Genomic DNA, 59,683 nt, shown 5'->3' with positions numbered 1-59,683 from the left:
TTGAACCTTACAAGATTTATATGAAACTGTATTCAAAAAAAAATATAAAGATTTTATTTAATTTTTTTTTTAAACTCATAAAATATTGGATCGCACCTTAATCGGCAGGGTCTGTCGGCAACCGGAAACCAAACCATTCTTTTTTTTAGGCCTGGTCGCCTCCTCCCATCGTTGGTGCGTGCGTGAATGTGAGGCTTGTATATAAAGCTGCTGTATAAATGCAGTCCGTTTACCATTTATATACGTGGTGGAGATGATGACGTGCGTTTAACCCTTCACTGCCGCCACACTACAGAAGGTAACCCTTCCTTTCTATCACACTACTACAGATGGTAACCTGCTGTCCGTCGTGTGGCAGTGAAAGGGTTATTAACTTCTTCTCTGTATTGTCGTCGCGGTGAAAGGGTTAAACGTTTGGTAGTGTGGTATGAAAGGGTTAAAAAGACATGTCAGAAGATGGACCCCTCTGGACACACGACGTCCTGATTCACCGCGGCTGTGTCCTCATTCAAACGCCCCCCCCCCCCCCCCCCCCCCCCCCCCCCCCCCCCCGGCCTCACCCCCCCCCCTCTCGTACCTCCCCGGTAGCCGCCTGTACGAGCCTCAGTACAGTTTCAGCACAGCTTCAGTACCGCTCCTGCCTCCACACACAACACAACAAGTGGCTCGGAAAGAAGCCACAGTGACTCGCTAATCTATCAAACATTATTTCTCTCTTCATGCTCACTCACATGTACGTTCTGGATTATTAATCAGGTTGGCCTACTTACTTTGGGAAGAGAAGGAGCCTCTGCCCGTTCTCCTTTCCTCTGTCCTCCCCGCGTCTCCTTTCCTCTGTCCTCCCCACGTCTCCTTTCCTCTGTCCTCCCCACGTCTCCTTTCCTCTGTCCTCCCCACGTCTCCTTTCCTCTGTCCTCCCCTGTCTCCTTTCCTCTGTCCTCCCACGTCTCCTTTCCTCTTTCCTCCCATGTCTCCTTCCTCTGTCCTCCCCATGTCTCCTTTCCTCTGTCCTCCCACGTCTCCTTTCCTCTTTCTCCCCATGTCTCCTTTCCTCTGTCCTCCCCATGTCTCCTTTCCTCTGTCCTCCCCATGTCTCCTTTCCTCTGTCCTCCCCATGTCTCCTTTCCTCTGTCCTCCCTGTGTCTCCTTTCCTCTGTCCTCCCGCGTCTCCTTCCTCTGTCTCCTGTGTCTCCTTTCCTCTGTCCTCCCCATGTCTCCTTCCCTTTGTCCTCCCAACGTCTCCTTTCCTCTGTCCTCCCCACGTCTCCTTCCCTCTGTCCCCACGTTTCCTTTCCTCTGTCCTCCCTGTGTCTCCTTTCCTCTTTCCTCCCATGTCTCCTTTCCTCTGTCCTCCCCATGTCTCCTTTCCTCTGTCCTCCCTGTGTCTCCTTTCCTCTTTCCTCCCCATGTCTCTTTCCTCTGTCCTCCCCCTGTCTCCTGTTCCTCTGTCCTCCCTGTGTCCCTTTCCTCTGTCCTCCCTGTGTCTCCTTCCTATGTCCTGGAAGCACGCGTTATTAGTTTATTTATATAAGATCCATTAGTCCACAGACTCAACACTCTGTTTATTATATAGATCCCATTAGTCACAGACTCCACACCCATCTTTAATTATAGATCCCATTAGTCCACAGACTCCACACCCATGTTTATTATATAGATCCCATTAGTCCACAGACTCCACACCAATGTTTATTATATAGATCCCATTAGTCACAGACTCCACACCAATGTTTATTATATAGATCCCATTAGTCCACAGACTCCACACTCATGTTTATTATATAGATCCCATTAGTCTACAGACTCCACACCATGTTTATTATATAGATCCCATTAGTCTACAGACTCCACACTCATGTTTATTATATAGATCCCCATTAGTCCACAGACTCCACACCAATGTTTATTATATAGATCCCATTAGTCTACAGACTCCACACCCATGTTTATTATATAGATCCCATTAGCCTACAGACTCACACTCATGTTTATTATATAGATCCCATTAGTCTACAGACTCCACACCCATGTTTATTATATAGATCCCATTAGTCTACAGACTCCACACTCATGTTTATTTATAGATCCCATTAGTCTACAGACTCCACACTCATGTTTATTATATAGATCCCATTAGTCTACAGACTCCGAGTCCACACCCATGTTTATTATATAGATCCTATTAGTCCACAGACTCCACACACATGTTTATTATATAGATCCCCATTAGTCTACAGACTCCACACACATGTTTATTATATAGATCCCATTAGTCCACAGACTCCACACCCATGTTATTATATAGATCCCATTAGTCTACAGACTCCACACCCATGTTTATTATATAATCCCATTAGTCTACAGACTCCACACCCATGGGTGAAAGACTATTCTTCCTGGGGTCCGAACACATAACTTAAAATATTGGAGTATGACAAAACAATAAAAAACGTTAAAAACACTTTAGCTTAAAGGATAACTCCACTATTTTGGGAAATTAGCTTATTTAACATCTTCCCTGGAGTTAGACAAGAAGATGCATACCTTTTTTGTCTCTGTGCGTGCATTTTAGCTTTGGAATAGATGCTCCGTTAGCATAGCTTAGCTTCATCACTGGAAGTGAGGCAGGACAGTAGCCTTACAGTGCCTTACAGTGTATTGCAAGGTCTGACATTGACCAAACTTGATATGCATGACCTTGGTGGGCTCTAGGTCAACTCCTGAAAAGGGGGTCAATGTCAGACTTTGCAATCAAAAGTTAGGGGGCTAATAACCCTTGCCATAATTTCAGTGCGCCCCTAACTTTTGATTGCAAGGTCTGACATTGACCCCTTTTCAGGAGTTGACCTAGAGCCCACCAAGGTCATGCATATCAAGTTTGGTCAATGTCAGACCTTGCAATACACTGTAAGGCACTGTAAGGCTACTGTCCTGCCTCACTTCCAGTGATGAAGCTAAGCTATGCTAACGGAGCATCTATTCCCAAAGCTAAAATGCACGCACAGAGACAAAAAAGGTATGCATCTTCTTGTCTAACTCCAGGGAAGATGTTAAATAAGCTAATTTCCCAAAATAGTGGAGTTATCCTTTAAGTACATTCTCAATATCTGCAAAATCACAACACAAAAAGGCTCCAGCCACAAATACCATACTAACTAAATAAATCAATAACTCAACTGTATTTCATTATTCATAACAGCATTTTTCAACTTTTTCTTGAAAGTCAATTTGTTGCTGATAATAATTATATTCACAGGTATACAATTCCAGAATGGAGAAGCTCTATACATTACGGTTCTCTTAAGTGCATTTGTTCTTGGTAGAGGTAGAGTAAAATGAAGACCCAAGGCGTGTCTGGTGACGTAGCCATGTCTAGTATTGGTGGGTTGTAGTTCTTCTGACCACAAAGACTCAGGTTTACCAACTTTACAAATATTAAACAAAAATGTTACAAGGCTGCAATGCCCGGCCTTACACACCTGGAGCTCAGAGGACATGTTTTATCATTTCCTTTACCTTATTTAACCAGGTGAAGTCGGCGAGGACCAGCTCTCGTTTACAACGCCGGTCTGTGTCGGTTGGTATTCATTGTTACTTTCCAGAGAGCTCCGAAAAGCCCGTCGCTCGCTCCCTTTTAGGTTCTGGAAGTATTTTCTAAATCCATAATTTCCTCTCTAATTAAATTTGTCCGTAAAAAACCTTTACCACAGAGACTCGCAGTTCTCTGGAGATTGCAATTCGGTAGCCTATAACACTCAGTTACATTGGTGATTTGGTTATAAAGAGTTTAAACCGGAATCTTTTTAAGTGCAGTTTCCACGTCGCAATTCTGCACGAAATAAATCTACGCAATTTAGGCCTCTGCTTTATGCTTTATGACCCTGGAGATCACATAGGAGGAGCAGAGAGAGAACGGCCTGGAGAAGTGTCTCCACATCACGTAGGAGGAGCAGAGAGGGAACGGCCTGGAGAACTGTCTCCACATCACATAGGAGGAGCAGAGAGGGAACGGCCTGGAGAACTGTCTCCACATCACATAGGAGGAGCAGAGAGGGAACGGCCTGGAGAACTGTCTCCACATCACATAGGAGGAGCAGAGAGGGAACGGCCTGGAGAACTGTCTCCACATCACATAGGAGGAGCAGAGAGGGAACGCATGGAGAACTGTCTCCACATCACATAGGAGGAGCAGAGAGGGAACGGCCTGGAGAACTGTCTCCACATCACGTAGGAGGAGCAGAGAGGGAACGGCCTGGAGAACTGTCTCCACATCACATAGGAGGAGCAGAGAGGGAACGCATGGAGAACTGTCTCCACATCACATAGGAGGAGCAGAGAGGGAACGCATGGAGAACTGTCTCCACATCACATAGGAGGAGCAGAGAGGGAACGGCCTGGAGAACTGTCTCCACATCACATAGGAGGAGCAGAGAGGGAACGCATGGAGAACTGTCTCCACATCACGTAGGACAGGGGTGGGCAATTATTTTTCCCATGGGGCCGAATGAGCAACTGAAAATATGTTGGGGGGCCGGGCCAAAATTCCAAACTCAATTATGCATAATATACATTTTATTTCTATATAAAAAGCAGTAAATGGCATTTTTTGACCCCTGGTAAGAGTGTATGTTATTATTTGGCAATTAAAAGGTGAGGTTAGCTTTCAAAAATATCATTTATTCAAATAGAATTTATTTCCAAAATGATAAACAAAATGTGAAACATTAATAACAAAGGGCATTTTGAGTTTCATATACTATTGAAACAAGGATTTTCTTAGCTTTCTAAAGACATCACAATCATCTTATAGCAAAAATAAACAAGACATGTCACTGAACTGTGTAAAGAAAAGTGTCCCAGTTTTGTAGCCTTTTTTACTTTACATGCCTATATTAAACATTTAATGTTTTCAGAACTGTGCAAAAAAAAGAAAAAAAAATATCAAGTGTCCCATTTCACTTGTTATATTTCCACATTTTAGTGTTCTTCAGTTCTTTTTTTTCATTCAGTGTGAGAAATCCAGTCTCTGTTGAGCTTTAACAAGTCCATCAAAGTCGGGTTGCATGTCTGAGGTGGAGATGCAAAGCACAGCTGCCAGATGTTCATCAGTGAGAGAGGATCTGTACCTGGACTTGGTAAACGTCATGACTGAGAATGTCTGTTCACATATGTAGGTGGATCCAAAGAGAACCAACATCTTCTGAGCATGTCTCCTAAGCGTATATTGTGCGTGTGAACGTTGACATGAAAAGAAAAAAGTAATATTTTTTTTTTATTATCATGTAATCTTTCGCGGACCGGTCAGAATCATCCCGTGGGCCGTACAATGCCCAGGTCTGACATAGGAGCAGAGAGGGAACGCATGGAGAACTGTCTCCACATCACATAGGAGGAGCAGAGAGGGAACGAAGTGTAAACCTAACTGTCACCAATCTTCACTTAAGAAAACTCAAAATAAACGGTTACTCTTGATCAAACAAAGATGAATGTCCCTATTGGGATTATTAATAGTGCAATAACTTGCTTTTTCACCAAACTTCACTTAAAACAAATAAAAGGTGCCTCTTGAGATCATCAAACAAGAATGCATTTCCCTATTGGGATTAATAAAGTGCAAATCTAACTTTCACCAAACATCACTTTTAGTAAAAAATAAAAGGTGACTCTTGGAGATTTCTTTTAATATATATTATTTTTTTGAAAATTGATTTAAATTTTTTTTTACTCGTCCTAAATCATGAATTTGAATTAATCGATAAAATCGATTAATCGCCCAGCCCTACTTTATGCTTTATTATGACCCTGGAGAACTGTCTCTATATCACATGGGAGCAGAGAGGGAACGGCCTCGCCCTGAACCCTGTGACCCCCCCCCTCTCTCTCTCCGCTGGGCCTATAGTGAACCATTGACTAGTTTTACAGTAACTGATCTCTCAACAACAGTACTTTGCCCATATTTCAACAAGCTCTCCGGTCCACAGATGAGGACAGTCGGCGGCTGACGTGTGATTGATGTGAGGCAGAGGAGGCAGGACGCACCAGTGTTGGAGATTATTATAATACATGGTTGACTGACAGACATGTGGGGTCATTTAGACTGAAGGGGGGGGGGGGGGGCAGGTGTTAATGTGCGAGGAAGGGGGGCGGGGTTAATGTGAGAGGAAGGGGGGTGGGGTTAATGATCAGTTGGTGTTTTCCAGTGAAGAATGTACTATTTCCTTGTTTTTTCTTTTGCGTAATGCGTTTGAATGATTTTTTTCAGTTGTATTTATTTTCCTATCGCAGAGCTTCTGGAGGAGCGTCAGTGGTTATATGTTAACGGTTCACTCGGCCGCCTATCGGTGTCATCCATCACTGGTGAGGTCAGCTACCACCTTGATAATAATAATAATAATAATAATAATAATAATAATAATAATAATAATAATAATAATAATAATAATAATAATAATAATAATAATAAATAGGGATGTCCCGATCAATTTTTTTTGCTCCCGATCCGATCCCGATCATGTGATTTTGAGTATCTACCGATACCGATCTTTCCCGATCCGATAAAATTAAAAAAGATTAAAATTTTTATTTTATTTTATCCCAATTTCTCACATTACATTCACCCCGAATGCTGACGTTATCCAGGTGAAAAGTTAACTTCATTCAAGCGAGGCATTGCAACCGGAGTAATCTAAAAACTCCGCCTCCAACCTGCTGCTTCATGAGAGCAATGGCGCCTTCGTCTGTAAAAATCAGGTGACTGCAAGTTCTACAACTAGTGGATGTCCCTCATCCTTGACATAAATCATTTGATGTATAATTAAATCAAAGGAAATGCATTTGTTTTGGCAAAATTCTTCTGCTCTGTGTGACAATAAATAAATGAATGATGATATGCAATTTAAAACCAAAACTAAGGCCTCAGTATGAGTTTAAGACGTGGACATGGTCATGTTTGTTGAATTAAAAAAAAAATTAAAAAAAAAAATATATATATATCCCGAATTTTTTATTACATTTTTTCCGATCCCGATCTTCTGAAAATCACGTGATCGGCCCCCGATCCCGATCACGTGATCAGATCGGGACATCCCTAATAATAAACTTCATTTGTATACCTTTCATACAATAATTGCAGCTCTCAAAGTGCTTCACAGCAGTAATGTAGACATAAAATAGACATACTGTAGGCTGTAGTTTGGTACAGTACGTTTTTGGTACAGTGGGGGAAAGTTTGCAGAACGTGGCTTTCCATGTTCCACTCGGGGGTGACGTAGTGTGCAGTTACTGTTAAGTAGGGCTGTCAAATAATATTCTATATTCAAATTAATAATCGAATTGTAAAAAAAAAAGAAAGAAAAAAAACATACATTCGATTGCGAAAATGTATTATTAGCTCTTGGTGGGCGTGGCCTGAAGCCCCTGGTGGGTGTGGTGTGGAGCCCCTGGTGGGCGTGGCCTGAAGCCCCTGGTGGGTGTGGTGTAGAGCCCCTGGTGGGCGTGGCCTGAAGCCCCTGGTGGGCGTGGCCTGAATGCACTGCATGACTGATGTGCTGTCAGCCATTGAGCTAAAGAACGTGCCACGAGTAACGACAACAACAACAACCGCATAGCAGCGCGATGGCAGACTTCAGAACCCAACTCGGTCACGATGGCGGTGATTTGCACCCTGATCTAATCTAAAAGCCCTGGCCTCTCCATCTCCTGGTCAGATCGGAGTCCAGCACAGCAGTCGGATATACCGGCTCATTATAATTTGTACTCCATAAACATAAAATAGCCTACCCAAAGTACAAACAAGAGAAAACGTTCTGTTTCCTACATGAGTTCATGCCCCGTCTCTAGCAAATAGCTTATATTGTCTGGAGATGGGGAGCGCATCGGCGTGTATCTCTCTCTACTCTGTACTCGGGCTGGGTGATAATGGAGGTGGGTAGGGAGTGTGTAAACAATATTCACAAGGACAGTTATGTATTTGCAGTGTTCCATCACAGACACACATTGGTTGGCAAACAACAGGTGATTGTAATTAACTAGCAGGTAATTATCATTAAATGACAACGGTTGCCAATGAGCCACATCATTGCTCCACGATGTTGATTGGCAGGACGGCTTCGTGAGAATTCATCACGGTGTTCGATTGCAGACGTCTTCGTCGCAGACGGGTCATTGTAATCAAAAAGTGAGTGGTGATCGTTAAACGCAATGAGCTGTGGCAGCAGTGCGCCATATTGTGCGGCAAGAAAACATCAGAACGCGATGAATCGCCGTCTGTCACAATCTAGTTGGGTGTGTGGAACGTTGCATGTCATTCCACACAATCCACGCAATGTTCATCATGTCTGACTGCATGGTAATGGGGACGTGTATTACAATATCAAACACATTTTCAACTGACATTCTCAAATATTTCAGAAATCATTATTTTGAGAAATCAAGATCCACTCAAGAACATGTTTTGGTTAACTCCTCTTGGCTTTGACTATACAGATTGTTATTTGTGACTTTGACTATACAGATTGTTATTTGTGACTTTGACTATACATATTATTATTTGTGACTTTGACTATACACAGATTGTTATATTTGTGACTTTGACTATACACAGATTGTTATATTTGTGACTTTGACTATACGGATTGTTATTTGTGACTTTGACTATACAGATTGTTATTTGTGACTTTGACTATACACAGATTGTTATATTTGTGACTTTGACTATACACAGATTGTTATATTTGTGACTTTGACTATACGGATTGTTATTTGTGACTTTTACTATACAGATTGTTATTTGTGACTTTGACTATACAGATTGTTATTTGTGACTTTGACTATACAGATTGTTATTTGTGACTTTGACTATACACAGATTGTTATATTTGTGACTTTGACTATACAGATTGTTATTTGTGACTTTGACTATACAGATTGTTATTTGTGACTTTGACTATACAGATTGTTATTTGTGACTTTGACTATACAGATTGTCATTTGTAACTTTGACTATACGGACTGTTATTTGTGACTTTGACTATACAGATTGTTATTTGTGACTTTGACTATACAGATTGTCATTTGTAACTTTGACTATACGGATTGTTATTTGTGACTTTGACTATACAGATTGTTATTTGTGACTTTGACTATACAGATTGTTATTTGTGACTTTGACTATACAGATTGTTATTTGTGACTTTGACTATACAGATTGTTATTTGTGACTTTGACTATACAGATTGTCATTTGTAACTTTGACTATACAGATTGTTATTTGTGACTTTGACTATACAGATTGTTATTTGTGACTTTGACTATACAGATTGTCATTTGTAACTTTGACTATACGGATTGTTATTTGTGACTTTGACTATACAGATTGTTATTTGTGACTTTGACTATACAGATTGTTATTTGTGACTTTGACTATACAGATTGTTATTTGTGACTTTGACTATACAGATTGCTATTTGTGACTTTGACTATACGGATTGTTATTTGTGACTTTGACTATACGGATTGTTATTTGTGACTTTGACTATACGGATTGTTATTTGTGACTTTGACTATACAGATTGTTATTTGTGACTTTGACTATACACAGATTGTTATATTTGTGACTTTGATACAGATTGCTATTTGTGACTTTGACTGTACAGATTGTTATTTGTGACTTTGACTGTACAGATTGTTATTTGTGACTTTGACTGTACAGATTGTTATTTGTGACTTTGACTGTACACTATTATTTTTCCAACCTTGTCCCCAGAGCGTCTTTTTAACCTCTGGAGAGGGAGATATTCTCTGTACTTCCCTGAAATCTGAGTTGCATGTGTGATGTCACTACTAGTAGGGCAAAACTATCATGGGCCAATGTGTTGTAACTTGACACCTTTAGCTTCCTCATACACAGAAGTGTGTGTGTACGTGTGTGTGTGTGTGTGTGTACGTGTGTGCGTGTGCGTGTGCGTGTGTGTGTGTGTGTACCTTACAGATGTTTCATGGGGGGGACCTTAATCAATTTAGACAACAAATGGATGATTCCTACATCAATGATACTAATTATATGATGATACAAATTATACCTGCATATAATCCTTCTGTATACCTACTCATACACCTGCATATAACCCATAAAACTCTGTATGATGGCATGTACAAGTGCTGTATATGGCGTATATATATATATATCTGCATATAATCCTTTTTACATATCTGTAGATACTATATCTATATCTGTACATATCCCTTACCTACTCTTACTAGTTACACTGCTGGCCAGTATGACTTACTAAGTTACTACCATAGTGTCTTTATATTATACCTGTATCACTGTACATATTATTAATACTACAACTCTGTACATACATCTGATTAGCACTATTACTCAGTAGTACTATATTTTATACCGAGTTTAATCACCTAGGTACAACATTGTATACTACTCTTGCACTTTACTGTTACATTTGCACTCTGGTTGGATGCCAAACTTATTTTCGTTGTACTGTACTTGTGCTGTATAATAACAATATATTTGAATCTAATTGAAATGATCAAGATTCATAATGAAAAATAACAATAATATTAAATAATAATAATAATAACGCACAATGCGATAACACAGACGGGACAATACAGGAATATCTCCTGTTGTGAGGCCGGCCCCTCCCTCTCTCCCTCCCTCTCTCCCTGTCTCCACGCTCCAGATGGGGCGAGCTGTGCCAGGTCTGTGTATTTACAGTAAGGAAGAAGGAAGCTAAATGTTTGCCCACACGATTGACGGGTCGGGGTAATTCCCTTCTTGTTGTGCTTAGAGAATTATAGCCATCGGCATGTTTTTACAAGACAGTCCTCTGTTGACATTGGTGATGGTGTGGAGAGGGAGAGAGAGAGAGAGAGAGAGAGAGAGAGAGAGAGAGAGAGAGAGCTACCTGTTCCATTAGAGAGAGAGCTACCTGTTCCATTAGAGAGAGCTACCTGTTCCAGGCAACTGAGGAAGTACAGAGTCCAACAACACCTGCTGGTCCAATTCTACACACCGCCATAATTCAAAGCATCCTCACCTCATCCATCACAGTCTGGTACGGTTCCACTGATAAACACACCAAACACAAACTCCAACGCATCATCAAGACAGCCTCCAAAATAATTGGCTGCCCCCTCCCCTCTCTGGACTCCATTCTACACCTCACGCACAGTCACCCGCTCGCGTCTATATTTTCTACAACGGAGTTCGGCGATTTGCGAATCTGATTGGCCACTGACGTTTCTGGTCATGTGACATGTGCGCCCAATAGCGTGACGAGCTGTGTCTTTGCCCATTTCCGCGTCGAACAGCCTGCAAAGCACCTGGCGTTCTATCGCCTAACCCTAACCCTAACCTTAACCAACTTCGAAAGAGTGCCTAAGCTTAACCGTCGGAATCAGGGCAGGCGTTCTATCGCCATGCTCTAAGACAAACTCTAACCTTAACCGACTTTGAACGAGCGCCTAAGCCTAACCAGTGTAGAAACTTGCGGTCCCACGATTGGGCGTACATGTCACGCGACCAGAAATGACACTGGCCAATCAGATTAGCAAATCGCCGAACTCCGTTGTAGAAAAATAACAGGCCACCCGCTCTGGTAAAATAGTCAACGACCCCTCTCACCCAGCACACCACCTATTCCAGCACATGCCCTCAGGTCGCTACAGGTCCATTCTAACCAGACACACACGCTTCACAAACAGTTTTTTCCCCACAGCAGTCCGAACACTGAACACCCTGGCCCGCCCCCCTTTGCACAGATGGGCAAGCATCTGTCACTGACTGACACTGTTACCGTGACTGTCCTATATGTATTTATGTATATATGTATTTATTGTGGGATTGGGAGGTGGGAGGGGGGCGTTTTTGATGTTGATGTCTGTTTCATGTTGATGTAACCAGTGTTTAACAATCTGTACCGAAAACAATTACCACCAACCATTGTTGTGTGGCATTAAAGTATCTTGTATCTTGTATCTTGTATCTTGTACCTGTTCCCCTTAGAGAGGTCCTGGCCCACTGGCGCTGGGGGACCCGCTCTCTCTGTGTGTTACCTGTTCCATTAGAGAGGCCCTGGCCCACATGGGCTGGGGGACCCGCTCTCTCTGTGTGTTACCTGTTCCATTAGAGAGGCCCTGCCCCACTGGCGCTGGGGGAACCGCTCTCTCTGTGTGTTACCTGTTCCGTTAGAGAGGTCCTGGCCCACTGGGGCTGGGGGACCCGCTCTCTCTGTGTGTTACCTGTTCCGTTAGAGAGGTCCTGGCCCACTGGCGCTGGGGGACCCGCTCTCTCTGTGTGTTACCTGTTCCATTAGAGAGGCCCTGGCCCACTGGGGCTGGGGGACCCGCTCTCTCTGTGTGTTACCTGTTCCATTAGAGAGGCCCTGGCCCACTGGCGCTGGGGGACCCGGCTCTCTGTGTGTTACCTGTTCCATTAGAGAGGCCCTGCCCCACTGGCGCTGGGGGACCCGGCTCTCTGTGTGTTACCTGTTCCGTTAGAGAGGTCCTGGCCCACTGGCGCTGGGGGACCCGCTCTCTCTGTGTGTTACCTGTTCCGTTAGAGAGGCCCTGGCCCACTGGGGCTGGGGGGACCCGGTCTCTTTTCCATTGCATAGTACCTACTCGACTCTACCCTACTCTACTCGCTTTAGGTACCTGGTACTTCGTTCATTTTCCACTGCAGGTAGTACTCCGTTTCATCTCCCGTGTGGGGAGGCGGGGCCGCTGGCGTACAGGATGAGAGCTCCGTGAGCATAGCTATGTCCGTGAGGGCTTGGAGCAAGCCAGAGTAAACACAGTTTCAATCAATCAATCAATCAATAACAACATTAACCAGACTCTCGTTGTGTCTATTCTGCTAACGTTACCTCTCGTTACTATTCTGCTAACGTTAACATTACCTCTCGGTGTGTCTATTCTACTAGCGTTAACGTTACCTCTCGTTTCTATTCTGCTAACGTTAACATTACCTCTCGTGTGTCTATTCTACTAGCGTTAACGTTACCTCTTGTGTCTATCTGCTAACGTTAACGTTACCTCTCGTTTCTATTCTACTAACGTTAGCATTAGGTAATAACCGGTTTAAAATGGATGATGATGATTACCTCACGTTGTGTCTATTCTACTAGCATTAACGTTACTAGTACAAACAATCAATAGCGAGTTATATTGATCACGCTATGTACGCTAGCCATGGTAAAACGCAATCACATTAGCACGTAAGCTAACAGCAAGCTTAACAAATCGGCTATCTTTTTGTGAGACTAAACTCTCCGCTCTTGGTGGTAAATTGTGTTGATGTTGGTTTTGTTTCATCAATAAATGAGGCAGAATACACAGTGAATGTATCCTTTTTTGTTTATTGCACTTGTTCCTGCTGCAAACAAATAAGAAATCCTGCGCGAGGCTAAATAAAGATGGCGGTGTTGTGTGTTGGGCAGGACGCTCCAACGTGTGACGCTTCTCTCTTCTGACCAGACAGTGGTCTGCAGTGTTTCACGTCACTTTTCTGGTACCACTTCTACCCGCTTGGAACCTCGACAAAGCCGGTACTAAAAAAGTACCCAAAAAGTACCTGGTACCAGGTATTTTGGCAATGGAAAACCGAAAAGGTCGAGTAGAGTAGAGTAGAGTAGAGTCGAGTAGGTACCATGCAGTGGAAAAGGGGCATCTGTGTGTCACCTGTTCCGTTACAGAGGTCCTGGCCCACTGGGGTGAGCTGCTACAGCGTGTGGACCCGCTCTCTGTGTGTGTTTGAGTCTCGGGGGGGAATAAGTGTGTGTTCTGTTGGGTGAGTGAAGAAAGAAGCCTGCTTTTCCATCAATCATTAACATCGGTGAGCCAATGGTCCACTCATAACAAGCCAGTCTGCCCCCTGACCAGGACACACACACACACACACGCACACACACACACGCACGCACGCACGCACGCACACACACACACACACACACACACACACACACACACACACACACACACACACACACACACACACACACACACACACACACACACACACACACACACACACACACACACACACACACACACACACACACACACACACACACACACACACACACACACACACACAGCCACACACACAGCTCTGGATGTGGATTCTATTAATACAACCCCCCAAACGCCCAGTGTGACAAATATAGTGGAGTTACTTGTGGAGTCTGTTGTTGTTGTTGACCCTGAGCCACAGCTTCAGCCTTGTAAACGGACTTCTCTGGACGGTGTGTGGAGGACGGTGCTGCTCGTCAAACTGTCCCAAGGCCGCGTCCATGTCACCCGTCGAGCCACACCACCGCTGAGAGGGAGGGAGGGAGGGAGAGAGAGGGAGAGGGAGAGGGAGATGGGGGGCGGGTAGAAAGACAGTGAGTGTGAGAGAGAAACAGAGAAAGAGGGAGAGAGAAAGAGAGAGGGGGGGAGAGGAGTGAAATGTGGGGGGGGGGGGGGGGTTATAGAAAGACAGTGAGAGAGAGAGAAAGAGAGGGGGAGACAGAGAGAGAGAGTTAAATACCAAGCGCCGTGTGTGACATTTTCTGCAGGTTTTGGCCACTGTTGGGGTTTAGCCCGCCTGCCTGCCCGCCCCATGGGAACATGTTGCAGCATCTCTTTAATGGAGTTGAAAGTAATGGATTGGTACGAAGTAGGGCTGCAGTGCACGATTAATCGAAAAAAGATTGCGGTCTCGATTCATAGACCTATGCGATCTCATTTCTAAATTATGATTTCTTTTTATATCAATTTCTTTTATTATTATTATTATTATTATTATTATTATTATTATTATTATTATTATTATTATTATTATTATTATTATTATTATTGTTATTGTTATTATTATTATTATTATTATTATTATTATTATTATTATTATTATTATTATTATTATTATTATTATTATTATTATTATTATTATTATTATTATTATTATTATTTTTACTTAACTTTTAAATTATGACGAATCTGACTCGAGTTATTTTGTATGTTACAAGAGACTTTTCAGTTTAAGTCAAGCACTTTCATATATGTTATGAAAGAGTGCAATAAATTATTTTATTGAATAAATAAGAATTGTGAGAAAAATCATGATTCACATTTTAGCAAGAATCGTGCAGCCCTAGTACGAAGTGTCAGCTGATTATTAAAGTTTAGGATTGGACTTGCCCTTCCTTGGTACATCGGGAGTTAGACGGTTCAAAGGTCCGCCGTGAGGTGATAGAGCACTCTGTGTACCTTGTGGTGGACAAGTTCTGTTGTAAAACCAGCCCCACTTCCTACAGGTACAGGGAGAGATTCGGTTGCATGCTAGCCTAGCTTAGCACAGGAACGCTAGCCTAGCTTAGCACAGGAACGCTAGCCTAGCTTAGCACAGGAACGCTAGCCTAGCTTAGCACAGTCAGGAACGCTAGCCTAGCTTGGCACATGAACTGGAAGCAGGGGGAAACTGTTACAAATACACTTACTGTAGGCTAACACACTGTATTTACACGTTGTGTCATGTGTATTTACCGTGTAGAAACGACAATGTAAAAACGAGAAGTTTCTGTGAGATGGTCTACAACATAAAAAATGTATCTAAACGGTAGTTTTTAGTGGCAAAATAAAGGAATTATAATTTTAATCATATTCAAATGACTTCAGCAACTTCCTGTAATCACTTGACCCACTATAATCCATTATTATATTAAAGGCCTTTTGAACCTCGGAGAATATTGTAATAAATAATTAAATGAATAAATAAATGTTTGTCACTGGTTGTTTGTTCTACCAGTTGAAAGTATCCAAAGCGTTTTGTGAGGGAAGTGGCCTGGAAACAGAAGGAGCCGAAACGGTGTTCTGAATACCGCTGTGGGCGGAGCTCCCGTTTGATTAGATTACGGCAGAACGTTTGACCTCCTTAACCTTTTAGGATTGGCTCTTAATATACTCTCATTAATTATTCACCGTCTTTCTGGTGGCATCTTTCTTTTATATCATGACTCGTAGACAATTCAAGTCAAAATCAACGATGGAGAGAAAATTTGTCTCATGCGATTTCTCACTAAATGATTCCTGAAATAAAGTGTTGAAAATGTCACATCACCCCCGCAGTCCACTTTGATGAACATCTTTTGCTTCTAACGTGAGCGGATGTTGTGTGATGTACAGCCTGTTGTTATCAAAGAAAGTCCTTCTTAACGCATTGCGCCGTACAGTAGAGAGTGTCTTCTCCATGTCACTCAGCTATGTCCCTCGGTTGGTGAGCAAAGGCTATATTTATGATCGCAGTCTCTTTAAGTCAGGGAGGGGCACATACTGCAAGGGGATTCTGTCTCCGTCTACTCGGGCACTGATGTCAGCTACATGTTGGCTATATGTGGTCACAACCCCTCCCACTCACCCACCCGACAGAAGGAGCACGTTCAGTGTTGGACTCGGACTCCCATGATGTAACACTGAACGTCACAACAAGTCCTTCATTCCAACGGCCACTGTATTAACGCCTCACTCAGCAGTCAGCACAGAGTAACAGTTTAAATTCTTGCATATCTTCCTGGACATTTTACTACACCTACCTTGGGCTCAGCCCTACTACATTGTACAATTTTACTGTACATTTGACTGTATATTACTGTGTATCTTTGGCTGTATATCTTAGAATCTATATACATATTTTAGAATGTGTCTTTGACTGTATTTTTTTTATTCTTATTCTTACTTTTGATTTTTGACTACCTAAAGTCCTGAATGTTTATTGTGAGCCATCTGTGGTGCTATATTTCCCTCTGGATTAAGTACTTCTACTCTACTCTACTCTATTCTATTCTAACCTTAGTTATGACATACGTAGGGCTAGCTTCTCTTATTGAAGTTCACATTACACCGATGTTCACACACGGACGAGGCTCCTGGGAAAAGCTTGAATCCATAATGCCCGGCAAACGGTGAGCCCCGCTTGGTATTACACTTTGTTTACATTCTTTCTTTTGTCTATCGCTGGCCCCCCCCCCCCGCGTCTCTACAATTCGTAGCCGCATTTCTGCAGACCCCTCTCTGATTGGTTGAGGCCATTTCTGCAGACCCCTCTCTGATTGGTTACAATATAACATTTATATTAATTAACCCAGTTAATGCCTTAAGAGAAAGAGTCTGGTGGTCAATTGCTACGGAAATGTTGTGTCTTACTAATAATAACTAATTCCTTGGTCAATAGAAGTCTCTGTGATACTTTCTGAATATGATTTGGGAACATCAAATGGGCAGGCCGCGAAATAACAACGTTACAATGTACAGTTGCTGACAGCTGGCTGTGTTGTGTAATGTGCATAACGTTATGAATAAACCGCAAAGTCATGGGAAATAACGTTATACGCGAATCTGTTATTATTAGTAAGACACAACATTTCCGTAGCAATTGACCACCAGACTCTTTCTCTTAAGGCATTAACTGGGTTAATTAATATAAATGTTATATTGTAACTGTCTACAATACTTCCATGCGTATAAATTGCGTTCGCGACCTCCATGTTTTGGGGCTATTCATCAGAAAACTCGGATCCGGGATTCGGCTCCCATCCGTCGGCCAACAACTGTGGGTTTTCAGCCTCTCTCTCTGGAGCTTAACAGAGTTTCGAATCAGAGAGGGGTCTGCAGAAATGGCCTCAACTAGGGATGCCCCGATCGATCGGCCACCGATCGTTATCGGCCGATAATCAGTATAAATATGCGATCGGTGATCGGTGATAATGCTTTATTTTCGCCGATCGTCAAAACAGTCAAAACAGATCTCACTCGCTGAGTTCTGTCTCAGACACCGGGAGCTGCACACAGTGCTGCGCGTCTGCTCCTTCTCCAGCTCCTCCAGCTCCTCCCGCACGCATGTAAACACGGGTCTAGTCTAGTCTAGTGGGACGGGACCTCCATGAGCTAACGTTAGCTACCGTTACAAAATGACCCAGTCAACTATTCACTTTTAGTTTAATACATGATGAGGCATTGTCTAACTGAACGGTATCTAGCCGGCTAGCTACTGATAGCTCCTGATATCAACAAATGCTCCAGCAATAGTCTAGTTATCTAGTACTAGTGTATGATACCTCTGTTAGCTCACGTTAGCTTAGCTCACTGTTCAAAACGAAATGTCCCATTCAACTAAATAGTTCACTGAGGCGTTGTCTTAACGTTAAATTTCCGGCTAGCAGTAGCTACAGACAGCTCCTGATATCAATGTCTTATAACACTCATTCGATGCATATTCGAAGCCCGGCTTGCGTCGCAGTCACTAACGGGGATAGCTGAGGGAGTAGGGTATATCTGCAGAGCCTAGGGTAAATCTGCAGAGCCGAATGTGATTTGATCAAAGCAGAGTATACACACAGACAGTGGAGATAGCGAGCATTTTGACTTGTTGCGTGGTGGCGTTGTCTCGCAGATAATACAACTACAAGTACAAGTCTAATTATATAATATATATATTTTATAAAAAAAAAATATATATATATTTTTTTTTTTTATTCAAAAACGATCGGTATTGGATCGGTATCGGCCGATATGGCTCAAGACGATCGCTGATCGGTATCGGTGGCAAAAAAAGTTATCGGGGCATCCCTAGCCTCAACCAATCAGAGAGGGGTCTGCAGAAATGCGGCTACAAATTGTAGAGACGCCCCCCCCTCCCCCCCCCCCCCAGGCTCTGCCAAAAGAGGTCTGGAGACATTCACAGTATTAATATAAATGGACTGCGTTTTATATAGCCGCATTTATCCAAAGCGGTTTGCAATTTATGCCTCACATTCACACACCGACGGGCCGGCGGAGGCGACCATGCAAGGTGGAGCAGTTAGGGGTTAACAGGGCTCTACAGTGCGACCAAATTGCTCGCATATGCCCCTAAAAATATTTGTATGCGAACCGTAAAAATCAATTACGCGCACGCTGTGCGAATACAGATTATAGCCTCTCTCGTCTTTTTTTTCCTCCGCTGCGAGATCGTTAAAAAACTACAAGTCCCACATTGCACTCAAGCCAACGGTCCAATCACAGTAGAGTGAAGTGACTGGTTTCATGGGAAATAAAGCAAATGACCAAGATTCGGAAGCTCTCGTTTTGCTTGTTTACTTCCTGAAACTCCGCGATCAGGGCTCTCGTTTTCCGAGACACCAACTTATTATAGTCTCTCTCTTACCAATAGCAATAGATTTTAGAACACCTAGATTTATCGATAGCAATAGTAATATAACGTTAATGCAACAAAACGAATGCCTTGCTTTGTTAATCATAACGTTGATGCAGTAGCGTATGTCGGTGTGTTGGCTGTAACGGACATGACAATAACATAACGTGTACACATTAAAATTGCGATAATCTATTCTAACATTTTCAAATCGATGCAGTTGAATTTCCCCCTTAGGATCGATGCATTGTTACACCCCTACACCAAAGTCACTGGCCCACTGTGTATCTGTGTGTATAATAACTTGGCTAGCGTTATCAACAGCAGAGGTGGGCAATGGGTCCAGCTGCAGCGCCGGAGTGCAAGCGATGTGATGTAATTGGCAGACTCGACTGTCAATCAATGGTCTACCTGACACGCAAACTCAAACAATGTTTCTGTACTGGAGGTGTGATTGATTGATTGATTGACAACTTTATTAACAGATTGCAGAATGGGTACAATACAGTACAGCTCAATACACACAATTGTTAAGGGGATGCAGACCAGAGAAAGACTTTCGTCTTGTTTACATCAGGGTCCCCCATTTTCAATTAATCAGGAAAGTGTACAGTAGGAAAGTGTACAGTATTTCAATAGGCAACCCTGAAAGGATTATTTTTCTAGAAGAGCAACACAGCCAAAACATAAGCATTGTATGCATAAAAGGGGCTAAAGTTAAGTGACTGAACCTTTTGTAGCAGTAGTTTGATTTGATAGTTTATTTGATAGGGACAGCACATGTTAATGAACATCAAGTGCAAAATACAAAATGTAAACATGCAGGGTTGTAGCAAGAGCTAATTTACACACATGCACGCACAGTACAAATATACATTTATTTAAAAAATAAATAAACTGTTACTTGAAATATTTTCACTGTGCTCCTAAATATTTTTGGGTGCTCCTAAATTTCTTTGTGTGCTCCTAAATTTTTTCATTTAGGAGCACCTGTGCCCCTAGTGAAAAAGGTTAGCGTAGAGCCCTGGTTAAGTGTCTTTGCTCAAGGACACTCCGACACGCTGCCCGGGAGGCGCGGGAATCAAACCGGGAACCTTCTGATTTACCAGACGACCGCTCTACCTCCTGAGCCACTGTCGCCCCCCCCAATAGCTTACTGTTACTAACCCCACACAGCAGACCAAAACAAAACATTGTGAACAAAGTGTAAAGGTCACTGTTTGATGTCTAGAGGTCACTGTTTGACGAGGTCACTGGCGTCTAGAGGTCACTGGCGTCTAGAGGTCACTGTTTGACGTCTAGAGGTCACTGTTTCTAGAGGTCACTGTTTGACGTCTAGAGGTCACTGTTTCTAGAGGTCACCTCTTAAAGACTCGAGTCCGGTCCATCCCGGTCGCGTCTCTTCTTATCCTAACCCATGTTTGCGATCTGATTGGCCACTGACGTTTCTGGTCATGTGACATGTGCGCCCCAATCGCGCGACGAGCTGTGTCTTTGCCCATTTCCGCATCGAACAGCCTGCAAACGACCTAACGCCTAGTTTATCACTGGTTAAGCTTAGGCGACTCTTTCGAAGTTGGTTACGGTTAGAGTTTGGAATCAGGGCTGGCGTTCTATCGCCCTGCTCTAAGACAAACTCTAACCTTAACCAACTTCGAAAGAGTGCCTAAGCTTAACCGTCGAAAGAACTTGCCGTCAGACGATTGGTGCACATGTCACATGACCAGAAACGTCAGTGGCCAATCAGATCGCAAACATGCAAACGTGGGTTAGAGAATAAGAATTTAGGCATCCCGGTCGGGGGAATAGACTTCACAGTACGCAGGCAGGACACGTTGCCTGGTCTTGGACTTGTGAACAGTGGAGTCTTTGGGCCGTTGTGTAACACAGACGGGCCCCGCGCGCGAGTCACAGTGGTTTCCCTCTCCATGACGTGACCCATTGTTTTCCGTATCGTGACGTCAACCCCCAAGCCGTAACCAAGGAGGGAGGCATCTGCAGTTGCCATGCGCCATCAGCTAAATGGTTCATCTTGTGGTTCGCCTCAACTTGGCGGCACGTTGTAAACTCCTTGGAAAGGAGGGCGCTGTGTGACTAATCTTAAGAGTTTTTTTTTAAAAGTGTCCAGCTTCTCTGACGTATGATTCAGATTCAGATTCAGAGTTTTATTTGCCACATGGAATCATACACTCAGAGTTTCTTCATTACACAATCATAAATAACATTCCATGGACAAAAGGAGCAGGAAGAAGAATAAATCTTATAATTACCTGCCCCTTATTCCTAAACTAAAAAAAAGTATTTTCTTAATGGTCGGCGTACAACCTAATTTATACAAATAATAATTTATACCATTATACAGAAACTCACAACCCACAGTTAAACAAAGAAAAAATTAAATAATAATAATAATAATAATAATAATAATAATAATAATAATAATAATAATAATAATAATAATAATAATAATAATAATAATAATAATAATAATAATAAAGAATAAGAATAAAAGAAAGAGAGAAAAAAAGAAAAGAAAATATCTCACTATTCAGATCACATTTGATTTTCATACTGACTAAATATTTCTTTTTTATAATTTTTTTTGAATTGATAAACACTTTTACATCCCTTAAGCTCGCTATGGAGAGAATTGACTATCTCTTGACTATAAACAATACTACTGTTGTCTGTTTCCAAAACGAACCCTCTTGTCATCCTGACGTCACTACTATCATTAGTCATTATCAGGAATACCGGCTTTTGGAACTCGTCGGAGGAGCCGCCGCCGGTGGCTATTTTGACCACAGTTGCCACCATCATCTACCAGCAGCAGCAGCCATAAGAGATCCCTCTCTTTAGTGCTCGCTGACTCACCTCCTGTGGAATTCCACTGGCGAGCACTATGGAGGCGGTGATGTCAGTGTGCACTGCAGAGTGTGTGTTACTGTGTGTGACTGTGGTGATGTCAGCGCAGAGTGTGTGTTACTGTGTGTGTGTCTTGTTTATTCACATGCATCCATGTAGGGCTCCCCCTGACTCGGTGACAGTGCAGTTGACTGTAGTCGACACTCTCTCCCGATTTACCATATGGTTAGTTACGTATCTTCTGTAGATGCTATATCTATATCTGTAGTGTACATATCCCTTACCTACTCTTACTAGTTATACTGCTGGCCAGTATGACTTACTACCATGGTGTCTTTATACCTGTACCACTGTACATATTACTACTACAACTCTGTACATACATCTGATAGCACTATTACTCAGTAGTACTAATCTATATATACTGTATACTAGGGCTGCACGATTCTTGCTAAAATGTGAGTCACGATTCTTCTCTAAGAATTGAGATCACGATTCTCTCACACGATTCTTATTTTTTTCAATAAAATCATTTATTGCACTCTTTCTTAAACAGACAACATAACATATATCAAAGTGCTTGACTTAAACTTAAACATACAGTAACATATATCAAAGTGCTTGACTTAAACTTAAAAGTGTCTTGTAACATACAAAATAACTCCAGTCAGAATCGTCATCATTTAAAAAAGTTAAGTAAAAAAAAAAGATATAATAATAATTTTATTTAAAAAAATCATCATAATTTAGAAATGAGATTGCATAGGTCTATGAATCGAGATTGTGATATTTTTTTCGCTTAATCTGGGCCATTTGTGCCTCCATCTTGTCAGCGTATGACCTCTTAGCAAGTTTTACAGCCTTGCGCAGAGTATAGACTGTAGCCTTGTACTCTTCCATGTTTCCTGACGCTCTGCCCAGGTTATAAGCAGTGGTGCGAGCGTTCAGAGCCACTCGGATAGTACTGTCAATCAACCCACGGTTTCTGGTTCGGGAACACCCTCACCTTCTTCGTGGGTACAATGCTATCCGCTAATGTTGTTATGAAACTGATAACAACATCAGCGAACTCACTGACGTCACTTGAGCTCGACTGAAACATCAGCCAGTCGACGTCATCAAGTGCGTCCTGTAGCGTGGCCTTTTTATTGGTCGGACCACTTCTTTACCTCACGTGACACGACAGCGTCACGTGGTCTCTGCCTGTAAGCCGGATAGAGCAAGATGGCGTCGTGATCCGATGTGCTTGTCGCTCCCGCTAATGGAGGAGCCGGTACTGCCTTGTAACCGGCTCTGAACAGGGTGTAACAGTGATCCAGCGTGTTTCCTCCCCTGGTGGAGCAAGCGATGTGCTGGAAGAAGTTTGGCATCACCTTCTTCAGATTTGCTTGATTGAAGTCGCCGGCTACGATCATGGCTGCGTCCAGATGTTTGATCTGATGGCTGTTTAGATGTCCCTGTAGCTCCGCCAGGGCCCTGGCGGTATTCGCTTGTGGAGGGATGTACACCGCCGTCATGATAATGGCGGTGAATTCTCGGGGGAGATGAAACGGGCGACATTGAATGGATAGATGTTCCAGTTCCGGGGAGCATGAATTGGAGAGTATCTTTATCCCCTTAGGGCTAGTTCAGCCGTTGTTTGTAAGGAGACAGACCCCCCCTCCAGTACTCTTACCGGAGGCTTCTGTACGGTCCGCTCGGAAGACGGAGAAGGAATCCGAAGGAGAGACGCTGTGATCTCACAGCCATGTCTCTGTGAAACACATGATGTTGCAGTCCCTCACATCTCGCTGGAATCGAACCGTGCCCGAAGATCGTCCATCTTATTATCCAGCGAACGTACATTTGCCAGTAAAATTGATGGAATCGCCGGTCGGTAAGCAGAACTTTTTAGCCTAATTCTAATTCCACTTCTCCTTCCCCTGTGTTTCCGCTTCGTCCCGCCGCCTTTTTTTGTCCTCTTTGTCTTTGTCTCTGTCCCGTCTGATGTCTGATGGCCAGTCTTGACAAAAAGTGTCATTAAACTCCTCATCCAGTCCGGAGTTTAAGTCCATAAGTGACTGGCGGTCGTATGACGTCCATGCCAGTGTGGTTTTTATAAAAAAAAGTATAAAAAATAAACACAATGACAAAGAATTTGCACAATCACTGCAGAGCAAAACCAACGGCGACTGACCTCGGTCGCGCCATAGTGTGGTAGGTCGGTTGGGGGACGCCTGCACAGCAGAGATAGGAAATGGCGGGGGTAGTGTGAGCCTCCCACACGTTACACCTCGCCAATGAGAGTCCGCGCTGGCAGGTGAAAAGATGTGACAGGCTGCCTCCTCGTGTACCGGAGGGGACACGTGATGCAAGGCTTCTATCCTCCCTACAACCGACCAGTGGGGGGCATATGCGAGCAACGTTCAAGACAGGGGAGGGGAGAATTGGAAACACGAAATTGGGATGGGAGAAAAATAGAAAATAAGGAGAAAAAGTGGATAAAAAGAACATTTATAATTATATTAGATTGTGAGAAAAAACAGCCCCCGGTGGGCGGCCGTTAGTGGTTAACATACCGTTGTATTCGTTCGGTACACAGCCGTTCGGTACGGTACACACTGAAACGGTTCTGTACGGCTACGTGTACCTTTACACCCCTAATAGACACACAGGCTTCCCTGTAAGTCGCACCTATTCAGCTTGGTAAGATCGGCAGTTATCTGGAGATAGGGCTCTTGTAGATCACTCCTGTTTCTTTAAGATCCCTGAGTTCCGGTCAAGGTAGCCCTGGATGATGACTAGTGCCTGTTTACTAGACCACATGTGTCCATTGGGGGCCATTGGAGACGCACCTGGGGTTATAAAACCCTCCGTTTGGACCCCGGTTCTCTCCTCTCTGGACGAATCCGTGGAAAAGAACTGACACACAAGCTACTCGGAAGCACGGACCATTGGAATGACCTCAGTTGATCTGTGATGTTGAAATGATCTAACCCAGATTATAGCCCTGGAACCTGCTGTCTTTAACCCCCCTGTTATCCTTGGGGTCAATTTGACCCCATTCAATGTTTTAAACGTATAGAAATAAATGGTTGACATTATTTCTTTTGCGTGTTATTTCATGACTTTTCCTAATATAATGAGGACAAATGGGTAAACTTAACATTAACATGATGACATGTTTTCAATGTCCTGTACACAGTTTGTACGCATCACTGTTCCTTGGGGTCAATTTGAAACATAACAAACAATTTTACACATTTGTTTAGGATGATATTGGGGTGATTTACATGCAAATGTATAATCTTAAAAAAAAAAAGTGCCCTCTGCTTTAGCGCCCTAAATCTAACCATACGTGCAGTGAGAGAACCACTCATAGTTCACATGGGGGAGGGGAGACTAATGACGGGAACTCTGATATGTGAAATGGGGAGGGGGTGGTGTCAGCGTTTCCGTTAGCCGGTAATTACCGGTATTTGACTGGCAAAATCTGTTGAAGTCCGACAAATTTAATCTCTCCGGTCATAGTGTCCGGTGAAAATAGTTCCCTCTGGGCACAGTTTGATTATTTGAATTGTATTTGGATGGGCTGGAGTTGGGTGGCCTATGCGATGAACGAAACAATCATTGCGTTTGTTGTCGTTGCTTCGCTCAGCGAGAGCTTGCTGCTGGATTTGCGGAAGGCATGCAGCTGCAGACCCACAGAACCCACCAGCTTTGCTGGCACAGTGCGGTCCCCAGACCTGGAAAGCTGCTCTGCGGGTCTGCAGCTGGATGCTTCTTGCAAACTAACTGCGGCGCTCGCGCTGATATTGTTGGACCGGCTGCTTGGTGGAGCAACGATGAAACGAATGTAATGAATCGTTCGTCGCATGGGCTATTTAATTTTGGCCTGTTTTGGTACGGTTCGGGTGGTCAAGTTGTGCTTGGAGGGAGTTGTTTTCACCGGACATTATGACCAGCACCAAGTCGTTGGGACTAGGTGGAGATATACATCACGCAATGTTGCCGTCTCTCTGCCAAATTTCTCAGTTCTTCGCTTGATATAATTAATACAAATGTCCAATATAACGGAATTCGTTAGCTCATAAATGTGATTATAACAGACTGCTGTTTATTAATGTCGGGCCGACTGCCCACAGACACAGGTCTATTTGATTTAAAGTCGGCAGCAGCACGGAGTCTCTGGACTTATTTTATTTGGAATATAATGACTGTATACGCAAAAGTAGCCTAGCTTTAAGTTAAAATATTATAAATCTACATGCCTTGAGGATGTCATTCTTTATATAGCCTGTTGTTTTTAAGCTCAATAAACTCTGACCGGAATTTCTCTCATTTGACCGGTAGATAAAAATCTACCGGACCCTGAGACCGGCAACAATTTTTTCTAACGGAAACCCTGGGTGGTGTGCATAATACCCACATTGCGAGAACTCTGATATTTCCCGCAACATTGACACATATGGTTCCCGCAAGGGCATCGGTAGTTTACGCAACATAAGGGAGGAGAAAACATGTAAAAGCTTGCATATATATATATATGTAACGGATGGTATCGTGAAGCGCAGTCAAGAAGGGCTGGGGTGAGTAGCAGTGCTATGGGTTAAACTCACTCTCACATCCTCAAAAGACGCATATACCCAGCACTTAGAAGTGGATTCACCTCTTGGTATAGCGGTCTGTGTTGCTGCCTGCGGTGTGGGAGACCGGGGTTCGACTCCCACTCGGGGCATCGAAGTTTGAGGTGACGTTGTCACAACCGTTACAATGGTGCCGATTGACCCGGATGCCTTGGGTGGAGTGGAGTGAGTTTGAGAGGGTGAGTGTAACGGATGGTATCGTGAAGCGCAGGCAAGAAGAGCTGGGGTGAGTAGCAGTGCTATGGGTTAAACTCACTCTCACATCCTCAAAAGACGCATAGACCCAGCACTTAGAAGTGGATTCACCTCTTGGTATAGCGGTCTGTGTTGCTGCCTGCGGTCTGGGAGACCGGGTTTCGACTCCCACTCGAGGCATCGAAGTTTGAGGTGATGTTGTCACAACCGTTACATATATATATATATATATATATATATATATATATATATATATATATATATATATATATATATATATATATATATATATATATATATATATATATATATATATATATATATATATATATATATATCACCATTTATCTTGATGCTCTGTGTGGTTTATCTTCATGTTGTCTCTCAATTGAAAATTAACTTGAAGAAAAGGTTTTCTGCCAGTGAGGTTTTTTTGTCACAGCTCTTTGACGGTGAAAGTGACATAGAGGAGAATGTGTCTGAGACCCTGATTAATTATGAAGCGTCCTCCTCTGATGAGAATGAGACCCTTAGTGCAGATGCTGTTGTCTCTCAACCGCAAGCAGGAAAACCAAAAATGGAAAGTTATCATAGTCCCAGGGGGGGAAGTGGGGGGAATGTTTTATTTAAATGGTTATTTAGGTAGTCAAAAAAGAAACAACAGTTTTGATTATGATTGTTTTCTGGAGGTCTAAACTGCTGGGGTCAAAATGAGGATAAAGAGTGTAAAGTAAATTTGAGGATAAAGGAATGGGAGGATTAAAGGAACATGCCAACATTATGTGAAATGCGTTTACCGTCTTCTCCAGAGTCGAGATGAGAAGATGGATACCAATTCCCTCTCTGTATCAAGTCAACACCAAATGTGTTTCGATGAGAGTTCAGGAAATTCAAGACCTAGTCAAACAAATTACGTCACTTGGTCGCGCCGGCGTGCTGGTCAACCCCTGACATCGCTTTCACATATAGTTTTGGTGGACTCGGTGCGGTTCTGGTGGTGAAGTTGCAACATTGTTGCATTCTTCATTTGGTTCGCCTGCGTTCACATAGCAATCTGTCAGGCGCACCAAACTATCTGAACAATGTCACGCGGTCGAAAAGGGCGCTCGTCTATTGGACAGTGGAAATGTGTGTGTGGCTGCGAGCCCTTGTGTGCGTGCGCGCGCGCGCGCGTGTGTGTGTCTGTGTGTGGACTGCGAGCCCTGGCTCCAGATCAGCGGAGGCGAGTTGTTCTATTGAAGCCGATTACCACCATCCTCTCGCTAAACAACTTGTACACCACGTTGTTATATATATATAATAATAACAATATAATAAGCCGCGTTTTTTCTTCCTTCTTCCCAAGATGCACAGTTAGATATATAGATATATAGATAGATAGATAGATAGATAGATAGATAGATAGATAGATAGATAGATAGATAGATAGATAGATAGATAGATAGATAGATAGATAGATAGAGAGATAGATGCAGTGTGCTTGTTTTGCATTGAATGCTGTGAGCAGTGGTAATAATTAGCACTTCCTTCCTATATTTGGTTCGTGTTTGGTTTGATGAAGCAAACCGAGACCTACGTTTTCAGGCGGACCAGAGTTCGCCTGCTTGGTGCGCGGACCGAGTTCGACGCGCATTCACACAAACCCGAAAAACCGGACTATCGAATTCTGGTCCGATAATCCGGACCAAACAGCCCCTGTGTGAAAGCGACCTGAGTCTCTGAGAGATATTAAATTGCAAGACAAAAAATAACCATGACCATGTTTTACCGTTTTTACCGGTATCCTCTAAACAAAGGGTTATTGAAGTTATTATTATTATTATAGTTTTATTTTTTATTTTTTCAAATTCGAATTTCTCCGTTCACGTTCGAATCTCATGTTTTTTTTAATGTAAATTCAAAATGAAATTCTAAAATAATGTGACAGCCATAATCACTGTACATATTAATACTACAACTCTGTACATACATCTGATTAGCACTATTACTCAGTGGTACTAATATATATATTTTATACCCAGTTTAATCACCTGTACATTGTATATTACTGTTGCACTTTACTGTCACATTTACACTCTGGTGATGAGTCTGGTTGGATGCCAAACTTATTTTTGTTGTACTGTACTTGTGCTGCATGATGCCGGTACATTTGAATGTAATCTAACCAGTAATGTGAAGCCTCAGTGATGAGGATCTGTCTGCCCAGTGTCATCATGCCCCTCCCTTAACCCCCCCTTCCCCTCTTGTATACACACGCTCACTCACATTGAGCCCACTACCCCCCCCCCCCCCTCTCTCTCTCATATACACACGCTCACTCACATTGAGCCCACTACCCCCCCCCCCCCCCCTCTCTCTCATATACACACGCTCACTCACATTGAGCCCACTACCCCCCCCCCCCCCCTCTCTCTCTCATATACACACGCTCACTCACATTGAGCCCACTACTCCCCCCCCCCCCCCCCCCCCCACCCTCTCATACACACACACTGACTCACTCACATTGAGCGGGAGAGGATTGGAACATTGAGTACCTTCAGCACATTCTTCACATTCCCCTCGGAGGGTCTCAACCTCAGCCCCCTCGACACACACACACACACGGTTACACTCACTCACACACACACACACACACACACACACACACACACACACACACACACACACACGGTTACACTCACTCACACACACACACACACACACACACACACACACACACACACACACACGGTTACACTCACACACACACGCGCGCGGTTACACACTCACACACACAAACATGCACACTGCTGCGCTGACACTCCTCACTGCAGTGCTGGTCAGATGGGAACAGTAATGGCGTGGAGGTGATGGCGGGGTAGGATAGGAGTGGAACAGGGTAGGAGGGGGTATGAGAGGGGAAGAGAGGGGTAAGAGGGTAGGGGTAGGTGAGGGGAAGAGAGGGGAAGAGAGGGGTAAGAGGCGAGGGGTAGGTGAGGGGAAGAGAGGGGTAAGAGGGTAGGAGAGGGGAAGAGAGGGGGAAGAGGCGAGGGGTAGGTGAGGGGAAGAGAGGGGTAAGAGGGTAGGAGAGGGGAAGAGAGGGGTAGGAGAGGGGAAGAGAGGGGGAAGAGGCGAGGGGTAGGTGAGGGGAAGAGAGGGGTAAGAGGGTAGGAGAAGGGAAGAGAGGGGTAAGAGGGTAGGAGAGGGGAAGAGAGGGGGAAGAGGCGAGGGGTAGGTGAGGGGAAGAGAGGGGTAAGAGGGTAGGAGAGGGGAAGAGAGGGGGAAGAGGGTAGGAGAGGGGAAGAGAGGGGTAAGAGGGTAGGAGAGGGGTAGGAGGGTAGGAGAGGGGAAGAGAGGGGTAAGAGGGGGTAGGAGAGGGGAAGAGAGGGGTAGGAGAGGGGAAGAGAGGGGTAAGAGGGTAGGAGAGGGGTAGGAGAGGGGAAGAGAGGGGTAAGAGGGCAGGAGAGGGGAAGAGAGGGGTAAGAGGGTAGGAGAGGGGAAGAGAGGGGTAAGAGGGTAGGAGAGGGGAAGAGAGGGGGAAGAGGGTAGGAGAGGGGAAGAGAGGGGTAAGAGGGTAGGAGAGGGGAAGAGAGGGGTAGGAGAGGGGAAGAGAGGGGAAGAGAGGGGTAAGAGGGTAGGAGAGGGGAAGAGAGGGGTAAGAGGGTAGGAGAGGGGAAGAGAGGGGTAAGAGGGTAGGAGAGGGGAAGAGAGGGGGAAGAGGGTAGGAGAGGGGAAGAGAGGGGTAAGAGGGTAGGAGAGGGGAAGAGAGGGGGAAGAGGGTAGGAGAGGGGAAGAGAGGGGTAGGAGAGGGGAAGAGAGGGGAAGAGAGGGGTAAGAGGGTAGGAGAGGGGAAGAGAGGGGTAGGAGGGTAGGAGAGGGGAAGAGAGGGGTAAGAGGGGGTAGGAGAGGGGAAGAGAGGGGTAGGAGAGGGGAAGAGAGGGGTAAGAGGGTAGGAGAGGGGAAGAGAGGGGTAAGAGGGTAGGAGAGGGGAAGAGAGGGGGTAGGAGGGGGGAAGAGAGGGGGAAGAGGGTAGGAGAGGGGAAGAGAGGGGTAGGAGAGGGGAAGAGAGGGGAAGAGAGGGGTAAGAGGGTAGGAGAGGGGAAGAGAGGGGTAGGAGGGTAGGAGAGGGGAAGAGAGGGGTAAGAGGGGGTAGGAGAGGGGAAGAGAGGGGTAGGAGAGGGGAAGAGAGGGGTAAGAGGGTAGGAGAGGGGAAGAGAGGGGTAAGAGGGTAGGAGAGGGGAAGAGAGGGGGTAGGAGGGGGGAAGAGAGGGGGAAGAGGGTAGGAGAGGATAAAGGAGGGGGTATCTATGTTTAGAGACGGTTACCTTTTCTCACCAAAGCCCTGGGAAGGAAGCTGCAGTGTTGACCCCTGAAGTAGTCATCACTTTGCATTAGGCTGCATGATGGTGGACACGTTTTATATTGTCATTTTCTTTTGTTGTTGATGTAATATGGGTCTAATGTGCAATATATACAAATGTAGTGTATATTGCAATATGAGAAATACAAAGCAGCAGTGTGTGCACATGGCACCAGCATTGGTTTAACAAGGACAAGTGTGACTTAACCCTTTCACTACCACACTACAAAGGTTAACCTTCTGTAGTGTGGTAGTGGTGAAAGGGTTAACCGTTGTAAGACCAGGGTGTTCTTCCCCCCAAGAGTTGACCAAATACAAATTATAAATATTACAAATCCTGTGAATTTTGTTTTAACTCGTACATTTCTTCAACTTCCTTATTCAGAAAAAGTATCGCGATACTATGCTGTATCGATATTTTCCCCCACCACTAGTCTCTACCACAGTGATGCTGCTGTTGATATTCAGACCCACTTGGCCATTGAAGCAGAAAGACATTTAGAAGCGTTTCGCACAAAGCAGAGCTCTGACCCTCCGAGCAGTTGGCAGTTTTTTGTGTCTCGTTTCTGTCCAACCTACCCGATGGAGATATATGACTACCAGACGTAGTTTCTGTTGAGATGCTGACCTCCTCTCCCCTCTCTCCTCTCTCCCTGCAGCGACAGTGAGGTGGGCAGCAGCAGAGAGCATGACGGAGTACAAACTGGTGGTGGTGGGAGCAGGAGGCGTTGGGAAGAGCGCACTCACCATCCAGCTCATCCAGAACCACTTTGTGGACGAATACGACCCAACCATCGAGGTACGGCACACTTATTACTATAGGATATTAGTGGAGTTATTAGTATAGGATATTAGTGGAGTTATTAGTGAAGTTATTAGTATAGGATATTAGTGGAGTTATTAGTATAGGATATTAGTGGAGTTATTAGTATAGGATATTAGTGGAGTTATTAGTATAGGATATTAGTGGAGTTATTAGTATAGGTCGGATATTAGTGGAGTTATTAGTATAGGATATTAGTGGAGTTATTAGTATAGGATATTAGTGGAGTTATTAGTATAGGATATTAGTGGAGTTATTAGTATAGGATATTAGTGGAGTTATTAGTATAGGATATTAGTGGAGTTATTAGTATAGGATATTAGTGGAGTTATTACTATAGGATATTAGTGGAGTTATTAGTATAGGATATTAGTGGAGTTATTAGTATAGGTTATTAGTGGAGTTATTAGTATAGGATATTGGTGAAGATTCAAGAGGTTTATTAATCACATACATACACAAGACATATAGTGAAATGAAGGTGGCCATGCCCGCTTCGAAGTTATTAGTATAGGATATTAGTGAAGTTATTAGTATAGGATATTAGTATATGCATTATATTTATGCACATAACATGGCAAATGCTGCGGTCAAAAAATGGTTATGAAAAGTTAGACGTATGTAGTACCTACTTACTGGTCACAGGAGTCTTCAATAATGTTATAATGATGATCATGTTAGCAATTGTTCATGTTAGGTCATTAGCCAGCTAAGCTCGCTAGCTACTGTAACTAACATTGGTCAACTTCAGTTGAGCAATTTTGTGTCTCATTGTATTTTATCAGATGCACAAAAATATATATATCGGCATTATAGGCTACGTTCACACACGGCAAGCCTTGGTGCTCAATTTAGATTTATTGCTCGGATCAGATTATTTTTGTTCACATTTATTTTTTTGTAAATGTGGCCAATATTAGATTCCAGTGTGAACTGGTCACACTCCTGAACTGACCCAAATGCGCAAATGAACAATAAAGAAAACGTTTGTACCAAATGTCAATCTAGATAGAGTGTCGTAAAAGTCACATGAAGGTTGCATGACTGTTCAGGCTGAGGTCAAAAATCAGACCTGTATCTTATTTAGAACCACATTATGAACGTGGCCCAAATCAGATTTGAAAAGATCAGATTCCATTTGATTTGTACTGTTCACACTGTTCTGAGTCACATATGTAGCCATATTGGCCCTGGACGCGTCTATTCTTTCCCCAATACATTGCCAGTTCCGCGTGCGCGTTCTGCGATCTGATTGGCCACGGACGTTTCTGGTGCGATCTGATTGGCCACTGACGTTTCTGGTCATGTGACATGTGCGCCCAATCGCGTGACGAGCTGTGTCTTTGCCCATTTCCGGGTCTAACAGCCTGCAAACTACCTAACGCCTAGTTTATCACTGGTTAAGCTTAGGCGACTCTTTTGAAGTTGGTTAAGGTTAGAGTTTGGAATCAGGGCTGGTGTTCTATCGGCCTGCTCGAAGACAAACTCTAACCTTAACCAACTTCGAAAGAGCGCCTAAGCTTAACCGGCGAAATAACTTGCCGTCACACGATTGGGCGCACATGTCACATGACCAGAAATGTCAGTGGCCAATCAGAGCGCAGAAGGCAAACGCGGAACTGGAAATGTATTGGGAAAATAATTCAGGCGCCCTGGACTGCCCTGCCCCTGAGGATTGAAGTGCGCAGGCCTCTCGCACATCCTGGAAAATCTGGAAATCTAAGTGTAGTTATCCAGTCATAGAGAGGGCATCGTGAACTAGAGAGAATGAGGAGAACATTCCCTGGTCACCCTTAGTCTGATCCGTAGCTATAAAATGTAAATCTCATCAGCAGCATAACTTGATTATATCCCATGAAATCACTGCCCTTTAGACGGGTCCACCGCTGCCTGCCAGACGCAGGAGTAGCGAGAGAAGAGGAGTAATAAGACTTTTGAGATCATCTATTCTAGAGATCCGTGTCCTTGTACATTTTGACAAGTAATGTCCTGGAAATGACATGAATGAGAATGATTTCCTAAAATAATTGGTTTATTGCCACATTTATGTGAAAAATCTGAACCAATTTTGAGAATACACACTATGAAATCGGGACATTTTGGGCACTAAATAATAATAATAATAAACGTTATTTATTTATTTATTTAACAAAAAAGAAGCAGCTCAAAGTGCTTCATAGCGGCAAAAAAAGACAGGCGTACAAAATTGGCACAAATGTAATGAGCACAAAATTGACAAGTGCAGACATAAAACAAGTATAAAATAGACGGCAGCAAAACAGACAAAGTCAAGGCATCTTCAAATCACAGTTTTTCACACTAGGATCCAACATCCCAATAGGCCTCTTTGTTTTTTTTACGGTTTGACCACTGATACACATCCATAGCTCAAACCGCCCACATTCCCATTAAAGACTGTAGTCACAAATCAAAACATGAAGCATTATGCACATTCAATTTGCTTTGGTGATTTATGATCACAGGGCCTTCAACCCATATTATCTTTAGTGACTGTACACAACAATCACAGTCTGGATGCAATGAGTCCAAGCAGCAGAGTGTATTAAAAGGCTGAGGTGAAGAGGTACGTTCGTTGGATGTCCTGGTTTAGTTTGACGAGCTAGTCGTTGTAGCTTGTAGTGTATAGAATAGAATAGAAATACTTTAATCATCCCGTGGGAAATTTGACACTACAAATCGCTCACAGTAAACATTTAGAGTCAGAACAAAGTCACGAATAAGAATAACAAAACAAATTGCCTAAGAATAAGAATAGAATAGGCCTAAGAATAAGATAATAATAATAATACAGTACGGACCGGGATTCACATTTCGTATGTTATGTATATACATTCTAGTATAAAATATACAGTAAAAATATACAGAGGTCTACAGTAAGTGTAATATTGAACAGTGTTGTTTTAAAAGTCAAAGTCCAGGAAGATGGTAACTGTCACTCTGCTCGGTGATGCAGTGAGTCATGGTTAGGATAGAGTTGGTTACAGACTATACAGATACAATCTATGTAGTGTCCCCATATTTGACGTCAAGTAAACTTTATATATATATATATATATATATATATATATATATATATATATATATATATATATATATATATATATATATATATATATATATATATATAGCGCTTTAAACAAAGTCTCTCTAAAGGGAAGTCTGTTCACACTCTGCTGCCATCTTGTTAACACTTTCTATGCCACGAGGTGGCGCCAGAGTTAGCGCTTCAATGCCACCATCCACTTTAATGTTATCGTTAATATCGCCTAATCTATGTTTTAAATTATGGTTATGTGTCTAATCTGCCCGTCGCTTATCAAAGAATCCTTTTCCAGTCAGTGCTGTCAAGGCAGATTGGTTTTTTATCGCTTCATTTCCGTTTGAGAGCATTTTGAAAAGCACCCGTTTTGAGGTAAAAAACAGTCCATTCTGGGGCATTCTATGATAATCGTCTTTTACTGGAATATTCCAGAACGTTGATATTTGTCTGCCTATTTATGAATCGTTTTCAAATAAACGCTAGATGATCAATATTATACGTACACGCACGCCCATTCGAGGCGCACGCTGATAATAGCCGTGTTCATTTCCTCATGGATTCTTTCAGTAAAACCGATAGAGCCCATTTCACAAAACAGCCTATATCTTCATAAAAATGAGTCTGATTATCCTAACACTGATAACATAGATTCCTTACCTGACATCAGATGGTATCCAACTGGTATATTCCAATTCCTGATCACCATTCGAAAAAATCGATAAGTGTATAGATCCAATGTGTGTACAGTGTAACACATGATTCCGCGGGGCTGAGAGCCCCCTGAATGAACCCTGGTACTCCGGCTGCATGGGTGGACTGGAAAATGTGGAGTACAGGATTTTTTTCCCCATCCATTTTCATTGAGTCCATTCCAAAATCCCTTATGTCATCTGGGAGACGATAGGGGGCGCTTTTTTCCACATCTGATCGCCGGCGGCACTCGGGTATACTAGGGTAGGCTCGCGTGATGCAATATGATTTCAGATCGCTAAAGAAAAAAGAATTCCGAGAAATCTCGTGAGTGGCTTTCAACGAGATATTAATAATTCCGAGAATACTTGTGAGTGGCAGTGAAAGTGTTAACGAGACCTGACTCCTGATCTCGTCATCATCCGTATCTGAGAATCTGTCGCACGTGTTTGAGGTAATTTGTGAAAAAGGGACAGATTTGTGACGGACCACTTGGATCAGCGCCCTCCACACGTCACATGGGTCCTGCCACCTCGGAGTCCTTTGTTACCATGGCAACCACTCTTATCTATCTAGGTTAGTTGTAACGTTAGTTTAGGTTCGTGTTAACGTTAGATAATGTACAAAATAAACGTTTTCCGCTGCTATAAACGTCGCACTTTTATTTTGAAAACCCCAGAAAGGAAGTCATTATATTTGCTTTACCATCCTCCTGTTCTGCGTTAGCTCCGGTTAGCTCCGAGCGTCCAGTAGTTAGTAGTATATTATCAATACCAGCCATTGGATTACTGTTTTCTAAATTGGGGAGGCTTTTAATCGTCAAGGTAAGAGGATTTTAAGTCATGGTATCCATAAACTTCAATCGGTTCGGATCCTTTGAAGGAATGAGAATATCAACAAACCTGTAGGGAACGTCACGCTACTGTCCTGCCTCACTTCCAGTGATTAAGCTAAGCTATGCTAACGGAGCGACTGTTCCCAAAGCTAAATGCACACACAGAGACAAAAACGGTATGTATCTTCTTGTCTAACTCCAGGGAAGATGTTAAATAAGCTAATTTCCCAAAATGTTGGAGTTTTCCTTTAATATTCTTAATATATATATTTTTTTTACTTTGTTAATTAATACCCTAGTTACAGTACAGCAACCGCAAGTCAACTGACAATGTGAATAGTATGAACAAAAATGTTGATCTAAAAAAAATTATAATAATCTCCTGCGAAATAAGCTGTAACCTGTTTTGACCTGCACCTCAAATAATCGGAATCGAGAATCGTTTAGAACAGGAATCGAAATGGAGAATCGGAATCGGAACCGGAAACGTTCAAATCCAAACGATGCCCAACCCTGTCCACAACTCCCCTGGTGGACACATGTGCTGCTCGTAGCACAGACCGTGTGATGTGATGAGGATAGTGTTGCTCTCTGCTGGGCGGACTGGTCCTGGCTCTTACACAGGCTGGTCCTGGCTCTTAGGGCCCTTTCTCACTCACTGCTCTGTGTCGAATCAGACCCGGCTCGCATCAGAAAAGGGTGTGTCTGTCTGAGTGAGAACGCTGTCCCCCGTCCCCGCCCCCCGCTGATTCGTCCCCGGGGGCGCTGAACCTGGACCGATGAAATAGGTGGTCTCAGGTGCGCACTAGTGGGGGCGGTTAGGCCTGGCAATTTTGTTTGCCATTGCTATGTCTATACATTGTTCGAATGCATTTATTTCTATTAGACCAGTGGTGCCCAACCAGTCGGCCGTGGTCGACCAGTAGATCAATGACATGCAATATAATTGCCACAAGCGATGGGATAATGTTAGCTTCTGAACAGGCTAGCTAACTAGCGTTAGCCGTTAGCCATTGCTGTATACTATACTTTCTTGTTCGAATGCATTTATTTCTATTAGACCAGTGGTGCCCAACCAGTCGGCCGTGGTCGACCAGTAGATCAATGACATTCAATATAATGCATATAATCGATGCAGCAATGTTACTAGTAAAGGCTAAGCTAACTAGCGTTTAGCCGTTAGCTTAGCGCTATCGTTAAAACGCTCAAAAGCGGACTCTACAACACCATCCATTCGTGATAAAATGGGGTGGGTTATATTGACAAGGCTTGACAACAGAGGTTCAAATATAACTTCATATTTATTAGTTATTTGTTTCTTTATATCAGCATCCATTCTCCAGTCTCCGTGTTAACACTTCCTGTGTTTACATTTAGAGCGTGACATCATCGACTACGGCAAGCTTACAAGCTCAAAACGCAAACCTTAAACCAAAACCCAGAGCGCACCAAGACTGAAGTGTGTACACAAACTAGAGGGGGGAGAGGGGGGGGGGGGAGTTCGGCACGGAACTCGGAATGAGGACGGCACGGAGCTGATTCGACCCCGATGTTGAGTGAGAAAGCCCCCTTACGGCTGGTCCTGGCTCTTACACAGGCTGGTCCTGTCTCCTACGCAGGCTGCCGCTCCTTCCCAAGCAATTGATTTCATTTACCAACGGATGCCCTATCAATTTAATTCCCCAAAAGGTCAGGTTTTGGACGAGGGCTGTGATTTTGTTTTTCAGACGTCATGTTGTTTACTCTAACCCACCTCGTTATTCCACTCCTCTATGCAGAGAGAGAGAGAGAGAGAGAGAGAGAGGGGGGGGGGGTACTGAGAGGGTGGGGCAGAGGAGTGAGAGGGCAAGAGTGTGTTCATCCATGTTCTCTCTCTCTCTCTCCGTCTGTCTTACACCCCCCCCCCCTCCCATCGCTTTCTCACTGTCACTTTGCACACTCCCTTTCTCTCTCTCCCCCTCTTTCCCTTTCTCTCTCTCTGTCTCTCCCCCTCTTTCCCTTTCTAGCTCTGTCTCCCCCTCTCTTTCCCTCTCTCTCCCTGTGTCGTCCTCTCTTTTCTCGTTCATGCTTTCCCTTTATCTCTCTGTTTCTCTCTCACACTGTCTGTCTACCCCCCCTCTTGTCTCACTCCTCTCTCTCTCTTCCCTCTCTCTCTCTCTCTGGACAATGTTCTTTTTGTGTGTGTGCATTCCTGGCCCCGTGCTGGAGCTCACAAAGGGCCGTCACTCTGTTTGTGTGGCAGCGTGTTGGAAGGCTAAACATTGGTTCTGCTGCTCTGATGGACCGCGGCTCATCTGTCCAGAGGGACCAGGGCGGGGCATTCACCGGCGATATCAGACAAACGCACAGCTCCGCCCACAGCTCCGCACTCAGCTCTGCTCTCCTCACAGCGCCGCCCACAGCTCCGCACTCAGCTCTGCTCTCCTCACAGCGCCGCTCACAGCTCCGCTCCAATCACAGCTCTGCTCCTATCACAGCACCGCCCAAATCACAGCTCCGCTCCAATCACAGCACTGCTCCAATCACAGCACTGCTCCAATCACAGTTCCGCTCCAATCACAGCTCCGCTCCAATCACAGCTCTGCTCCAATCACAGCACTGCTCCAATCACAGCACTGCTCCAATCACAGCTCTGCTCCGCCCACAGCTCTGCTCCAATCACAGCTCTGCTCCAATCACAGCTCTGCTCCGCCCACAGTTCAGCTCCGCCCACAGCTCCGCCCACAGTTCAGCTCTGCCCACAGTTCAGCTCCGCCCACAGCTCAGCTCCGCCCACAGCTCCGCTCCGCCCACAGCTCTGCTCACAGCTCCGCCCACAGCTCCGCTCCGCCCACAGCTCTGCTCACAGCTCCGCCCACAGCTCAGCTCCGCCCACAGCTCGGCTCCGCCCACAGCTCTGCTCCGCCCACAGCTCGGCTCTGCCCACAGCTTGGCTCCGCCCACAGCTTGGCTCCGCCCACAGCTCTGCTCCGCCCCGCTCACAGCTCTGCCAGTTAGAGGGGGCGGGGGCCACATGGAAGAAACATGTATATCGATTATATTGTGAAGATCTATTTTTGATATATATCACGATTTCTGCTTAGGTATGGAAAATAGTTTCGAGCTTCGATGCGATACCTTTTTCGATACCACAGGGAAAAAGGTTCAATCTTAAATTATAATTTTTTTTGATTTAGGTTGATTTAGGTTTTGCTTCTGTTGCTGGTTGGTTCTCCTCAGCTTCTCTCTGGTACTGTAGGAGAGGATAGATATGGCACTTTTGAAACCCTTTGTTTATCTTTAGATCATACATTTGGAAATAACTGTTCATCTCACTTCAATCGTTTTTTGTTGCAGAGCATGGTGTTTTCTCAGGCAGACAGATGTAAACACTGGTCTGTGTTGCATGTGCCTGACGGGCTGAACTGTTTGTATTGCAGTCATGTTCCGACTTAACTGAATGCACATGTGTGTGTGTGGACTGCTGTACTATTGCGGGTATTGAAGTGAACAATGCAACTTCCTTTTTTTTTTTTTTTTATATCTTTTTTTATAAATGATTAGGTGTCGATATTTCGGGAAATGAGTATTGAAACAGTTTTGGGTATTCAGAATCGATATGTGTCGATTTTTCGATATTTTCGACAACACTACTATGTATGTGTGTATATATATATGTATATATATATGTATGTGTATATATGTCAGAGAATCAGCCCCTTGCGTCCTTAGTGTATAGCATATGACATGGTGTATGTTTGTTCATTGATGTGACAGTGTCTGGCAACATACTGTTTGTGTTCTTTTTATTTATTTTTTATTTTCTTTGTGTTTGTGATTTGTCTTGATGTGTGTTTGTGAAACTATAAAAGCTGAAAATAAAATATTATAAAGGTATGGAAAATAGTAATACGCTTTATTTGTATAGCACCTTTCATGCAAGAATTGCAGCTCAAAGTGCTTCACAGCAGTAAAATAGGCATAACATTTGCATGTAATTGGCACAAATATCTAGTATATAAACGTATCGACTAGTATTTGAATAGTTCCCAGTGACTTTCTACTTCTAACACAGATTCTAGATTATCCTGATTTGGGCACCTGTGAATTGATACCGGTACCCAACCAAAGGTACCTTTTTTTCGGTAGATGTGGCCATTATCTCACGCTCACTAGCGTTGTCACGGTTACGAACACGCTCACCTGAGCTGCTGCGGAGTCTCATCCTCTGTGTTCTCCTCCTCATCCTCCTCCTCTTCCTCATGCAGGACTCGTACCGGAAGCAGGTGGTGATCGACGGGGAGACGTGTCTGCTGGACATCCTGGACACTGCCGGGCAGGAGGAGTACAGCGCCATGAGGGACCAGTACATGAGGACGGGGGAGGGCTTCCTCTGCGTCTTCGCCATCAACAACACCAAGTCCTTCGAGGACATTCACCAGTACAGGTGTGTGTGTGTGTGTGTGTGTGTGTGTGTGTGTGTGTGTGTGTGTGTGTGTGTGTGTGTGTGTGTGTGTGTGTGTGTGTGTGTGTGTGTGTGTGTGTGTGTGTGTGTGTGTGTGTGTGTGTGTGTGTGTGTGTGTGTGTGTGTGTGTGTGTATGTAGAGTGTGTTTGTTTGTATGTATGTACTGTATGTATAGTGTGTGTTTGTATGTATGTAGAGTGTGTGTTTGTATGTATAGTGTGTGTGTGTGTGTTTGTATGTATGTAGAGTGTGTGTGTGTGTTTGTATGTATGTAGAGTGTGTGTGTGTGTGTGTTTGTATGTATGTAGAGTGTGTGTTTGTATGTATGTAGAGTGTGTGTTTGTATGTATAGTGTGTGTGTGTTTGTATGTATGTAGAGTGTGTGTGTGTTTGTATGTATGTAGAGTGTGTGTTTGTATGTATAGTGTGTGTGTGTTTGTATGTATGTAGAGTGTGTGTGTGTGTTTGTATGTATGTAGAGTGTGTGTTTGTATGTATAGTGTGTGTGTGTTTGTATGTATGTAGAGTGTGTGTGTTTGTATGTATGTAGAGTGTGTGTTTGTATGTATGTAGAGTGTGTGTTTGTATGTATAGTGTGTGTGTGTTTGTATGTATGTAGAGTGTGTGTTTGTATGTATGTAGAGTGTGTGTTTGTATGTATGTAGGAGTGTGTATGTTTGTATGTATGTAGAGTGTTTGTTTGTATGTATGTAGAGTGTGTGTTTGTATGTATGTAGAGTGTGTGTTTGTTTGTATGTAGAGTGTGTGTTTGTATGTATGTAGAGTGTGTGTGTTTGTATGTATAGTGTGTGTGTGTTTGTATGTATGTAGAGTGTGTGTTTGTATGTATGTAGGAGTGTGTGTGTGTTTGTGTGTATGTAGAGTGTTTGTTTGTATGTATGTAGAGTGTGTGTTTGTATGTATGTAGGAGTGTGTATGTTTGTATGTATGTAGAGTGTTTGTTTGTGTGTATGTAGAGTGTGTGTGTTTGTGTATAGTGTGTGTGTGTGTTTGTATGTATGTAGAGTGTGTTTGTATGTAGAGTGTGTGTTTGTATGTATGTAGAGTGTGTGTGTTTGTATGTATGTAGAGTGTGTGTTTGTGTATAGTGTGTGTGTGTGTGTTTGTATGTATGTAGAGTGTGTGTTTGTATGTATGTAGAGTGTGTGTGTTTGTATGTATGTAGAGTGTGTGTTTGTATGTATGTAGAGTGTGTGTGTTTGTATGTATGTAGAGTGTGTGTTTGTTTGTATGTATGTAGAGTGTGTGTGTGTGTGTGTGTATGTAGAGTGTGTGTGTGTGTGTATGTGTGCGCACATGCATACGTCGGGGAGCTCCCCTGGGGTCTGGTGTGTGTGTGTGTGTGTGTGGGGGGGGGGGGGGGGGGGTGCGCGCGCCAGTGCTCTGCAGTAGCTGGGTGATGATGTCATGTCGTAGCGTTTTAACAGCAGGGCTAAAGACTGGAGGATTACAGCACGCTGCCAATGAAATCGATCCCGACTCAATTAGAGGAAGGGAGCGGGAGCACCTCCCAAGGACAGGGAGAGAGGGAGGGAGGGAGGGAGGGAGGGAGGAGGGAGAGATGGAGGGAGGGGGGAGGGAGAGAGAGAGAGAGAGGGAGAGACTCTCCATCGAACATTCAGAGCAGTGGGATGATGACCACCGGGGTCACATGATCGGAGAGAGACGGATGATTGTAATCGACACCGTTCTGAATGGATGGACTCGTCATGTTAAAACATGCCAGTGATATTATTCACCCTCTCCGGTCCAGAGATTAACCCCCGTCACAGTCGTTGAAACGCCCGCCTCGACGGCCCTCGTCGGCCCCTACAGCCAGGTGCAACGCGTGTCGTCTTTTGACAACAGAATTATTGTGGTCATAAAGGCCATTTAGCAGCGTCACCAGGCCAGGCTGCGTGTAAAACCTGCAGTACACCGGCTTGGAGGAGAGGAGAGGCGAGGGGGAGAATAGAAGAGAGGAGAGGAGAGGAGTGGAGGAGAATAGAAGAGAGGAGAGCCACAGGGCTGGGTTGATAACATTGATCTGACCCACAGTCCCCTGGCTGGCTGGCTGGCTGGCTGCCTGGCTGGCTGCTGTAGAGATGAGGTAATGCTGTTTTGCTGCCTGCACGCTGTCCACAGCAGTGCAGCACAGCCCAGCCCCAGACCCAGCTGCTCCTCTGGGTCCTAGAGAGCGCCCAGCGTCAGGCTGTTTACAGGGAGGCCCCCAGACCCGGCTGCTCCTCTGGGTCCTAGAGAGCACCCTGCGTCAGGCTGTTTACAGGGAGGCCCCCAGACCCCGCTGCACCTCTGGGTCCTAGAGAGCACCCAGCGTCAGGCTGTTTACTATAGATATAACAGGTGCAGCTCAATAAATTAGAATATCGTGGAAAAGTCTATAGATTTTTGCTGTATTGATGCGGTCATTTGTGCAAAAGGAGCCCCAACCAAGTACTGAGTGAACATACATGAACATACTTTTCAGAAGGCCGACATTTCTATATACAAAAGAAAAATACATCTATTTTTTTAAATTTTTTATTGGTGATACAGAATTTGGGGCTTTCATGAGCTGTAAGACATAATCATCCAAATTCAAAACAAATAAAGGCTTGAAATATTTCACTTTGTGTGTAATGATGAATCTATAATCTACGAGAGTTTTGCTTTTTGAATTGAATTACTGAAATAAAATTACTTTTCCACGATATTCAAATTTATCGAGCTGCACCTGTATGTCACTAGATGACTCGCCCGTGCTGCTGGCCAAACGGAGACCGACATTGCCACATGGCGGCCATCTTGCGTGGGTGGAGCACGGCCACTCATAACACGCATGTCTATGGTGCATGTACTATTGAAATAACCATAGCTTGCTCAATTTTCAACCGTTTGGTTTGTTTAAAAACGTCAGAGATGTACTAGAGATGTTATCATACTGCATACATATAATGGACTTTCATATAAAAAAAAATCTTCCAATCAAGAATCACAGCCACGTTAATAACGTTTGTAATAAACCAAACCGTTTGTAAATCCGTCAAGATTTCAGCGAGTTAAGAGTATCTTTGTTTGTGCAGATCATCACCTTAAAGCAGGGGTTCCCAAACTTTTTCAGCTCGAGACCCAAAAGAGAAATTTGGTGTTTCCCCGGGACCCAAACTTACAAAAATACATCATGAATTGCCATAACATACATTTAAACTACTTATTTTTTTCTTTACATAAACTACTGATAAAGAACACAACAAACAATGAATTTCAAATGTATATGAAATGTATTTATTTAATTATAAAAGTACACCACAGCAATAATCAGAGTGTAATGTTAAGTTGCTCACCACCTCATAACATATGTACATACAATTTTGTAACACTTTTAAATGAACAAACATGTTCTACTCTCCTTTCTATTTCTCACCCCTTTTCCAACTCTCCATTTCTTACCCCCTCAACCTTAAACCCCAACATTGAGCAACATTCGGATTCATTTGTACTGACTTATTTTAAAATGCTACTGACCTGACATCATGCTAGAAGGGGTATAATATTTCATCTATGGCACAATGAAATCTAATGAGAGGTATGTGGCTGGTTGAAGTTTTCAACCAGCAGATCTATTCTGGGCTTGGTTTTTGAAAGTGCTATTCTGAGGTCATGCTGAGCATTTAGTCTGTTTCTGTATTTGTTTTCCAGGTATGCTAGAGTAGAAAACCCAGATTCACATAAGTATGTGGTGCCAAACTGAATCAACACATCTACAGCTTTTTTATAATTTTTTTATTTTTTATTTTTTTTATAAATATATATATATTTTTTTCTTGGTGACCCTACGTTTGGGAAACACTGCCTTAAAGCAGTAGTCCACTCAAGCAAGATGGCGGCCGGTGAACTCCGCCTTGAGCTATCTAGTGATATATATCTATGCTGTTTACAGGGAGGCTCCCACACCGCCTGCTCCTCTGGGTCCTAGAGAGCGCCCTGAGAGTCCTAGATATTCCTTTTAGGGCTGGGCGATATGGAAAAAAATCATATCGCGATAACGATATGATAATTTTATTTTATTTCTCGATATCGATAATTATCGAATTGTTATAAGTATATATAAAAAAAAAAAAAAAAAAAAAAACTTTTTTTTTTTTTTTTAACAACAGATGTATGTTTATTTTGCAGCAATTCTTTGTCATTGCCGCCATCTTTAGTGTTACATCCCCTCACACTCCAGTTCTCAGGCTGCAGCTGGTTTAAAAGCTAAAGTAAACCGGCTTCTCTGCTGGCTGTGGCTCCAGAGGAGTTGAACAGTTCTGGCTCTGCTAGTTTATTTTCGATCTTTTGGCGCTTTTTTGACAAACCACCGCACATGTGCACTGTGACTCATGACTGGAGTCTAGTTCTGCTAGCACACATAGCTTACTGTGTACAGACGGTTTCAAAATGTATTTTAAATTAGAAAGCAAACAAAATAAATGGGACAAGAGAAAAAGAAATCTGAATTTGGTCAGTATTGTCATTTGGACAAGCAAAGCCATTACTTTGAGTTGCAGGCAAGAAAGACAAGTCTGTCCACTGTCTCTGGTTTTAAAACTGCCCTGTTGCAGGTATAAAAAAAAAAAAAAACGATTTTTCGATTTTTTTTTTCGATATTCGATATCGATTATTAAAATATATCGCGATATTTATCGTTATCGTTATATCGCCCAGCCCTAATTCCTTTATTGATCACCTTGGGGGAAATGTGGGCGTCATAGTAGCAGCATGGGGGGAGGGGAGGTACAGGTATGGGCAGGGTAATCGTAGAAAAACATAACAGGGTCTGTCCCTCTCACCTCTCTGACTCTAGGGATGCTCGATATTGGCTTTTTTACCGATACCGATATACCGATATTGTCTGATATTGGCTGTTTACAGGGAGGCCCCCAGACCCGGCTGCTCCTCTGGGTCCTAGAGAGCACCCTGCGTCAGGCTGTTTACAGGGAGGCCCCCAGACCCCGCTGCACCTCTGGGTCCTAGAGAGCACCCAGCGTCAGGCTGTTTACTATAGATATAACAGGTGCAGCTCAATAAATTAGAATATCGTGGAAAAGTCTATAGATTTTTGCTGGGGGGAGGGGAGGTACAGGTATGGGCAGGGTAATCGTAGAAAAACATAACAGGGTCTGTCCCTCTCACCTCTCTGACTCTAGGGATGCTCGATATTGGCTTTTTTACCGATACCGATATACCGATATTGTCCAACTCTTAATTTCCAATACTGATATCAACCGATATCAACCGATACCGATTAGGGATGCCCCGATCGATCGGCCACCGATCGTTATCGGCCGATAATCAGTATAAATATGCGATCGGTGATCGGTGATAATGCTTTATTTTCGCCGATCGTCAAAACAGATCTCACTCGCTGAGTTCTGTCTCAGACACCGGGAGCTGCACACAGTGCTGCGCGTCTGCTCCTCCTCCAGCCCTCCCGCACGCATGTAAACACGGGTCTAGTCTAGTCTAGTGGGACGGGACCTCCATGAGCTAACGTTAGCTACCGTTACAAAATGACCCAGTCAACTATTCACTTTTAGTTTAATACATGATGAGGCATTGTCTAACTGAACGGTATCTAGCCGGCTAGCTACTGATAGCTCCTGATATCAACAAATGCTCCAGCAATAGTCTAGTTATCTAGTACTAGTGTATGATACCTCTGTTAGCTCACGTTAGCTTAGCTCACTGTTCAAAACGAAATGTCCCATTCAACTAAATAGTTCACTGAGGCGTTGTCTTAACGTTATATTTCCGGCTAGCAGTAGCTACAGACAGCTCCTGATATCAATGTCTTATAACACTCATTCGATGCATATTCGAAGCCCGGCTTGCGTCGCAGTCACTAACGGGGATAGCTGAGGGAGTAGGGTATATCTGCAGAGCCTAGGGTAAATCTGCAGAGCCGAATGTGATTTGATCAAAGCAGAGTATACACACAGACAGTGGAGATAGCGAGCATTTTGACTTGTTGCGTGGTGGCGTTGTCTCGCAGATAATACAACTACAAGTACAAGTCTAATTATATAATATATATATTTTATAAAAAATTTAAAAAAAAATTATATATATATATTTTTTTTATTAATCAAAAACGATCAGTATCGGATCGGTATCGGCCGATATGGCTCAAGACGATTGGTGATCGGTATCGGTGGCAAAAAACGTGATCGGGGCATCCCTAATACCGATATATGCAACAAAATAAATACCGAAAAACTGAATAATTTCAGGTAATTAACATTACATATGTCTTGTTGTGGAATTAACATAACATTATGCATACTTTTGACAATAAATAAAATCAGAATTTGTTCTTACTTGCTTGCCTGGGTAAATAAAGGTTATAGAAATGTAAAAAAAAATATCGGACATCCCTCTCTGACTCCCGTCTCCCCGTGTCGTCCTCCTCCTCTCCGCAGGGAACAGATCAAGCGGGTGAAGGACTCGGACGACGTGCCCATGGTGCTGGTGGGCAACAAGTGTGACCTCCCGCAGCGCACGGTGGACTCGCGGCAGGCGCAGGAGCTCGCCCGCTCCTACGGCATCCCGTACATCGAGACCTCGGCCAAGACACGACAGGTACGACCACCACGCAGACCGACCTGCCGCGGCCAGGCGCACCCGGCTAACGGGGCGTGACGGAGAGCAGAGCCGCGCCCCTCGCGGCGCCAATGCGGAACTCTATTAACCCTTTCACTACCACAATGCCAAAGGGTTGACCCTTTCACTGCAACAATACAGAAGGTTAACCCTTTCACAACCACACTACAGAAGGTTAACCTTCTGGGTTCCAACCCAGCTCTCCGCATTGCTATCAGCTTGGCTGGTCGTTCATACTAATACAATTGGCAGTGTTAGGGGGTGGGAAGCTGATGGCTGGGGATCGGACGTTGTGGACAGCGACTCCTACAGGTCGGTTGGTGCGCCTGCGCAGCAGAATCAGGAAGCAACGGGGGCAGCGTGAGCCTCCCACGCGTTACTCCTCCTCGCCGCTGAGAGATCGCGCTGTGCAGGTGAAAAAATGCGACAGCTGCCTCCTCGTGTACCGGAGGGGACACGTGATGCAAGGCTTCGTCCACATTGCAGCCGGCTTGTGGGAGGCATGGCCTACCAACGTTCGAGACAGGGGAGGGTAGAATTGGACGATACGAAATTGGGATGGGAGAAAAATTAAAATGGGAGAAAAAGTAGATACAAAAAAAGAAGGTTAACCTTCTGCAGTGTGGCAGTGAAAGGGTTAATACGTAGATCATGGAATATTAGAACAAAGTGCAAGTAATAATGACAATAGTGATAGGGGACGACAGAGGTTCTGGAGTTAGAGCGGTTGTCTTTATTAACTCATTGGACGCCACACCCGAGATAAGTCGGGTTAACTCGCCATCGCTTGGGGGCGCCAAACCCGAGAAAAGTCGGGTTTTCTATCGTTATTTCTTTTATTCGATATTCCCATTCATAATCCATCGAGGGAGCCTGTGTTATCATTGGGAATGAGTCTGAGAGATCGCAAACGTCCAATCCTGCCGCCTTGCGGCCGGTATTGCACATCCTTTTAAACTCTCTGGCTTGGGCTGTGTGTTGATCTAAAAAGTCCGGTCCGGGTTTTCCTTGTCGGGCAGGACAAGCATTTATAACACATGGATTGAGGAGAATCAAGCACTCCCGGTTCATGTTCTTTGGTGGATTATGTTGGCAACACGTTCAACATCAATACTTGGAATGGCAATCAGATAATTGGAATATTCTTTTTGGAGCTCATCCTAGTCAAGGTAAGGGCTATGTGGTATCAATCTTGCGTTGATCGAAGAATCCCTTCCCCGCGATCCGAACGTATGTGTGTAATGTAACGTATTCCGTTGGTATATAAAAGCATAGAAAAACTATTTCATGCATTCATGATGAAACATAATACCGATAATATACCGTTGATTTCAGATTGATTGTAGATACAGGCGAGAAACGGCACGGTTTTGAGTGAAATGCACTAAACGCTGCATAGCGTCGTATCCTGGGATTACACAGGATTTCTCTAAAACTATACTCATATTCACCACGGTATACAACGGGAATGTATGGATGACGTTTTTTTTTCTTTTTCACAAATTGAACGATAGATACTCAATGTCAAATGGGCAATAGTTTTATATCCATTGCTATGCTATAAAATATAGTTTGAGCCCTCCAAACACCGCCATGTATCCCTATTCGTTAAAGCGGCGGCCTTCTTACCACACTGTAAATAGCGACCTCTGGCGCTGATTGAGTTAAGAGTCAGATGGTCCTAACAGTGTTTATTATTAAGAGTCGGATAGTCCTTAGTCTCATGTGCATTTCCTGACTCAAAATTACTAAATATTGCGACCAATGTCACCATTACTCACACTCAACCCTACACATCACTGGTAAGCATGGCTTCTGAATCTGACTTGGAAACAAAAAGCAAGAGAGCACCGTTCATCTGATGCAGCCTGTGTCCTCCAACCATGCAGCCCTCTGTCTGCCACGCTCACGCCTCTCAGGGAGGAAGTTCACAAAATCAATGGCTACAGGAAAATGACCAAAACTCAGGAACATGCGTTATACCTATCCTAGCGTACAAGCTTTTCCTCTTCCAAAGAATGGTACTTAGCTACTCGGTTATCAAATGGGGGACCCTGATGGAAACAAGACAAACGTCTTTCTCTGGTCTGCATCCCCTTAACAATTGTATGTATTGAGCCGTACTGTATTGTACCCATTCTGCAATCTGTTAAATAAAGTTTTCATTCATTCATTCATTCAAATCGGTTTGCTTGCTTAAATTCTGTGCTCCGTTCATGTCCTCGTTGAGGTTGCCGGGTGAGATTCCGGTGATGACTGGGAGAGAGTACAGTGCAGGCTTTTGTTGTTGTACCTACTAAATAATATATATATATATATATTTTTTTTTAAATGGCCCTTTTTAATGGTACTTATATTTGATTACCAGTGTCTGAAAGGGTTATAGTTGCCATGGTAATAGTGCTCAGCCTTCGAACGTCGCTGATGAGGAATCCGCTTGTGGGTTTTTCCATCTCGTGTGAATGTGCAGTGGGAGAAGTGCACAGTTCCTTTACTAGAAATACCCAGATACATGAGTACTCTCTGGTAACAGTAAAAGTCCTCCATTCAAATTCTACTTAAACAAAGGTTATGTTAAAGTGGTGTGTGGTCCAGTTATACTGCTCTGATTAAAGGTTATGTTAAAGTGGTGTGTGGTCCAGTTATGCTGCTCTGATTAAAGGTTATGTTAAAGTGGTATGTGGTCCAGTTATGCTGCTCTTCATACATCTTTTTATGCAAATCCTTTTCTTCAAATGTAACTGATGGGTTCAGATAAATGTAGTGAAGTAAAAAGTACAATATTTCCTTTGAAATGTAGTGGAGTAAAAGTATAAAGTTCCCTAAAATTCAAATACTCAGTTAAAAGTACAAATAGCTTAAAATTGTACTTAAGTAGAGTAATTGAGTAAAAAATACTTTCCACCACTGTAAAAGTGACATGCGACAGTGGCTCATGAGGTGGAACAGTCGTCTGGTCATCGGAAGGTTCCCGGTTCGATTCCCGCTCATCTCGGACAGTAACGGTGTATGGTTGTGTAACATCAACTTGTCAGAACGAAAACAATAGCACCAGGATAGTTAAGCAAGTAGCCCACCAGACGTTGTATCTTCTGGGATTCTGTACATACCCATTTATTAACAACAATATAAAAAGAGGACTATTACTATACGATGTACACAACTATATAAATAAAATGGTGATCACAAACACTAGCCACATCGTTACTAGATAAAACAAGATACAAGATTCCTTTATTGCCATTGCCACACAACCAGGTTGGTGGTATTTTTGATCGGTACAGAGTGTATTAAGCTCTACAGTACATACAACTGGAACATAGATACATTTACCCCCCCTTCCCAGCAATGGATACATAATACAGCAAAACATGACACAATAAATACATAATAATACAGCACAGCACAACATAACACACAGAAGATAAATAATTATAACAACAAGTTGACGCTTGACTCTGCTGTCAGACGTCAGGTGAAGCAGGAAGTGAAATCACTGGCTCAGGTTAAATAGAACCTAAGCTGTCACAAACAATGGAGCGCCACCCAGTGACCAAACACGGCACTGCAACCAAACAACAACAGAAATATCTGGTGTGAATGTGTGTAAATTGTAAAGATAAAAGCACTATATAAAATGCACCATTTACCATTTATTTACCATTCTTGGTATTTAAAGTTGTTTCTAAATCCTTGTGTTTTGTGTTTTCCCAGGGAGTGGAGGACGCCTTCTACACGCTGGTGAGAGAGATCAGGCAGCACAAGCTGAGGAAGCTGAACCCACCTGACGACCCACGTGACTGCATGAACTGCCGCTGTGTGGTGTCGTGATGCAGGTCAGAACCAGACCTATGTTCACACAGACCTGCTTAAGCCAAGAGAGGCAGGCATGCATACAGCTCACATTTTAGTGAGCAGCCCAGTACCAACCGTGCTGCCCTGTTCTGGACAACCTGGAGCTTCCTGAGGTCACCACTGGCAACAGATGACCACATTGTAGAGCAATAGTCAAGATGACATAAAATTAAACTTTGAACTATCTGACATAAAGGGGACGGGCAACAAAAGAAGCACATTTCCTGGAAATACCAATTGCTCTTCCCATTTTCAAAACAATATAATTAATATGGTGAGACCAAGACAGAGTGCAATCCAGCATCACTCCAACTAGTTGAACTGCCGAATTACACACGTTTTGGATTTGTAGATAACCTGTGCCTTGTTGTTCCCAGCACAATACATTTAGTCTTGGAGATGGGACAAGTCTATTACATCCTACCCAGTCATGCACAACGTTAAGTTCTCTGCTCAAAACTTCATTAAGTACATTGCATGATGGTGCAGCGTAATACAATGTCGAATCATCTGCATAAAGAACTGTTGTAGCTAGGGATGCTCGATATTGGCTTTTTTACCAATACCGATATACCGATATTGTCCAACTCTTAATTTCCGATACCGATATCAACCGATATCAACCGATACCGATATATATTATATATATATATATATTCAGGTAATTAACATTATATATCTCTTGTCGTGTAATTAACACAACATTATGCATACTTTGACAATAAATAAAATAATAATTTCTTATTACTTGCTTGCCTGGGTAAATAAAGGTTAAATAAATCCGATACCGATATTTTCCGATATCACATTTTTATCCCAATATCGGCCGATAATATCGGCCTATCGGTAGCACATTTGTTAGCCCAATGGGTCATTAGTAAATACAGAGAAAATGCACATAATTTCACACCCATCCAAAAACTCTAAACAGTTTTGCACATTCTTTTGACAGTTATTGACGGTACATTTATTTGAATATGGCCGCCATTTAATCCTTGTGGTTGTGTTAATTGTATTAACCATGAAATTATGTAGATGTAAAAATAGCAATACCTTGTCTTATAGGGACTGCTACCGTATCATTATATTGAGGTGTAATTAAGACAACACAAGGATTCAATGTCCCCGATGACATCACTGGTGGCCGTATTATTCAAATGGGACTCAAACATGTTCCGTTGTGATGCCACAGTATGATGTCATAATAGGACATTCTAGAACAACCAGAACCGTGTTCACACTGACCTGCTTAACAACCAGAACCATGTTCACACTGACCTGCTTAACAACCAGAACCATGTTCACACTGACCTGCTTAACAACCAGAACCATGTTCACACTGACCTGCTTAAAACAACCAGAACCATGTTCACACTGACCTGCTCAACAACCAGAACCATGTTCACACACTGACCTGCTTAACAACCAGAACCATGTTCACACTGACCTGCTCAACAACCAGAACCATGTTCACACTGACCTGCTTAACAACCAGAACCATGTTCACACTGACCTGCTTAACGACCAGAACCATGTTCACACTGACCTGCTTAACAACCAGAACCATGTTCACACACTGACCTGCTTAACAACCAGAACCATGTTCACACTGACCTGCTTAAAACAACCAGAACCATGTTCACACTGACCTGCTTAACAACCAGAACCATGTTCACACTGACAGACTGACCTGTAAAGTACTTGAGTAATTGTACTTCGTTACAATACTTTTGGGGGATTTGCACTTTACTCGAGTATTATTAGGTTTGTATACTTGTACTTTTTTTACTCAATTACATTTCAGAGAAAAAAAACATACTTTTTACTCCTTACATTTAAAATGCAGACCTACAAAGTACAAATCTTGCAGGTCCAACCGTTTTAATTAGTATATTCGTTTCTCTGGCCGAAGTAACGTTAACGTTATTAATCCTGCGGCCGCACTTCATTTAAAAACAGCCAATCAAATCCCCATCAATGGAAAATGAACCCGCCCATACCCATGCTGATTGGTCCTTGTGCAAGACTAGAAAGCGGGGATCTTTGATTAAACACCTGCTATCAGAAGAATAGACAGTCAGATTTTTTTTTTTTTTTTTACTTTTACTTTTTAGTACTTGAGTACATTTAGAAGTAGAAACTTTTTGACTTTTACTCAAGTGTGTTTTTAGCCAGATACTCTGACTTTTACTTGAGTATGATTTTGAGACGGTACCCATACTTTCACTTAAGTATAATTTCTGGGTACTTTTTACACCCCAACCATAATCATTCACCATGTTCACACTGACAGACTGACCTGGTTAACAACCATAATCATTCACCATGTTCACACAGACTTGGTTAACAACCATAATCATCAGAAGTTTGGCATCCAACCAGAGTGCAAATGTAACACAATATATCCAGATCTGTCTGTACCTGCATATAATCCTTTTTACATATCTGTAGATACTATATCTGTACATATCCCTTACCTACTCTTACTAGTTACACTGCTGGCCAGTATGACTTACTTACCATAGTGTCTTTATACCTGTATCACTGTACATATTAATACTACAACTCTGTACATACATCTGATTAGCACTATTACTCAGTAATACTAATGTATATATTTTATACCCAGTTTAATCACCTGTTGTATATTACCGTTGCACTTTACTGTTACATTTGTACTCTGGTTGGATGCCAGACTTCTTTTTGTTGTACTGTACTTGTGCTGCATGATGACAATACATTTGAATCTAATCTAATCTATTGCCTTTATGTAGACATATCTCGAGAGGAAGTATGTGGCACATACATATGTGAGTCTGAACGCAGTTGTACCTAAGCAATTAAATAGATCGCTGACGCTAATTTCTCCTCCTGTCTCCTCATCCTCTCTCCTCCCGTCTCCTCCTCCTCTCCTCCTGTCTCCTGTCTCCTCCTGTCTCCTCCTCCTCTCTCCTTCTGTCTCCTCCCCAGCTCTGCGCTCCAGGGTGAGGAGGACTCTGGTGTCCTGGCAGCATGGACTTGAAGAAGAACGAAAGATGTAAAACGACACAAAGCATAAACTTAATAAAAAAACAAGAAAAAATACAAAAAACCAAGAGGACGGTCAAAGCGTAAAGGAAGCGAAGCAAACCCACCAGACCCGAGTGCCACCAGAGACCTTTCCACAGAGAAGGAGGACTTGGCCACTTGCCTTGACGGCTGGCGGTTGTAGGTTGAAAACCCTGAGGTTTGGTCCGTCCCCTTGAAGTCCATGGCTGCCGAGAGCAGCGACACACACCACTAATGACTGATTGGCTCCAGTGTGACTGGCTGCTCCCCGAGCCCCTGCTAACTTATCTTTTACAGTCTCAACACTGGTCTTAAAGGGGCGTTGCCAACCCCCCTCCCCCCCCTCCCTCCCCCGAGCCTTGTCCCCTGGAAGGACTGACTGGACTGGACATTATTTACCCCATCCTACCCCTACACCCTTCATATGACCCCCATCCACCCCCTCCTGTCTGTTGTGTCCTCCTCTAGAGTGGCTCTGTAGTGACCTCATTATCCTTGATACAGTAGGGGGGGGGGCTTGAGATGAGACGTCACATGTAGGAACGACTCTTTTGTGTTGTTGTTGTTGTTGTTGTTATTGTTGTTGTTTGAACGGTTAGCCGCGCCGTGAAAAACACCTTGTTTTTACATTGTTTTGATATGGAACTTTTTTTTTATTTTAATCTTTTTTATTTGAAGGTTTTGAAACCGTGTTGTAGGTGAGTGAGTGAGAGAGAGGAGGATGTTTATTTTTCGAGCGATGGGGGTGGCCGCCATTGCCGTTTTCGATCGCCTGTCAAAATCGGTAGGAACTAGGAAGTCCTCCTTTTTTGGGGGTTTAACGGAGAGGGGGGGGGGTAGGGTAGATGGGCTCGTTTTCCCAGAGTGCACCTGCCCTCATCCCTCACACGGCCCCAGATGCTTGTGTGCTAAAGGTTCTCTGCGGAGCAGTAGTAGTAGTAACAGCTAGAGTAGACTCCGGTGCAATAGGATTGTTTACCGTCTAGGTGACAGAATTGGGAAATAAACCATCTCTCACGCCTACTTACTTTCTCGTATTCCTTTGTGTGGAGAAGAGGGGTTCAATTATGTTTCTACGTGCCATCATTCTCGACGTTGTCGGGCTGAATGGGTGTCTGTAGAGCGGGAGGCGTAGTATCTCATCCCCGCTGGACCACGCAGGACGGGAGAGAGACCGCGAGAGAGCACAGTTTTCACACTAAATACTGTTTTCTCTTCCCTTTTACGGCCGTCGGTTACTATAAGCTAGTAGTAGTAGTAGTAGAGTTATCCGAGACGTTCGTAGACCCGCCGGTCATCGCTCCTCACTGTGTTGCATAAGGGCTCAGGAATTATTACAGTCCGGGAAGATCGGAACGGAATTAGTAACGGTTAAGTTCCACAGAATGTAGTGCATAGAAGTCCCGCATCAAAAACGCAGGCGATCTGTGGCACAGTATTGTTTTCCTCCCCTCCATCTATCCTCCAACCTCTCGTTCTCTCCGGTAGATTGCCACCTCGCCTCTTTTGAGGGAACGGTAGCCCTCAGAGGTGCTATAGTCTCGTCCAAACCGTAACAGATTTGTGGAAGCGTCGTGTATAGCGTGATTGGTATGGGTTTAAGGGGGATGTAATTGCTTTGTCTCTCCATATTGAGTAGCTAGTGCCATTTCCAAGATGAACTGCATTCGTCGGCTTGCCTACGTGAATAAGAGCGCTCCGTTTTTACCTTGCCTTATCTGAGCTAGCGCCTCCCGGTGGTCTCGTGGCGCGTGCGCCACTCAAAGTGTAGAAGTGGTTTTGAGGTTATCTTTGTTATTGTACACTATCTAATGTGGAACTGACTGAGATGGATGTGAAAGGATTCAAGGCCCTGAAACATTATATTGCTATAAGTGATTACTTTCACAGCGTGCATGTCTGAATTTGATTGTTTTTATTAAGTCCAAAGTGACTGAAATACTAAAATATGATGTAATGTTTTTGCATTTGATGCCCCCACGTTAAGCGTCGCCGCTTTTAAGATCCGACTACCGTAGTCCGTACAGGCCGTCTTAATTGCTCCTTTAAGATGATGTATTGGCTCTGAGCTTCTTTTCACATTTCGGACATACTTGACTGCAAGAAATATGTACCATTAACCCTTTACCACCCTCTGAATGATGCTCCTCCTCGGTATAATGTACAGCAACTACGTTTGTGTCTGAACTCGAGACTCTCCCAAGTCCCTCTCCAAGTCACGCAGATCTTCTCGCCTCTCGCCCCGAGGTACACGTGAGCGTCTCTGCGCGGGAGGATTTAAAAAGAGAGAGGGTCTTAACCAGACTTAACCAGGCTGGAACTCTGCATGAAGCCCTCCGGTGACAGGGAGGGGAGACCGTCACGGAGTCGTACCGGCCCGACGGGGGCGGAGTCACAGACACCCAGGTTACAGGGGAGACCGTCACGGAGTCGTACCGGCCCGACGGGGGCGAAGTCACAGACACCCAGGTTACAGGGGAGACCGTCACGGAGTCGTACCGGCCCGACGGGGGCGGAGTCACAGACACCCAGGTTACAGGGGAGACCGTCACGGAATCGTACCGGCCCGACGGGGGCGGAGTCAGAGACACCCAGGTTTTCGGCCACGATCGAGGTGTAAGCCTCAGACATTTGCAACCAGCTTCGGGGACTATGTTGACGTCGGAAGATATCTGGATGATTTTGAAATACCCATTTATTTCCTGAGCCTCAAGGGAAACATATGTCTTTTTTTTTTTATGCCTTAATTGGTTGAGTTGGTACAGTTAACTCTTTCACTACCACACTACCAAATGGTTAACCCTTTCACTGCGACAATACAGACGGTTAACCCTTTCACTGCCAGATGACAAAGGGTTGACCCTTTCACAGCCACGCGACATAAGTTTAACCCTTCCACTACCACACTACAGACGGTTAACCGTCTGTAGTGTGGTAGTGAAAGGTTTAACCGTCTGTAGTGTGGTAGTGGAAGGTTAACCTTCTGTCGTGTGGTAGTGGAAGGGTTACGGTGAAGTTTATTCATTGATATGAAGTTGGTACAGTTAAAGGTGCTGTAAGTGGTATGTTTTTGTTTGTTAAATAATAGCTCTACACTCCCGACAGCCATCACTGAGTGTTTTGTCAGTAGCAACAAAAATAAGAAATACAAATCGATTTTAAGCAAATGTGTACTTGTAAAATAATCTGCCCAGTGCAGTAAGAAAATGTGGCTTGGCAAGATTTCTTGAAATATCTAGGGTTCTCTCTCCTGGTTGGATAAAGTCGGAAGGGATACCAGAAGATTTATTTAGTGTTTACTGCAGAGCGGAGAGACTGGGAGACCCATGTTACTGACCAGACACTCTGTAACATCAGTGATGGCTGTCAAAATGTAGAGCTATTTAACACTTTAACAAAATAAATACCACTTACAACACCTTTAAGGTGAAGTTTATTCATTGATATGAAGTTGGTACAGATAAGGTGAAGTTTATTCATTGATATGAAACGGCTAAAAGAAAGGTTTTTAGAAATACGATTGTCTAGGTATTGTGTGGATAAATAGTATTCACAATGTCTTACTCTGAATCCATTTCATTGATGTGTTGGGGGTGCGTGTGTGGGGGAGGGGCATACAATTGTGAATGTGTTTTAAAAGTGAGTGATTGGATTTATTGATTTCCTATAACACGCTTGTTAACTTAGACAAAAAAAAGAAAAATACTTATGTTGAAAAGAAATTAACCAATATTAAACTAATGTGGGGATTCCTCTTTTTTTTATGTGTAAATTTAGGGCTAATATTTGATTCTGATCGTTCTTCTGTCCGTGGTATTTTACCTGCAGTTGACTTTTCATTCGGTGTGTGCTACTATGTCATGGAAGAGGGTTGTTCCTAACACATGTACTGTTGACCCCTGCTCTCTGCTGGTCTGACCCTCCTATACAGTCTGTGGTAATACCATGATGAAATGCCACCAAATCTATGCATTCAATTCCCACCGACCGTATTCGCACAGGGTGGCCATTTTGCTCCGATGTCATGCTCAGGTTGGGTTCACTTCCTCTGGGGAACAAAGGCGGAAAGGAACCCGAACCAGAGCCTGTCGCGAAAAAGAGCAAAATGGCCACCGTGCGAATACGGTAGATTACAACAAAGATATTAATGTTCCAACAACAGGGGACGGTAGGCAGCGTGCTGTCAGGTAGACCTCTCGGGGGGGACCTGCACCACGCGGATCACTGGAGGTTTTGCACAAGGACACGGCCAGCTAGAGCTGCTTCTCCCTCGCAAACTGTGGAATGATGGGTGTGAAAACGATTTTGGGGGAAAATGTCAACTGTTCTAACTATTTAATATGTATTTACTCTACGATGAAGTGGCAAATGTATAGCAGGACAGGAATAAAAGATGTCAAAATGAAAACACACCCTGGAACTCTTTCACTTTTACAATAGTTGCTCTGGTTTGAGAGAGTTGCTGCCCCCTGCTGGCAGCTCTGTGACCTGGATGATGGTAACGTGGTCCAACCAGTCTGTCGTTTAACCACACGTGGACAAGAGACAGAATACTACTGTTACCAATACTACTGTACTACTAATACTGTACTACTATTACCAATACTATACTACTACTGTACCAATATTACTACTACTGTACTTGTACTACTATTACCAATACTACTGTACTGCTATTACCAATACTACTAATACTACAGTACTACTATTACCAATACTGCTGTACTACTATTACCAATACTACTGTACTAATACTACTGTACTACTATTACCAATACTACTGTACTAATACTACTGTACTACTATTACCAATACTACTGTACTACTATTACCAATACTACTGTACTACTACTGTACTATTACCAATACTACTGTACCAATACTACTGTACTATTACTACTGTACTATTACTACTGTACTATTACCAATACTACTGTACTAATACTACTGTACTACTATTACCAATACGACTACTAATACTACTGTACTATTCACAATATTATACTACTAATGTACTGTACCAATACTACTGTACTACTATTACCAATACTACTGTGCTAGTATTACTACT

At 43.5% G+C, this 59,683-nt stretch overlaps 1 protein-coding gene across 1 annotated transcript; it reads left to right on the top strand.

The window, feature by feature from the left end:
- The first annotated feature begins 31,881 nt into the window (after positions 1-31,881).
- LOC311244684 (GTPase HRas) lies at positions 31,882-58,998 on the top strand. The gene is made up of 5 exons (XM_084334322.1): positions 31,882-32,015; positions 40,873-41,051; positions 47,529-47,688; positions 51,424-51,545; positions 54,535-58,998. Exons 1-4 carry the CDS (start codon positions 31,905-31,907, stop codon positions 51,538-51,540), a joined length of 567 nt encoding a protein of 188 aa, XP_084190448.1. The 5' UTR covers positions 31,882-31,904; the 3' UTR covers positions 51,541-51,545; positions 54,535-58,998.
- Positions 58,999-59,683: the final 685 nt, after the last annotated feature.

Source organism: Notolepis coatsorum (genome assembly GCF_963971535.1).
Source record: "Notolepis coatsorum genome assembly, chromosome: 18".
Lineage (NCBI taxonomy): Eukaryota > Metazoa > Chordata > Actinopteri > Aulopiformes > Paralepididae > Notolepis > Notolepis coatsorum.
The sequence above is the reverse complement of the archived record's forward strand: the minus strand, read 5'-3'. Positions and strand labels throughout refer to the sequence as shown.

What these genes read in the sequence shown, in the direction of transcription:
- LOC311244684 (XM_084334322.1), top strand. Translation starts at nt 31,905, where the DNA reads ATGACGGAGTACAAACTGGTGGTGGTGGGAGCAGGAGGCGTTGGGAAG. An exon ending in AATACGACCCAACCATCGAG is followed by an intron (nt 32,016 to 40,872) that starts GTACGGCACACT and finishes TTCCTCATGCAG; the next exon opens with GACTCGTACCGGAAGCAGGT. An exon ending in GAGGACATTCACCAGTACAG is followed by an intron (nt 41,052 to 47,528) that starts GTGTGTGTGTGT and finishes TCCTCTCCGCAG; the next exon opens with GGAACAGATCAAGCGGGTGA.